Source organism: Prionailurus bengalensis, chromosome A2, assembly GCF_016509475.1.
Source record: "Prionailurus bengalensis isolate Pbe53 chromosome A2, Fcat_Pben_1.1_paternal_pri, whole genome shotgun sequence".
Lineage (NCBI taxonomy): Eukaryota > Metazoa > Chordata > Mammalia > Carnivora > Felidae > Prionailurus > Prionailurus bengalensis.
The window spans coordinates 46826911-46898999 of NC_057348.1; the positions used below are offsets into that span (position 1 = coordinate 46826911).

The 72089-nt window shown below is 44.5% G+C and overlaps 1 pseudogene; it reads left to right on the forward strand.

The window, feature by feature from the left end:
* The first annotated feature begins 15211 nt into the window (after positions 1–15211).
* LOC122488188 lies at positions 15212–53694 on the forward strand (annotated as a pseudogene).
* Positions 53695–72089: the final 18395 nt, after the last annotated feature.

Here is a 72089-nt window from a genome sequence, read left to right on the forward strand (position 1 = left end):
CAACCACAGTAATCACTTCAGGTTTAAAAGAACAATGTTTGCATATACACACGCAACATCATCCTCAACTTGACTTTCAAGCTCTTTTGCTCTCTTGCCACCAGCTCCTTCTCAAGCATCTTCTCCCTTGTACTCCTTAAGACAGGGGCGCCTCAGTGGCTCAGCCGGTTAAGCTTCTGTCTCTTCATCTCAGCTCAGGTCACAGGATCTCATGGTTAGTGAGAATGAGCCCCGAGTCAAGTGAGCTGGGCAGTGGCAGCCGGTGGAGCCTGCTTGGGAGTCTGTCTCTGCCCCTCCCCCACTAGCATGAGCGCACATGTCCTTTCTTTCTCTATCTCAAAATAAATAAATAAACTTAAAAAAATAAAAATAAAAGGACTACATAGTCCATACTGTGTTCCTTTACTTCCTTCAACAAGCCATGCTTCTGGCCTTTGCAAATGCTGTTTCCTCCGTCAGGAATAACCCCTTTTCCCTGTTGGGCCAGCGAATGCCTCAGATCTCCAGTTTAGACGCTATTCTCTCCAAGAAGCCTTCTTTGAATCCTCTGCACATCCCCACCCCATTAGATATTATTCTTCCTTATGATGCCCCACAGCCCCTGCACTTCTCTAAAGCACTTGTCAGAATTCTAATCCAATGATTAATCGTATTAATAGTTGATTATTGCCTTTCTCTCCTAGAAAATCAGATGCTCTTGGAGATAGGTACCTATGTTATCTATGCCATCTATCATCTACCTACCCACCCACTTGCTATGTGCTATAACCCCAGTGCATATAGCTGGTGTTCAGTAAAGAATTATTGAATAAATACCTTAACTTAATGAAGGCCAACAGAGAAGTGAATTCCACTTGTGTGAGGAGGGAGCAGTTGCAGACAAGGACGGTTGTAAACAGGAGGTATCCTTGTTTCTGGGGAGTCCGGAAGGACCAGCCCCGAGAGCACACCGAGTGAAGGTTGCAGAATGCACTAGACCTTCGGGGCCTGTGGAGAGGGGCCACTCTCAGACACTTGGCCATCATTTGGAAGTCAGTGATCTTGTCTTGCCCAAGTTCCAGACTGTCCCAGGACGTGCACAGCCTTGTGCCTTTGCTGGCACATTTACAAGAGACTCCCCAAATCTCCTGCCTGAGTGAACATGAGCCACATATGGTTCCAAACTCCCTCACAAGACCGCAGTGCAGCTTCAGAAACCCTAACATGCATCTGCACTTGGCTGGCAGTTTGGGGAAGATTGTTCTCTTGGATGCAGAGAGGGCCCTTGTGGTCCGGGCAGAGCAGAACCAGGAGGCCATAATGAATACCTTCTCGAGGCACCCTTAAAGTGCTTTCAGCTGTGGGGCGGGGCCATGCCCTACCCCCACCCTTAGGGGACAGGGCCTTTCCAGGGCCAGTTCCTTTATCCTGAATTAATTACTTTCTACATGTCAAGTGTAAATTATGTTTTTAAATGATCAGGGACATCCTCAAACATGTTCACAACGGGAGAGAACGGTGTAAACAAACTCACACCCAATACCCAGCTTCAAGAAATAACAATGCCTGCACAATGTTGCTTTATTTCTATTTCCCCCCAAACTGGATTCGTGTAGATCAAATTGCAGACAATATATCATGTTATGCTTTGATTAGTTGCTCCCTTAAAAAAAATCTTTTTTAATGTTTATTTATTTTTGAGACAGAGGGAGACAGAGCATGAGTAGGGGAGGGGTAAAGAGGAAGAGGGACACACAGAATCCAAAGCGGCTCCGGGCTCCGAGCTGTCAGCACAGAGCCTGATGCGGGGCTCAAACTCAGGAGCAGTGAGATCATCACCTGAGCTGAAGTTGGCCACTTAACCGAGTGAGCCACCCAGGTGCCCCTGGTTGCTCCCTTTTAAAATGCGAGTAATCCATCTTCATTATATGAGGGAAATGCTTTATATTTAAAAAAAAAAAAGAAAGAAAGAAAATTACACATCTTCTACTAATCACCTGGTGTTGATTTCAACGGACTGGCTCCGTCAGAAAGAATCAGTCAGGTTGGGTTTCGTCTCTGCTTTGTCACCTGTGTATGACCCCGGGCAAGGTGCCTCTGTGGGCCTCAGCTTCCATGGATACCAAATGTGCATAGTAAGCATGTGTGTCTCACCTAGGGTTGTTGCGAGGAGGAAAGACACGGTGACTCTCGCCTCTCACTCAGTGGGTGCTCCGTATAGATGGAGCATCCTCCCTGGTGTTAAGACCTGCAATGTGCTTGGCATCTGTCGGAACTCTGCAGAAAGCACAGCTGCTTTTACCCACAGAATCGGGGCAGCATTGCTCAGGAAGGGAGGTGGCCCAGTGTGGGAGGGAACACTTCTGCTTGCCTGTGGGGTTTGGAATCTCAGATCCCCGGGGCCATCTTCAATTGCTTCCAGAGGCTGACCTCAGTGCTGTGTTATTGAGTAATCCATACCATTTGATCAGGGTGACTTTTGCCTTCAAATTCCATATCCTTTGCTCTGGAGAGAGAGGAAGAGGAAGAAGGGCTGAAAGGAAAATGTAGCCTACACACCTCCACTTTGCAGATGGGAAAACTGAGGCCCGGCAGGTGAAGCCACTAAGGTCTTCTCTGGTCACGAGGGCCAGAGAGGCCAGGTTCCCGCCTCAGTTTTCACCTGTAAAATAGACAGGCTGAAAGCCTCGGAAATGTCAACTCTCATCAGAGGCCGAAGATACAGCAGGCAGAAGGCCCATTCCTAGGAGCTGGTCAAAAAGCCACTGAGAGTGAGGGTGAGGGCAGCTTCTAAGAATCCGGGCCATGTGTTTTCTCCCAAGAGACTTGAAAACAAAGTTTCAGGGACCCTTTTCTTAGAGACAGGAGGTCAGAGCCGAGGTATCTGGCCAGATGCAAACAACTTCCCTCTCTGTTCTTGTTAATGCTGATAAAAGGGCTTCCTTCCGCATTCTCAGGATCAGCTTTGCACCCCTTGCCCCTGGCCGACTCAGCCACCAGACCTCTTCTTGTCACACTATCCTCCCACTGCCTCCACCCTCTCGCCACCCTGGACTTGACCTTGTCCTGGACTGTCCTTTTGACAGGATTTGGGGGCCGCTCTACTCTCTTCACCTCAGTTCGTTCCTTCTCTTCTTTCTGACACTGGCGGGTTTGTGTTTCACTTCTCCACTGGGGCGAGGGGTGGAGGCAGGCACTGTGATACGCCACCTTATTTCTGGCAGCTGTGGTGGGCCTTGGGGGCAGGAGACGTCTAGTTCTGGTTTGGCCAGCAGGCACGCCTCTCCACCTGGCCAGCTAGGGTTTCCTCTTTTGCACCCTGGGGACGGTCTGGTCGTCCACCTCACAGGTTTTGGTAGTGGAAACCAGTGATAATGACTAACACAAATTGAGCACCTACTACATGCCAGGGACCGCATGGGATTTATCTCATTTAGGACGCACGGCAACTCTATTGTACATACACGCTTGCCCAGAATCACACAGGGAGTGAGCGGTGCAGACAGGACTTGAACCCAAGTCATGGGCCTCCAGAGCATGAGCTCTTAACCACATCGCCACACCGTCTTCCTGAAAAGTAACATCTGTACGACGTACCTGGAACTACCAGCAACGGAAGCTGCAGATTTTCCACACTGTAAAGTATCTCCTCTGTTTGCATGCCTGCCATATACGAGCCACAGTGATAGATGGCGTGCCCCCCCCCCCCCCCCCCACTGCCTGACTTCACTAAGTTGAGGAGGGGCAGTGAGACATCTAGTCTACACTTTGACCAGTCCTATCCCATTGTACTGGCGAGGGAAGTGGCAGCTGCGGAGGTTAAGGGACTGAGCAGAGTCACACACAACCAGTAGGAAGGGGAGCAGAGGGAGATTTGAACGCATTCTGATTCATGCATTCAGTTTTGAGCTCCTACTGTATACCAGCTGGCATGTCAAGTGCCCTTTTGAAGTGGGGTCCACAACAGTGTTCCTGCCCTCTCGGGGCTTACCGTTGAAGAGGTGGGTGAGTAATAAACTGTTGGGCAACAGATCTTTGCAGCTAGGCTGATGCCACTCTGCAAGGCTGTTTGCCTCTCACTGTTCACATTGAAATCACAAAGGCTCAGCAGCCAGCTCACCATTACTTGCCAGAATGGATGGAGCCACCCACACGACAGAGCTCTGGAGCTAGACCCTGTGGCCACAGATCATTGGGAGTGAACTCGAATGGCCTGCCATGCCCCTGCTGCCTGGCTCTGTCCTGATAACATCCAGCAGCTGCCAACCTGCAGGCGAGAGGCCCCCTGGGGCCGGCAGCGGGCTGGGTGGGGCCTTGACTCACCGCCACCAACCGAGCTCTGTCTGAACACTTCCCCTCCAGCACGCCAGAACACCCATTTGGAAACCAAGGTGAAAAGAGGGTGGAGCCCAGTCTGGGATTCCAGCCTGGGCATCTACATCTGTGTGGTCTTTCTCTGGCGTCTCCTCCTCCTTCCTTCCGCAGCAAATGCGTGTTCATTCGAGCAGAGCCAACCAGGCGGCTGCCTCAGCCTGACGCTGCTGAAGGGTCACCTTGAATTTTTAAAAATCTGTCACCCCTGCCCCTTCCTTCCCCCTCTCTCAACCTCTCCTCCTCTGACTGCCGCCCACTGACTCCTGTTTAATTTCCCTTCCCCTCTTTCCCCTCTGCAGTGCCTTCCCCTTCATTCTTCTTGCTGGCTGCTGGCGAGGAGAACCACTTTCTCCCACCCCATACCTTTTCTCCTTGCTTGTTTGTAAAAAAAAGAAAAGAAAAGGAAAGAAAAGTTGCCTTTTTTTCTTGCCTTCAAGATAATTTTCCAAGACTGTCTTCTCCCCTCAAAAGACATTTGTTTCATGTGTGTTGATCACATTCATTGGAGGGATTGTTTTTGTGGCAAAGGTACTCTGGTTGTCTTGCTCTCACCAGACAGAAAGACACGCCATTAATCCTACTTACCTGTCAGTCCGTTGGAAAGGAAGACCTGAGCCCAGACCAGCTTCCCTTTCTGCAGGCTGTCTGCTGAGAGGCGTGAAGATCTCAGCCACTATTCCTACGGGGACAGAGGCACAGGCTGGAAGTGATGGGGGCGGCGGGGGGCGGTGGGGGGGTGGGTAGTGACTGGCACGTCCCCTGAAGTCTGGGTCTCCCAGCTGCAGGCTCCTGTAGCTCTGTCCACAGTTCTCCACAAAGCGTGGAGAAGGCACAGAGCCTGGCTTGTCGGATTCCTGCAAAAGCCAAGACCAACGGGGAGTTACTGAAAACATATTCCACTACCACAAAAGTGTTTGTTTAGTCATGGTTGGTAAGAATGCATGAGAGCAAGAGGGAGAGGAAGAGGAGGAGGAGAAGAGAAAAAAGGAGAGCAGGGACATGGTAAGAGAGACGGCGAGAGAGTCCAAAGAGAGAAGGAGCGTGAGAAATACAGACAGAAACTGTGCTCAGGAGCAAACACAGGAGACACGGTGACGGAGGCCAAACAAGACTGAGAAAAGACACAGAGGGAGAAACTGCGAGAGCCAAGGGAATATACAAGTCAGGGAAAGGACAGGAGAAAAGGAGAGAGAGCCTTGGGAGGGGGTGGGCAGAGGAGAGAAAATAACAGGAAAAAAAAAAAAAAAACCAAAAAACCAACAACCAGAAAGAACCACAGATTTTTATAGCTGAGAGGAACCTTGAGAGTTGTTTCTTGATTTGGCCAACACATAGTATGCTTCTAGACCCCAGACTGCCTTGGTTCCCCACTTCCTAGTTGTGCAGTTGAGAGAGATGACTAATTTATCATGCCTCAGTTTCCTCAACTGCAAAATGCAGACAATAGTTCCTACCTCACAAGGTGCTGGGGAGAACCGCATGCGTTAACACATGTAACAAATGGTCAGGAACACCAGTGGTTGTTATTACCATTTACTGAGCATTTATGTGGCAGGAAGTATGTGGTGTGGGACCCAAAGACGCCCCAGGCCCCTGCCCTGTAATTGGGGGTGGTGGTAGTATGTGGTCCAGTTTTTCCTGAACTGTCCCATTGATTTGTGGTTATGAATAAAATCCCCCTTTTACTCTCAGAAATGCCCAGATTAAGAGGACAGGCTTATCTTACTGGATTTCTGGGGCAGAGGGTGTGAGCTAATTGGGCTGGGTTGGGCCTGCAGCAAACAACAGTGCAAGCCCGCTGAAGGTGACATTCCTGCAGGTGCAGGTGACGATAGTGGCTTGGGTTAGCGCAGTTTCTAATTTTCCAAGCAAAGCCGGAAATTTGGGTTTTTATGTAAAATCATCCTGGTTTTTTTTTTTTTGTAGCAGACCTTATATTTTTTTTTAATTTTTAATTTTTATTTATTTAGTTTAATGTTTGTTTATTTTTGAGAGACAGAGCATGAGCAGGGGAGGGACAGAGAGAGAGTCACAGAATCGGAAGCAGGCTCCAGGCTTCAAGCTGTCAGCACAGAGCCTGACACGGGGCTGGACCTCATGGAGAGCAAGATCATGACCCGGGCTGAAGTCGGACGCTCGACCGACTGAGCCACCAGGTGCCCGGCAGATTTTTAAAATAGATCTTATTTTTAAAAGAATCACCCAATTTTCAAAGTTCAGCATTCCATTAAAATGTTTCCAGAGACGCCCGGGTGGCTCAGTGGGTTAAGCGTCTGACATCGCCTCAGGTTATGATCTAGGGGTTCATGAGTTCGAGCCCTGAGTCAGGCTCTGCACTGACAGCTCAGAGCCTGGAGCCTCCCTAGGAATCTGTGTCTCCCCGTCTCTCTCTCTCTCTCTCTCTCTCTCTCTCTCTCTCTCTCTCTGCCCCTCCCTGACTTGTGGTCTTTCTCTCTCTCTCAAAAATAAATAAATAAAAATGTTTCCAAATTCCCATGTAGTCTGGTTAAAGCACACCTGTGGTTTCGGCTGGCAGGTAGTCCATTTCCAACCTCTACTAAAGGAAGTGACAGTCCATTGAGGGGAGCAAGACAAGTAAACAGGCAGTTAGCACACAGGTGATAAGGATGGTGACTGAGGTGAGTCTGGGGTGAGTCAGAACCCAGAGCAGGGGCAGCTCCCTCAGCTGGCAGGTAGGAATCAGGGAACGCTTCCTCCAAGAGGTGACCACTGAGCTGATTCCTGAGACATGAGTGGGAACAGTTTCCAGAAATGATAGTAACGATGACTGGAGCTTTTTCCCCCTGTTGCTTTCAAGGTGTTTGGCACTGTTTCTAACAATTCCACAAGAGTCGCCTCACTTAACCAGCGCAACAACCCTATAAATCAGGTACCTTATTCTCCTTTCCCAGAAGAGACCGAGGCACAGAGAAAGGAACTCGCTGAAGGGCACACAGTCAACGCATGCTGTGTGACCCACAGCACATCCTTTCAAGCCCTACTCGAGAAGACTCCGCAGAAGAGCAAGCCGAATAACAGGTGCAAAGCCTGGAAGGCAAGAGGGAGCAAGACACGCTAATGAAACTGAAGGTGCACCATTGCAGCTGGAGCCAGGGACGCATCTATAACATGAGGCAAGACGTGGATGCAGACTGGGACACAGGAGGCTGACAGGAGTAAAACTTGGTTCTGCTAAGGAGCCCAGATTCCTCCTTGAGGACTAAAGCAAAATGTTAGAAGATTTGTTTTATTTTTTGTATCTTATTTATTTATTTTTTTTTACTGTTTATTTATTTTTGAGAGAGAGAGAGAGAGACTGTGAGTGGGGGAGGAGCAGAGAGAGGGAGACACAGAATCCAAAGCAGGCTCCAGGCTCTGAGCGGTCAGTACAGAGCTGGATGCAGGGCTCGAACCCATGAACTGTGAGATTGTGACCTGAGCCGAAGTCAGACGCTTAACCGACTGAGCCACCCAGGCTCCTCTGTTTTATTTATTTTTTTATTTTAAATGTTTATTTATTTTTAAGAGAGAGACAGAGAGAATGGGGGAGGGGCAGAGAGAGGGGGACAAGTATCCTCAGCAGACTGTGTTGACAGCAGCAAAGCCTATGTGGGGTTCGAACCCATGAACGGTAAGAGCATGACCTGAGCCGAAGTCGGACACTCAACCGACTGAGCCACCCAGGTGCCCCAAAATGCTAGAAAATGTAAAGATCAGCACAACTCATGCCCCCACGCCCCTCCCTCCATCTTACAGAAGAGAACTCTGAGACCTCGAGCATTTTCCTCACTTACCAAGGTCATACAGGCCACCTCTGGGGCCAGACCTGGGCTCTGGACTCCCACCAGGACAGGGCCCCACCTTGGGGAGTGATGAGTAGGAAAGGAGAAGGCCCAGAACCCTGGCTTTCAATACTTTACACCAAAGATTAAAGAGTTATCTGAACAAGAGAAATTAATCTGCCCTGGTTCTGTTCCCTTGCACGCCCTGGGTGGACCCAAGTTGTTCTTCTGGCCTCACCCTCCCCACCCACCGGCCTCTTGTGAAGGGAGAGTCTGAGAGATGACTCTTCCTTAGAAATCCTGGGTCTGGGCTTCCTCAGGGCGCAGCAGCTAAGGAAAGGCGGTAGATCAGATGGGCTGGAGCCAGCCCTTTGAAACCCAAAGTCCCTGGAAACCGATGCAGTCTGATCTGTGAAAGGCCTGCCAGGGTGTGGCTGGGCAGGCAGGCAAAGACCGACAGCCTTTCAGAGACAATTCCTATCTCTGCTCCCTGGGTTAATGCCTGCTGCTGATAGATTGATTAATACGCAGTTGGGAGGGCAATCCAGCCAAGACATTCACAGTCTGTCCTGTCCTAGCTTGATTTCAGGGTGGAGCCATCTCACTGTACTCCAAGGATGCCCAATGCCCGTGGCTGCTGAGCCCTGCTAATTTGCATGGATGAATTGAAACCACCTGGTTGGCTCAGGTGGTTGAGTCTCCGTGTATATTACAGAATGTGTGTGCCTCCCAGCAGGCACTGTTCTAGGATCCATGGGCAGGCGACGTCCCTGATCTCATGGGACTCATGCTAGCAGAGGTGACAAAAGCCATGAATGGACAAGTAATAAAATAAATAATTTCAGAGACAGTACAGATGATTCTAGACCAGAATTTTGCAACATTGGCAGGATTGACATTTTAGGCTGGAGAATTCTTGGTTGTGAAGGCCTGTCCTATGCATCGTAGGATGCTTTGCATCTGTGGCCCCTGCCCATTAGATGCCAGCAACAACACCCTTATTTATGACAACCAAAAATGTCCCAGACATCACCAAGTATTCCCTGGGGGGCGCAAAATTGCTCCTGCCTGGTTGAGAACCACTGCGTTAGACCAGAGTTATTCAGTGAAAATATGATGCAAGCCATGTGCACAATTTAAAATTTTCTAGTACCCACATTAAAAAAGAAAAAATGATACAGGTGGAATAAGTTTTAGAATATATTCTATTTACCCAGTATATCTAAAATACTATCATTGTAACATGTAATAACACAAAAAGTTTTTTAAGTTTATATATATATATATATATTTTTTTTTTTTTTTGAGAGAGAGAGAGCATAAGCAGGGGAGGAACAGGGAAAGAGGGAGAGAGAGAATCTCAAGCAGGTCTTGCACTCTCAGCGCAGAGTCCAATGTGGGGCTGGAACTTGTGAACCGTGAGATCATGACCTGAGCCAAAATCAAGAGTCAGACACTTAACCGACTGAGCCACCCAGGCGCCCCAATACAAAAAAGTTTTTGAAGAGACATTTTACATCACTTTATCCTCACTAAATCTTCAAAATCTGGTGTATATTTTATACTCACAGCACATCTCAATTCATATAGCACAGCACTAGCCCTCCCATCGCTGGCTGCTGCTTGAGTGCCGAGCTTAAATGTACTCCGCTCCAGGCTCATGACAAAGGCAGCTGAAAACAGAGGCTTGCTACTCAGAGTGTGGTCCCAGAGCAGCAGTGGTGTCCCCTGTCCGGTCAGAAATGCAGGATCTCAGGCCCCTCTCCGACCTGCTGAATCAGAATCTGCATTTTAACGAGCTCCCCAGGTAATGTATGTGCACATTAAAGCGTGAGAAGTGCTAGTGAGGAAATCATGGTGCCAGATGCCTGGCATCTTGAGGGTGATGGAAATCTATGAATTAAAAGAAATCAGCTAGCAGACACTGCGTGTTCCTATTAGCTAACCCCTCGGTCTCAGTTTCCTCATCTACAGAAATGGGGATTACAAGTGCTCTGTGTCAGGGTTGAGCTGTCCTAAGTGTGAGCTGCCCAGGACCCCCTTTCCTCAACCCTCACTCCGCTTCACAAGAGCCTTTCCCCCTAGGCTGGAGAGGGGTGAGTAGGAGGCAATTTCTGCTGCTAGTGTGGCACCCCAAGAGGGGAGAGGGTGAACCCAAGGGCAGGGCGCACCCAAGTGGGGAACCCGAATGACCCGAGAGTCTTGGGCGTGGGCTTGTGGGCATGTGCAGAATGGCTCGCACACTCACACGCATTCCATGAGCTGTCATAGGGGAGTCTGGGAGTGATGGAGTTTTGGGGGATGTTGTGGGGAGACAAAGCTCTTACCTCTGCCCCACCTCTGTGGACTTCCTGTCCCCAAGGCCTGAACTCTATAAAATGGTTATTGAGGAGCTAGCGGGTTATTGTTTTCCAAGTCCTCTCCCCTCCCCTACCACCTGGCCTTCCTCAGGAAGGCCTCATCCTAGGTGTCACCCCTGCCTGTGCCTGGGAGACCCAGCCCCCACCCCCAGCAGCCCAGCATCCGGGTACAGTCCAGCTCTCTCTGCTGAATGTCAACTCTTCTTGATTTCTAGTTACAACACGTCCAAATGAAAGGTGCTTATCTCAAAGCCCCAAGGCGGTCTTCACTTGGCCCTCACTTCCTTTCCCTTTCACAGGGCCTCCAGGCGAGCTCAAGAGGTCAGGCAAGGGCTGAAGCCAAAACCAGTGAGAGAGGGTGTTCCTGCCAGCGCCTGACCTCAGTTCAAATTAAACAAATTAGCAGAGGTTTCAAGCAAAGATCCGCCAGTATGGAGGCATGAGGTGGGCTTTGACGGAATGCCATTCGCCTTGGTTCTAGTTCCCAGAACTAGAACTGGATCTTGTGCAAACCAGAGTGCTGCACTGGGGTTCATGGCTGTGGGTTCCTCTAGAGGTGCCATATTTGTGAGGATGTGTGCAGTAATGAATAAAGCCCCAGTATTTGTCCTGCCTCCATTGTGATTCATAAATAGCACCCTAAACCAGGCTAGGACTCTGAAAAGAGGCTAGAAAAAGGAAAAAAGAAGTGGGGGGAGGTGGGGGGAGAAGGAAGGAAAGGGGGAAGGATGGGAGGGAAGGAGGGAGGAAGGAAGGAGAAGTCAGGACAGTATGAAAGAAAGAAAAGAAAGAAAGAGAAAAGAAAGAAAGAAAGAAAGAAAGAAAGAAAGAAAGAAAGAAAGAAAGAAGAAAAAAAACAGGAAGCAAGGGAAGAAGAGAGTGGAAGAAACAGATGAAGAGAACAAGATTTATTGCATACTTAATTTCTTATGGGCATTTTACTGTTATTCCTCCTTTTCTTCTTCATCTTTCTCTACCTCCTTCTTCTCCTCCATCTCATACCCGTTTTGCAGGCAAGGAGAGTGAGACCCAGAGAACATACTTTGAGTCAGAGTGACTTGAGCTGGAGCAACCCCTACTAGCTTTGTGACCTTGGGTGGGTCACTTAATCCCTCTGGACCTCAGCTTCCTCACCTATAAAATGCAACAATAATAATACTTTGCAGAACTGTCAAGTAAATGAGATAATGCACCTAATGCTTAGCAACTATCTCATGTTCAAAACACGGTAGTTATTAGCTACGATCTCTTTTAAGTGAATTGCTGGAGGCCACAGAGCTAGTGGAAAGCCAGAGTTTTGACCTGGGGCTGCTGAGTCCAGGGCACAAACCTTTCACCACCACCACCCCCCACCCCCAGATTGACGCACCGACAAACTAGGAAAGTGACACCTAAACGATAAACCCTCTCTCCCACACATATACATTTATGCCCAGGGAGTAGACACCTATTATTTTTGCCTGCCCAGCAACCACTACCTTTTATTATGGAAACAGCATCCACCTCTTTCTCAGTGTGTGAGGTTCTTAGTCTGTGAGATAATTTTGTTGGTAAGGAAGATTTCTTTTTAATGAGACTTCTTAGGCCTACAGAATGTAAGCCCAGAGCTACTGGGAAGATTTTTGGCCATCATGTATGCTTATGAAGGCAGAGTTGAGAGACGTAGAACAACAGATCCTTAACACTATCATTTGGGCACCTAGATATAGCTGTGCCTGAAGCCATCATTTGTCCCCCCCCCCCCCCCCAGCTAATTTGAATCCATTCTATGCCCCTTGCTACCTAGAGTCCCTGCCTAATACAAGGCTTACCTTACACTAAGGCTCGTGTACCTTAAACCATACCAGATTGACTCAACATTTTAGAGACCAAAGAGGAAAAAGACAAAACAAATAAATCAAAAACTTTCTCTTTCTCACTCTCTTTCATCTTACACGCATGGTATCTTTGCTAATGGTTGCTAGATGAGTGTACAAACATGTCCAAGAAAGTCCCCTCACATTACCACTTATTTATAACCTAGTCACCTACATAATAAACATCATGGTTCTTTGTATTGGTACCATCGGTGCCCACATGAAACCTGTGTCAATTCCACAAAAACATATCAAGCTCTAATTCTGGTGCCTCTTTGAGAAAACAAGAGTTGATAAAAACCTAAAACTATATATGTTTTACTAGTACTTTAGAATTGTTCTAGTGGTTGAACTCCTCCCAAGTAAGAATCATTCAGCAAATATTTACTGTCCCCTTCCGTGTGCCACTCTCTTAAGTTGTCTTAATCGGGATAATCAAGATAAGTAGAACAGTTCCATCATTTCTTAGATATTTAGCATTCCAACAAGCAAGCTCTCTCCTCTCCCTTCCTAAGGATGTATGTCTCCCCTCTTCTGCTTATAGACCATGACTTGGCAGTCCAGAGTCTCGACCTCGGAGTTGGCTTTGGTTACCAGAGCCTTCGTGAACCCATCTGTTGGGGTGTTGAGTCACGGAGTCATAAGGAGGAATGTTTCCCACTGAACTTCACACCAGAGCAGCCAGACTCCCAGCTAAGCTGGCTGTTGACTTAGCCACCCCTGAGGGGGGAAGATGGGAGGTGTGGGAGGTGGGGAGCCTGCTGCACGCAGACGGTCACCCCATGATGACCTCACCTGCCAAACCAGTGACTCACCCCAATCCTCCCCCTGCCCTGCCAGATCTTGCTCATTTGGAATACCTGAGGGGAATACCAGTCTCCTGTATTTAGTGAAAACACACGATTGTGAGCTATTTTTAAAGGTGTGACGTTTTCTTACTTTCAAGCGGAGGCACAACCCTGCAAAGTCAAGAAGTGGGTCTTAGGTTAGAGCTGCTCCTGCTTGAATAAACACATGAGAATCCCCTTTTAAAAGACAAAGTGGAATAAGAATGGAGAGCACTGACGCGCTTGGTTTTCTTTATTTTTTTTTCACTGTGGCAAAATATACATAACAAAATTTATCATTTTGACCATCTTTAAGTAGACGATTGTGTGGCATCTAGTACATTTACAATGTTGTGTAACTATCACCACCATCAATTTCTATACTTTTTCGCTCTCCCAAACGGAAACTGTATGACCATTAAACAACAATTCCTACCCCTCCCCCACTCCAGCCCCTGATAACCTCTATTTTACTTTCTGTCTCTGTAAAACTGTCTATTCTAGGTACCTCATAAAAGTGAAATCCTACAAAATTTTCCCTTTTGTGACTGGTTTATTTCACCGACCATAATGTCTTCAAGCTTCTTCCATGTTGTAACATGCGTCAGAATATTTATTTACTTTTAAGGCTGAATAATATTCCATTAGATGTATATACCATATTTTATTTATTTATTCATCAGTTGATGGACATTTGGGTTGTTTCCACTTTTTGGCTATTATGTGTGGTCTAGGCTTGTGTCCCTGAAGACCACTCTTATATTTAGTGGTTAAAAGGTTTTCTGTGAAAAGCAAAAATTCCCTGTAAATGGGGCTCAGATGACCAGTTCTTACTACTCCTCAGGAGTGTTGTGAAGATGAAGTTAAATCTTTGGTAGCAAAGGGCTTTCTAAACTCCAAAGTATCCTATGAAAATATCCTCACTTGGTTTATAATACTTGCTTAGCAACTTTTTTTTCCCATGGAGAAAATAGGAACCCTCCCCTAGCCTGCTTTCAAATTCTAAGAAATCTTAGATGGAAACAGTACGAATGAATGAGGTTTTCTTGGGATGTTTGTGTTCACTACCCTCCTTCCAATCTTTCCAAAGCAGAGTGCAATTGTGTTGAATGCCTACTACAGATCAGGATATGATTCTATTAATTACTAAATATTAAACTACTAGCTGTAGGACATGGACAAGTTACTTTACCTTGTTGTGCCTCAGTTCCTTTTTCTGCAAAGTGTGGATCAAAACAATAAAACCCACCTCAGAGAGTTGTGAATACCAAATGTGGTAATGACTGTACAGGGTTTAGCACAGTGCCTGACCTATAGTGGGCATTCAATGTTAGCTGCATTTAAATTATTATTATTAAATTTTTTTTCATGTGTGTTTATTTTTGAGATAGACTGTGAGAGGGGAAGGGGCAGAAAGAGAGAGGGAGATACAGAATCTGAAGCAGGATCCAGGCTCTGAGCTGTCAGCACAGAGCCCGAGATCATGACCTGAGCTCAAGTCAGATGCTTAACAGACTGAGCCACCCAGGCGCCCCAGCTGCATTTAAATAATTATCATCTATTTCTTATTCCTTCTTTAGGATTATTTTTGCTCTGATCTTCTCAATCGTTTTTAACACATAATTGAAGACTAAATGCATAGTTTCAGGGCAGTAAAATGCATCAATTCTGGAGACCAAGGGTCATATCCACCATTTTAGTTGATGTTTTGAGAGAATCGTAAGAAACTGCTTCATAGAAATAAAGATAACACACACACACACACACACACACACACACACACGAATTGAGAGGATTGAAAAGTCTGTTTTGCCAGGCACATCCTGTGTTAGGGCTCTTCTGCTCTTTGGGCTTCGATTTTCTGGAGGTGGGGTTTGTTTCTAAGAGTGCTTCGAGTCTGGATAATGCTGTATAATAAGGAAGGAGGTCCAGCAGGGCGTCCCCAGGGAAGAACCAGGACCGGCAGGACCATCTCATTGGGTCAGCACCCGTAGAACTCGTGGTTTCCTGAGTAGGTCCGGGTCACAGGCAGGATGGCCTCACCAAGGCTGTCGGGATGCCATCGTCTCCATGACAACAGTGGAGACGCGGCTAGCAAGTGGTGTCATCCTCCGAAACCAAAAGCCCCCGCCCCCACACCGCCCGGGCCTCTGGCCGCAGGCAGTGGAATTCTTCTGGGAAGGCGGCTGACGTCGCTGGCGGCCACTGCCCCAGCCCTGGCAGTGCTGATGCAAGCACAGCCCCGCGCCTGCAGGCACGCAGCCCCCTGGGAGAGCTGGCACAGCGCTCCGTCTTGTTCCCTTCCGGCCACCGCGCCCGGTTTTCCCAGTGAGGAGTCAACAGCTCCTGGGTGGTTCCTCACCGAAAGGCCCAGAAGGGGAAAAAAATGTGTCTGCCTCCACCACTTCTTCCCTTCGGCTCTTCCCAGACCTCCTGGGGGAATCAGAGCATCCCAACCTGACCACGTGTGGGTCAATGTGAAGGGCTCTTAGGCTCCCAGCCGCTACCCGGAGATGGCCCAGGTTGCCTGAGATAGCCGGTGCCAACTGGTGCCAAGGAAACCGCCCTGATCACGAGGCGATCTTATGTCTGGGTGGGGAGGCGGCGAAGGGCCGGTGGAGTGTAAGGTGTCCAGCCAGGGCTGGTCTCCATCGCCCTCTGCTGGGCAAACGACGCAGTTACTCCACAGTTCCGGGTGGGACCTCCCACACACTTGGGGTGGGGGTGGGGAGCTGCGACGGGGCTGGAATTTTAGAGATCGCGCTCCTCGTAAAACAGACCGGGAAACTGAGGCTCAGAGAGGGCAAGGGAACTATCCATCGTCCCGCAGCCACTCCAGGACCAAGGTGGGACCCGCAGTCACATTGACACCCTTGCTGCACAGCCTTTATGTTGTTTAAAATGAAAAGTCTTCCCACAGAGGACCCATCACTGAGAACTTGCTTTATATGCTGCTGAGCTGTGAGGCCTTTCTCCATCACCGCCTCACGTCACCGATTCCAGTGGTCTGGGGACTTCTACCCTTTCAGGGTTATGCAAAGCCAAAACTGTTTTCATAACAATATTCGGACAATATTTGCCATTTTCACTGTTTCACTCCCAAGGGTGCAGTAGAGTGTTTCAAACACTACACCACACGTGATGCTGCAAGAGAGCAGATAGGAGGACCCAGCTGTCTTCTATTAAGGGAGACATCCAAAGAGATTTGCAAAGACATAAAAACACTGCCCCTCTTCTCATTAATTCTATTGGTTTTAGAAGATAGAGCTGCTTTCATAAAATATATGTTAATATGTAATGCTTACTATTTTTCAACACATCAACAATACTTTTAAAAAGTATTTGTTTTAATTTCTAAAATGGCAAGTACCCACAGATATATAGCTTACGTTTAAAAAGCTCATCAGGGTGGGGGCGCCTGGGTGGCTCAGTCGATTGAAGCAGCTGACTCTTGATTTCAGCTCGGGTGGTGATCTCCTGGTTTGTGAATTCAACCCTCTACACTTTGATAGTGTGGAACCTGCTTGGGATTCTCTCTCTCTCTCTCTCTCTCTCTCTCTCTCTCTCTCCCCCGCTCTCTCTCTCCCTCTCGCTCTCCCTGTGCCTCCCACGGCGCACGTTCTCTCTCTCTCAAAATAAATAAACTTAAAAAAAAGAAAAAGTTCATTAGGGTCCTCAACAATCTTTAAGAGTATAAATGGCTCCTGAGACCAAAAAAGTTTGAGAACAGCTGCTGTATGTAAAGCAGCCTCTCCCTAGCTGCTGTGGTATCACCCTCTCTTTTATTTACTTCACTGTCCTCTTCACTAAAGAAATTTATTTATTTAAGAATCAACTGGGGATTTTGTTAAAATTCAGATCTGGATTCAGTAGTTCTGGGGTGGAGCCGAGAGTCTGAGTTTCCAGCAAGTTCCCAAGTGCTGCCCATGCGGCTGGCCCAGGGATCTGCACTTTGGGAACTGCTGCTTTAGGGTTTGTCCTGCCCTTTCAGAGCGTGTTTGTGGGGCACTCCTCAGGTGAAAACAAATCAGATGGATAGTCGATGTCAGCAGTGAGAGAGAAAGTTTACACAGGACCAACTTATCTCTGCTGCAGGCTAAGGCAGGTTGGAAGAAATTGAGGGTCAGCTAACTTGTAAATTGGGAGAGGTAGCAAAATCAGAGTCAGGCCTAAGAGGGATGGAAGCTGCCTTGGAAAACATGCATTGAGCTTTGAACAGTGAAGAACAATTCAGTTAATGTGCATTGAATCAAACATGCTAGGGGCTGCATTGTTGCAGGCTACTGACAAGACAGAAATGATGCTTCTTCAGTTACAATTCTGGAATCAGCTAGAATCATCCCCAAATCTGAAAGCACATGGTAGACAGTTGAATAATGGGAATTTTAGTTGTCATGAAAAAAACCTTTACTGTGAGAGGGGGAAAGATTCTAAATATGCTGTATAACATTTTTGCATTGGGGTGGAAAATATATTTAAAACCAAACTGCATGTAACTGTTTCTGCTATCTAATTTGGGGTGGTAGTATAATTTACATCAGTGGAAAAATGAATATCTCTATACTGGGTCTTTCCACTTACAGAAGGGAAGGAAGAAGACTGACGTAAAACCTCTGCCAGTTGGGTTATATTACCAGAGAAGGGATTACAACTCAAACGCTTCCAGAGGCCAGACTTTTGATTCACACAAACCCAGGAGCCAGGTGGATTCTGGTGAAGTGTGGAGGTCTTTCCTGGCCAGGGGGGCAGCCATCACTCCACTTCAGCTTATTGCTGCCATGTTGGAGTGGGGCCCCCGTGTTGTCGTAGCTTCCCATTTTTTTGAAAAAAAAAAAAAAAAAAAAAAAAAAAAGCCTGAAACCAGGGTTTTATGTGAAATGTATCCATTTTTTTTAATAACAGGAAAAAAATTAAGTTGGATACCCCACTGAACAGGCTTTTGTGTTCAGCCAAACAAGGCAAATCTTCCAAACTCTGAGATAAATGAGGTGGGAGCCAGCTTAGGTGGGCCTTTTTTTTTTTTTTTTTTTTTGGCTGAGCCCTGAGCTTCACGGTAGATGATATCTGAGGAGGGTGTGTGTGTGTGTGTGTGTGAACGTGAAGTGTCTTGCCTAATCAAATGGGGATATTTCGGTATTTTTGTTGGAAAGGAACAGCCCAGAGGGAGGGCAGTCTTGGGGAACGGAGAAGCCGCACGTGTGAGGGAGCAAGGGGGAGAAATGGTGTACAGGCCAGGGGGTAGGGATGTTAGGTGAGGGAGTTTGGGAAGAGTTTAGCGTAAGGACTGAGGAAGGGAGGCGATGTTCCACCTGCTGTTGGAGCTGAGCGGACAGAAGTTATCAGCTGCTTGAGGTGAGATGCAACTGAGATAAAATGGTAGGAACAGGATTCAGCCTGGTGGCTGAGAGAACACAGAGTCCCAGGAACTTCCAGACAAACTTGAGCTTGCCTCAGGAGGGAGGTAGATAGGGGCCTTCAGTCACTTTTATGTCCAAGGAGCAGACAAGACCCCAGCAGCTAGCCCCTGTAGGATGCTAAACTGTTACAGTATTGGCCCTTGGTGCCTCTGTTTGCCTTATCTGTAATTTTGGTAAAGCTATTTAGCGATTCTGGGCCTCAGCTTCCCATTATTTTGCTTTTAATTTTTTTTTTTTTTGAGAGAGAAAGAGAGCATGAGAAGGGGAGAGGGGAAGGAGAGAGAGAGAGAGAGAGAGAGAGAGAGAGAGAGAGAATCTCCAGCCCGACACAGGGCACAGTCCCAAGACCCTGGGATCATGACCTGAGCCTAAAGAGTTGGATGCTCAAGTGACTGAGCCACACAGGCATCCCTTAGCTTCCCTTTCAAATGGATTGGAAATGGGGTGCCTGGATAGCTTAGTCAGTTAAGCGTCTGACTTCGGCTCAGGTCATGATCTCCCGGTCCGTGAATTCGAGCCCCGTATCGGGCTCTGTGCTGACAGCTCAGAGCCTGGAGCCTGCCTTGGATTCTGTGTCTCCCTCTCTCTCTCCCCCACCCCTGCTCGCACTCTCTGTCTCTCAAAAGTGAATAAACGTTTTAAAAAAATAATAAAATGGGTAATAACAACTGTGTCACCTCCCTGCAAGGTTCCTGTAGGGGCAGCTGAGGTAGCATACAAGAAATGCTCCGTAAAAGAAGAGAGTCAGAATGAGTGTGAGGTATTTGTTGACAGATGGTATTCAGCTGGTCTGAGCAGCAATGCTGGTGCAATAGTAACTGAGCACCGACTGTGTGCAGGTTTCACACTAAGCGGTTCCCATGCATTATCTGCTTGAAACTTCATAACAATGGCAGAATATCTCTATCCCTGTTATGTGTGGAAATAAACAGAGGTTCAGAGAGATAAACTAACTTGCCCAAGGTTACTTAGCTGGCAACCGGTAGAACTAGGCCTGAATGACTCTTAATGTTATATTCTTAACTGCTCTGTGAGCATGTTATTTTGATAATCACTGCTAACATTATGCTGGCCTGCGGATTGGAGAATATCAATCACATGTGCTTTGACAAACTGTTAGGTTAGTATATAGAAATGGTTCTTATTCACTAGGATTTTAAAGTACTGTTTTGGTCATTCATTTAAGCACATATCTGGCGAATACCTACTGTGTGCCAGGCTTGGTGCTACTTATTAAGAATACCTCCACAAACCAAAGACAGTCTCTTGCCTTCACAGAACTTGCAAGGTAACTTCAGAGAAAAGGCTTAAACCATTATAACACCAGGTGCAAAAAGGAAGTGATTTGGTCTGAGGGAGGTGAGGACATCTTAGCTGAGGCCTAAAAAGTCAAGAGGAGTTAACCAAGGAAAGGCAAGGAGTTGAGACAGTGTCCCAGGCAGAGGGCATAAAAACAAGTGAGAAAGCCAGGAGGTGAGAGAATGCTTGGGAGATGCAGGGCAGGAAGGTGGGTGGTGAGAAATGATGCTGGGGAGAGGGTCAGGGACCAGATGACACAGGGCCTTGTGAGTCATGGGAAGTCATATATTAACATATCTATATACATATGCATTGTATATGTTTTCATTTTCCCCTTAAAAATCAAACCAGAATCTGGGGCGCCTGGGTGGTTCAGTCGGGTGAGCGTCTGACTTCGGCTCAGGTCATGATCTCACAATTTGTGAGTTCAAGCCCCACATCGGGCCCTGTGCTGACAGCTCAGAGCCTGGAGCCTGCTTCGGATTCTGTGTCTCCCTCCCTCTGCCCCTTCCCCACTCATGCTTTCTCTCTCTGTCTCCCAAAAATGAATAAATGTTAAAAAACTTTTTAAAAAGTCAAACCAGTATCATGCCTAATTGAGTTTTTAAAGCGTTATCAAGATATAATTGCCATACAATAAACTACATGCATTTAAACTGTACACGTTGATGGATTTGACATTTCTTTCTGTTTTTTTAAGCTTTTATTTTAAAGTTATCTCTACATCCAATGTGGGATTCGAGCTCACTACCTGATATCAAGAGTCGTGTGCTCCACCAACTGAGCCAGCCAGGCGCCCCATAGTTTTGACATTTCTATATAGCTGGAAAACCATCACCACAATCCAGAGAGTCAAGAGAATGGATCCCATCACTCTCCAAGGTTACTTATGTCTTGACAATGTCTCCCTCCTGTCCCTTCCAGCCACTGGCGACTGCTGATTTGCTTTCTGTTACTCTCTATCAGTCTGTGTTTTCTAGAATTCTATCAATTGAATGTATCAAGTCAATTTAATCATAAAGTGTGTACATTTTCATCTAGCTTCCTTTACCCAGCATAATTATCGTGACATTCATCCCTGCTGTGGCATGTAAAATGCTTTGTTCCTTTCATTGCTGAATAAAGTTCTATACTGTTTTGAAACCTTTTATTCCCCACATACTATAGAGAGATAGCTGTCTTTAGATCAAAATCAGAATTCGAATATCAGCCATGCCATTAACAAATGGACAACCTGGGGCAAGAAACCTCAGTGTATTACCTACTCTTCCCCAGACCTCAATGTCTATGTCTGTCAAAAGGGGATCATAGCAGTATCTGCTTGGTAAGCACGTTGTGAGTGTTCAAGGAGAGGATGTGTGTGCCTATGCCCAGCAATTGCTCAAGAAAAGTCATTAAGAGTAGTATTGCTACAATTACTCTTAGGGTTCACACCTGGCACTTCAATTTTTTTTTTATTTTGGGGGGTTTTTTTGTTTTTAAATTTGAGTTTCAATTTTTTTAAGCTTCCTTAAGTAATCTCTACACCCAGTGTGGGGCTTGAATTCACGACCCCAAGATCAAGAGTCGTGTGTTCTACCAACTGAGCCAGTCAGGTGCCCCAAGACGTGTTTTAAAAGAGCACCAGACACAACCAGGGAAGGCTGATGCGACCCTGAAGCCAGGAAGCAGGAAGCAGAGACCGGGTTCCTTACTGGTGAAACCAGGGGCTCCTAGGTGGAGAAAGCCAGTTCTCTGCTCCCCAGATTCTCTTCCTTGAGCATGGTGGTACTAAAGTGGGGTTCATGGTAGGAAAGACCTTAAAGATTCTCTATGGGCAAGACAAAAGGGAAGCTGGGTTAACTGGGATCAGTTTGGTCATGTAGACAGTCACGCCTTGTCATTCCAACCCCAAAACCCCACACCTTCTTTGATGACTTGCTCAAATAACAGATTAAATCATCTCTAACATGCAATGACTATCTTATGTTTAAATACAAGTGTCTCCAAAATACAAATACTATATGATTTCATTCATGTGTGGAATCTAAACGACAAAATGAATGCCCAAACAAAACAGAAACAGACTCATAGATACAGAAAACAAACTGTTGGTTACCAGAGAGGGGGTTTGGGAGAGTGTTAAAATAGGTGAAGGGGATTAGGAGATACAAACTTCTAGTTATAAAAATAAATAAGTCACGGGATGTAACGTGCAGCATGGGGAATATAGTCAATAATTTAGAAATAACTTTGTATGGTGATAGGTGGTAACTAGACTTACCATGGGGATTATTTCATTATGAATAAAAATATCAAATCATTATGATGCACACCCAAAACGAATAGGCTATTGTATGTCAGTTACACTTCAGTTAAAAACATAATTTAGGTGCACCTGGTTGGCTCAGTCGTTTAAGTGTCCGACTTCGGTTCAGGTCATGATCTCATGGTTCGTAGGTTCGAGGCCCGCGTCAGGCTCTGTGCTGACAGCTCAGAGCCTGGAGCCTCCTTCAGATTCTGTGTCTCTCTCTCTCTCTGTGCCCTTCCTCTGCTGGTACTCTGTCTCTATCTCTCTCTCTCAAAAATACACATTAAAAAAACCCATAAATTAAAAAAGATAATTTTCTCCAAGGTTTACCTGCAAAGGAGGTGTCTGCCTTGTGTCCCAACCACAGTGATATAAAGCCTGCAAAATTTATCTGCACTATGCTATCCTTTCAGTGCTCCATTTTATCATCTTCCAGGACTGGATGGTCAATAGCATAGAGAGCCATGTCTTCTAATAGAAATACTCCTGGGGCGCCTGGGTGGCTAAGTTGGTTAAGCATCTGACTTTGGCCCAGGGCATGATCTTGCAGTTTGTGAGTTCGAGCCCCGCGTCAGGCTCTGTGCTGACAGCTTGGAGCTTGGAGCCTACTTCGGATTCTGTGTCTCCCTCTCTCTCTGCATCTCCCCAGTTCATGCTCGCACTCTGTCTCTGTCAAAAATAAATCAACTTAAAAAAAAAGAAAAAAAAGAAAAAAAGAAAAATACTCCTAAAATCCCCAGCTTTGGAGTCAGGTGAGACCTGAATTCAAATCCTAGTCCTACCAAATATTAGCTCTTGAACTTGAGCAAGGTACTTTAATTCCTCTAGGCCTTGTCTTTTAACATTAAAATAATCCCTAAATTCATGGATGTGTTGTGAGGGTTGAAGGAGAAAGAGGAGGTGTGCACAGCCCTGTGCACAGTGCCCAACACAGGGAGAATGCCACACAGGAGAAGTAATGGGGGTACCATAAACGTGTGTGTGTGTGTGTGTGTGTGTCTGTGTTTCAATAAACACTTTCTCTAAACCTTCTGTCTCTCTGTCCCTCCTTAAATCACACCTTGTACAGCAGTCTGCCTATTTTAGGCATCTCACCAGCTGGACATGAGGTCCCACGAGGAATAGTCAGAAGGAACCAAGGATGCATAAGCCAGGAACTAAGTGGGACATAAAAATTGTCTTCAGGAAGAACTGCCATAGGATAGGTGTGTTTAATTAGCCCTGTTTCACCCCAGAGGACTCAGGGCCCTGGGTGAGTAACACCAGGAGGCAGATGAGGCACCATGTTGCTATCAGAGAAGTCTGCAAAAGGAAATGGATTGCCTTGAGGCTTCCTCAGCTGCCTGCTGTGGACGTGTTCAGTTGAGGCTTGAGTACCAGGTGTCAAAGATGCGGTCAAGGTGATCCCTGATGTCGCAAGTTGGGCCAGCTGATTAGCTTTCAGATGGATACAGGCGAGGTGGACAGAATCAGGAGATGATAGACAGGGCTAAGGGTACCCTGCACCCTCTCGCAGCTACAAAGCACTTCCTCTTTTATTTGTTTTATATTTTTGGGTTCCTAAAGATTGACAAGAAGATTTTGCTGCTGAAAACCAGAGTTGTGTGTTGTTGTTTTTTCTTTTTTTTTTTTTTTTGAAGCGTCTGTCCTGGATGACCTTTTGAGGTCTCTTTGAACATTGGGGCTTTAAGTCGATGGTTCAGAATTGCCTGTGACCCTGACTGATAGACAGTTTGTCAGAACTCTTTTGGTTGAAAGTGTCAAAGCTCCTCTCAATTTGGTTTAAAGCAAGATGGGGATTCGGTGACTTGAGAAACTTGCAGGGTGGTTGAGGTAGTTCACAGAACTGATAAAAATAAAATTAAAAAAAAAAACCATGCACACACACAGCTGTGACAACCATGACCTCAGGGGCTAGACCCAGCAACTCAGTGCTGCCCAAACTCCCTCTCTGTTCATCTGACTCTCGGATCTGCTTTTCTAATTTCTCTCTGTGTGTTGGCCTCTGGTTAACATGGTTGCCAGAAGCCTCAACTGTGAGAAAGAGAGAACTTTGTGCTCACGGCATCTGTATATGGACCCTGGCCAGGCCATGATTATCACTGATCCTCTTTGAATCAATAACCCAGTCCATAATGGGGATGAAGCACTATGATTGGCCAGGCCTGGATTATTCCCTGCAACCAGAGCAGGAATGAGCCTTCCCGGACTAAAGAAGGCTTGCTGGGAAAACAAAACGCAGTGGTGACTTTCATCTTGGAAGACCTTAAGAAAACGTGTGTAGAAAACTTCAGGAAAAATTGTTGGCTCCCTTCAGAGAAGGGAGTTCCAGTTTTTTTAAAATTAGTTTGTGGGGCGCCTGGGTGGCGCAGTCAGTTAAGCGTCCGACTTCAGCCAGGTCACGATCTCGCGGTCCGTGAGTTGGAGCCCCGCGTCGGGCTCTGGGCTGATGGCTCAGAGCCTAGAGCCTGTTTCCGATTCTGTGTCTCCCTCTCTCTCTGCCCCTCCCCCGTTCATGCTCTGTCTCTCTCTGTCCCAAAAATAAATAAACGTTGAAAAAAAAATTAAAAAAAAATAAAATTAGTTTATTTATTTTGAGAGGGAGGGAAAGAGAGACAGAGAGAGAGAGAGAAAGTGCGTGTGCGTGTGCGAGTGGGGGAGGAGCAGAGACAGAGGAGAGAGAGAATCCCAGCAGGATCCATACTGTTAGCGCAAAGCCCAATGTGGGGGGCTCAAACTCACGAACTGTGAGATCATGACCTGGTCTGAAATCAAGAGTCAGATGCTTAACCAACTGAACCACCCAGGAGCCCAGGAGTTCCAATTAGAAGAGTTTCTATTTACTGAGTATGGATTTTAGGTCAAACACATTATACGCATTACCATTTTCAATTTACATAACAGTGATTTGAACTGGATTTTTATTTTCATTTTCCAGATGAGAAACTGAGGCCCAAAGTGTTCATTAACTTGCTCAGGGACACACAGCTCGAAGTAAGAGAGCCGGGGTGTAGCTCAGGCCATCTGTGTGGGCCTGAATTTTGAGCTCTCCTTCGCTCTGACGATGCAGAAGATGCAGACGTTCGTAACGTGTTTGGACATAAATGGAACAAGGTTCCTCGAACACAAATCCATCTGGGCTGGTGAGAAAGAATACCGCACAGGGAGAGGAGAGACTTGAATTCAGGGCCCAGCTCTGCCTCCGCTGCTGATTAGCTGTAGGTCAAAAGGAAGTCTTTTAAAAATGCAGCTCTCCCCGTGTCATTCCGCTGTTTGGAATGCTGCTGTACCCTCGGGACAACGGCCACATGTTTCACTAAGCCAGCGAGTCCCGGCACGTCTGCCTTCCTCCGCAGCGGCTCTGTGCCCCTGTCCCTTCATGACTCGGACGGTCTGTTACAGGTTTTGGGCCTTCTTGCAAACACAGACCCTTGTATCCGGAATATCTTTTCCCTTCCCCCATTCTGAGCCAGCGCCTACTTTTTTTCCTTCTGGTTGCAGCAGCTTTTATGCATCACCTTTTAGGTGAAGGCTCCTCCTGATCACCAATAGATGGCCCCGCTCTGGCCAACACCCTCAGATCACACTCATGTCTTCAGAGCACCTCTCTCAACGAAAGTGAATGATGCTATTTTGGTGGCCACTGGCCTGCAAACTCCAGGAGGGGCAGAGGGGGTTGCCGCCTCCCTCATCTGTACCCGCAAACCTAGCACGGTGCTCGGTGCACAGTGAGAGCCCAGGAAGCGGTTATCGAAGGGCTCCCTGAAAGTCTGAGCACCCACCTGGGCCTCCTCTACCCCATCGTGAATGTCAGCTTGTGTACGTGTCAAATTTTCTGACTTTAAGAGCACCTGGGTAAAGAGGGAGCTAGCGTCAGTGGGTGGAATTCGGTTAAATCTCAGAGGGTGTTGCGTTTTATTTGAAGCCTGTAAAAGAAAAGGCTAGCGGGGGCCATCTGGTCTGGTAACAGGTGGACTCGAAAATGAAGAGGAGAAGTTCACTGAAAAAGCAGCCCTGCCTGTAAAAAACTCACACTCCTTCCCAGAAGAAGGCTGTCACTTGGTTCCTCTCTCTGGCTCTGACATATGTTTCAATCCCTCGCTCCTAAATATGGTTGATACCCGGGGTTTGCTGCCATGTGAGGAGAGCCTCTGGGAGGACTGAAAACAGCTTCTCCAGGAGCAATTATCAGAAGGAAGAACGCAGTGCTGCCTTTGGGCCCCGGAGCCTTTGTACCGTGTGTCCTCGGCTCCAATCTGGACACTGGAGGCTCAGAACAAGATGGTGGCTCCAGGTGTGCTGCAGAGGGACAGGGTCTTCTGGGGCTTTGGCTGTAACAAAGAGCCTAGGTCTGCCGTATGTGAGCACTTGGCTTGGCTTGCTTGCTGGTCAGACTCTGGAGCCAGGCCGTATTCAATCCTGGCTTTGCCCCTCCGTAGCTATGTGATCTTGTGCACGTTGCTGAACCTCTTTGGCCTTCAGGGGCTTCAGTTACTGCATCTATAAAATGGGGGTGGTAACAGTATCTCCTTAGCATCGTAGTGAGGATTGGATGAGCTAATTTGTGTAGAGGTCTTATGGTTCCTGGCCCATATGAAACATCATACAAAGGTTTCTAGCATTACATTTTCAAAAATCTTCTCAATGCCTACTCTGGCATCAGGCAACTGGAGTAGTATTTCTCAAAGAGTGGTCTGTGGGCCGCCTGCAACAGAATCACTTGGGCCAGAGGTGATATTCAAACTATGTAACAGCAGAAAAGGCAAGGACCTCCACTAATCAGAACTGACAGCCTTTACGAACAGAGGGACCCATACTATGCCAGGCTTTAACCCTGTAGTCTCTCAGCCATGGCAGATCTGGGAAAAACCAGGGTTAACTAGAGTGGCAGGAGACACTCTGATGTGATAAACAAGCGTCCTGTTTTCCCCAGGGTGTTCATTGCTGAAACTGGAACATTCCCAGGCAAACCTAGGACAGTTGGTCACCTACACTCAGGAGCCATGTATGTTTAGCAACTGGTTTGGAAATAATGTCAATATTTTAACAACCAGTGGGGCCATGCCAGTCTACTGGCTGAATGTCAGCTCTGCCTGGGACCTAATGTAAATATAGATTCCTGAGCTCTTTCCCAGATAGCTTGAATCAGAATCTCCAAAGCTAGGCAATCTGCACTTTCAATGTGCACTCCAGGTGATTCTGATGCTTACTCAAATTTCATTTGATTCATTAGATCATCAGTTTCTGGAAGGCAGGGACTGCGTGTATCTTGCTCTACGTCCAGGGCCAGCATATAGCGGGTGCTCAGTAAATATTTGTTCGAAGAATGGATGGATATAAGTCATAGTGATGCAGGAGGCTTCGCGTATGATAATTAAGGGTATGGGCTTTGTGCTTGGACCGTACTCAAATCCTAGTTCTTTTATTTATAGTAATCTTGATGAGTTAATTGCCTTCTGAGAGATTCAGTTTCCTTATCCAGAAAAGAAGACTATAAGAATACTACTTTAGATAGGCGTGTGTTAACTAAAACAGCACACATGAGGCAACTAGCCACCGTGCCTAGAACAGAGTAAAAGCCCAATAGAAAGCAGCTATTACCACTGCTGCGGTTGCTATTATTAATAATTCAGTTATAATAATTGTTGACCTAAGTGCCAAGCACACTGGTTGGCCTTGGGGTTTTGAAGATGAACAAGAAATGCCTTGCACTTTAGAAACACATCTGAGAATAATGGTAGTATACTGTGCTAGACACAGTAGCAGTGTGGCCCTTGTCTATTTATAATGTTGGTGTCCCAAGTGGCTGGCCCAGGTGATAAAGCACCAGGCCAGGGATCAGGAAATGGGATGGGTGACATTTAAGGATGGGGAATCGCTCGCAGAAGAAGAACAGAAGCACTTTGGTTAAAGATGCAGCCATGTGAAAGGTCACGCCTTATCAGGAGAAGGCCAGCAGTTCAGGGTGGTTAGAAGATAGATCTCACAGTGTAGGGAGAGGTGAGTGGCAGATTACGAAGTCCTGTGTGTTTCTGGTTGGCAAATGAGGCTCATGGAAATCACCAGGCCTCTCCTGGACTACGAGCACCACAGTTGTGGGAAAGTTAGAATGAGCCTGCAGTCCACATTAGCATTTGGTTTAGTGATTTGAAGTTCAGTGTTTCAAAATGCAGTGGTAGATTTATTGAGTGGAAACATCTTTAAGATATGCTTTTGAGCAAAGAAAGCAAGATATGAAAAAGTCTGGTGGTATTTTTTTTGTATTAAAATAGTAAGACTATTTCATTCAACTCCACACTACTGTTTACTAGCCGTGTGATCCTGTACAAGTGCCTTAACTTTGCGGTGTCTCGGTTTACCAAACTATAAAGTCGGGATAATGAAAGTCACTGCTCCATTGAATTATTGTGGGAATCAAGGAAATAGTGATCCACATAAGGCATTGAGCCTAATGCTTAGCATGGATGGGGCACTCGATAAATAATAGTTATTATTACCTGTGTGGAGAAAAAAGTCTGGGTCAGTATACATCAAAATAGTGGTAATAACTTCTGGATGATTGAATTTTACATAATTTAAGTTTACTTTCTTTGTGCCTGTATTTTCCAAATTGCCACTATAAACATAAATTACTTATGTAAAAAGAAGGAAAATGAACCCTGATTGTTTTCCTGCTCTTAGTGGTACCTGGCATATAGTAAGTACATAGTAAGTATTTTTAGAATAACTGAATGTACACTCATATTCCTAGCTTATACAATTTAGGAGACTTTAGTCACATCAAAATTCCTTTCTTTCTTTCTTTCTTTCTTTCTTTCTTTCTTTCTCTTTCTGTCTTTCCTTTTTGTGCCTTGTAACTGTTATTTATTTTTTTTCCACTTAAAAAAATCTAAATCCAAGTTAATTAACATATTTCTTTCTTTGTTTTAATGTTTATTTTTGAGAGAGCATGAGTGGGGGAGGGGCAGAGAGAGAAGGGGACAGAGGATCCCAAGCGGGCTCCACACTGTCAGCAGCGAGCCCTATGCAGGGCTCAAACTCATGAACCATAAGATCAAGACTTGAGCTGAAATCAGATGCTCACCCAGCTGAACTATCCAGATGCCCCAAAATAGATTTCTTTAATTTTCCAAGGATTACCACACTTAAACTTTTAAAAATGAATGGTTCTGTAAATCCTTTTGGTATTGTTTCATAAGTCACTTACAATCCATTAGAGATTAAATTTAAAAAAAAGGCTTTACATTGATAACAGTTGTGTTAGTGGGGGGGGGATAAGCAAAATAGGGTAACGAGATTAAGAAATACAAACTTCTAGTTATAAGATAAATAAGTCACAGGTATGAAAAGTACAGCATAGGGAATATAGTCAATAACACTGTAGTAATTTGCATGATGACAGATGATAAATACACTTCTTGTGGTGAGCATTTTGTAGTATATGCAATTGTCAAATCACTAAGTTGTACACCTGAAACTAATATAACATTATATGTCAACTATACTTCAATTAAAAATGTAAAAAATGAGGACTCTTTCAAACACAAGTTGCAGATATTCAGGTGAAACTGGTTTAAGCAAAAAAATAAAAAGGTTTATTTTTATGAACCTTATGAATACGCGTCTTTGGGTGTTTGGCTTTCAGACAATTTCATTATGCTTCTTTCTTTATGTAATAAATGAGATGGCTGCTGATGGCCCCAAGGTGGCGCTCCAAAAGACAGAGATCTCCAATGGCTCTTGTAAAAATCCCAGGGAGGCCTCTGCCTCGCCAAGCCTGGGTCATGTGGCCACCCAGAAGAGGAGGTTGGAGACAATGGACTGAGTGGTTTATCATGGAATGAGTTGGAGAGTAGAACGCAAAGGAAATACCACTGATCAGGGCAAAAAAAATAAGGTCACTATCCATGATTAACCAGGCCTCTTATTTCTAGAGGAAGTGCTCCGGTGTAAGGTTTTTTAACTTCACTAGGAGAATAATGCTATTTAAATGCAAGAAATTATGATTTTGCTGACCCATCTGGACCACTATCCAGGTTATAGTGTTCCTGGATTAGGAAGAGGAATGGTAGTAAAAATAACTGTTAAAATATTGCCTCCTGTGGTGTCTGGTTAAGTGTCCGACTCTTGGTTTCAGTTCAGGTCATGATCTCATGGTTCATGAGTTCAAGACCCGCATTGGGCTCTGTGCTGACAGTGTGGAGCCTGCTTGGGATTTTCTCTCGCCCTCTCTCTTCCTCTCCCCTGCTCCTTCTCTCTCTCTCTCAAATAAAATAAACTTAAATTAAAAAAAAAATATAGCCTCCTGATTACACATTAAACTATTGTGTCATACCAAAAATTTAGCTTTTAGTCCTTATTCTGCCACTTATAGGCACCTTCAGGCCTCAGTGGGCTCTTTAGTAAAATTAGAGAGTTGACTCTGATGATTTATTGCATTTTTTTTTTTTTTTTTTGCTTGAAGATGCTATGATCCTGGACATAACTACACCAAAACAAATTCTGCCTGAATTTTAAAGTAACTCATTTGCACCAGTCCATATTTTCCCAAATTATATTGACCTTCAACGAATAATTGCATGGAATGAATTATTATTATTTTTTTTGCATGGAATGAAATCTTAAGAAGCAAAGAACATTGTTTATTGATTATTCATTGTGCCAAACACAGTCCTAAACACTTTGCATATATGATTTCATTTGGCCTTCACAATTCTGAGAGGTAATACAGTAGGCAAAACAAAGAGCCCCAGCCATATCCACATCCCCTCCTTAGAACCTGGAATATGTTAAGTTACATGGCAAAGAGGTTTTAAGGTTGTAGGTGGAATTAAGGTTGCTAGTCAGTTGGCACTGACATGGGAGTTTACTCTGGGTTATCTCATTGTAGTTGCGAGGGTCCTTATATGTGAAAGACAGACACAGGGGAGACAGGGTCAGAGAAAGAGATGTCATGACAGAGGTATAGGTCGGGGAGATGCATTTGCTGGATGGCAAGGTGGGATGCCTGGGTGGCTCAGCCAAATGAGCATCTGATTATTGATTTCGGCTCAGGTCATGATCCCAGGATTGTGGGATGAAGCTATGTGTCAGGCTCTGTGCTGAGAGTGGAGCCTGCTTAAGATTCTCTCTCTCTCTCTCTCTCTCTCTCTCTCTCTCTCTCTCCCCCGCCCCACTCATGTGCACATGCTGTCTCTAAATAAATAAATAAGGAAAGGTGTCATGAACCAAGGAATGTGGATGGCCTCTGTAAGCAAGAGTACAGATTCTCCCTTAGAGCCACCAGAAGGCACACAGCCCTGCACATTCCTTGATTTTATCCCCATGAGAGTAGTTCTGGACTTCTGACCTCCATGGCTGTAAGGTAATAAATCTGTTGGTTAAGCCACTAATCTTGTAGTAATTTGTTGCCACAGCTTTAGGAAACTAATGCAGATAGGCGATATGAAAATAATATACTGAGGAGGACACAGTCAGAGGCAACTTGCCTAAAGTTACACAGCCACAAAAGGACTAAGTCAGAATTTGAGCTTGAGTGTATTTGGCTTTAAAGCCCATGCTCTTAACCACTGCACTGTATGTTTTGAGTGTATGATAGACTATTAGCTACATAGACCACAAAGAAGCACAGGAGCACAGTGCCTGAATTCAGGGACTTTATGAACCTGTAGAGAGTCAAACAACCCAACAGTATTAATAATTACCTTTCACTGGAATGACTGAGTGCCAGGCACCTTACATATATGATCTTTGCACTATTACTCTTATTGTGAAAAGGAAAGATGTTATCGTCTCTTAGGCACTGAATTGTGTCCCTCCTCCCAGCCTTGGATTCATATGGTGAAGTCCAATCCCTAGTAACTCAGGACGTGACTGTGTTTGGAGATAGAACCATTCAAGAACTGATTAAGATAAAATGAGGTCATATGAGTGGGCTGTAATCCAAAATGACTGATGTCCTTATAAGAAGAGGAGACTGGACACAGGTAAACACAGAGGGGAGACCATGTCACCCACAGAGAGAAGGTGGCCGACCACAAGCCAAGAACAGAGGCCTCAGAAGAAACCACTCCTGCTGGCACATTGATCTTGAACGTCTCGCCTTCATTGATCTTGAACTTCTTCTAGGACCCTGAGAAAATAAAAATTGTGTTATTTAAGCTGCTCAGTCTGTAACATTTTGTTATAGCAGCCCTAGCAAACTAATACATCATTTATTAGTGATCGACTTACTCTTAGCCAAACTTCATACATTGTAACTAGAAGAGTTTGCTTTGGGTTTGAGTGGCTAATTCTAAGCGAGGACAGAGGAATTTAGGGGTAATTTCTCTCCTCTAGTCAATCCATGTCCAACCACTTGAATAAACCCTGGGTCTCAACACTCTAGGAGCCCAATAGGACCTCCTCAAACCTTTCCTCTCCTTATCTCCATTACCCAAGCTCCCTGCGTCATTCAGTGTCATGGTCCCATGTTTCCACCCAGGGTCTAGCCTTTTCTTTCATTTACTCCCTAGTGTGGCTTCTCTGTCTAGTATTCCTGAGGGATGGAGCCCGATTCTTAAAGGCAACATGGCCAGGGGATAAGAATTTTGTACAATAGTCTGGTCTTAGAATGAATTATCTAGAAACGAATCAGACTTTTCACAGCACAAAGATTAACCTTCTGTTGGTGGATCTCTTTACCTCCTATCACCTTCGGTGCCAGAGTCTCTATTCTGTTATTTGAATGTATCAGTTTGTAGCAGTCAGGAAAGTCTAGACTGTGTTTCAGCAACAAGCACCCTCCAAACTTCATTGGCTTAACACCATCAAGTCTCTTTCTTGCTCATGCTACATGTGTAATGTTGGCTGCAGGAGTTTTTGCTTATCAGTCACTGGGGAACTCGGATTGGTAGAGCCTTCGTCTATATTTCGTTGATGGCCCAAGCATGTCAAGAGAGTGTGGAAAATCATACTGGCACATACTAGCCTTCAACTAGAAGTGACACACAGCACTTCCACTCATGTTTCATTGACCAAAGCAAGCCAAATATTTATACCTTATGTCAAAGGTATCATGTGCCTAGAGACAGAGAATGCAAATAATTGCAAACAGTCCTGATAACCACCATGGAGGACACCTTTGACCATTAGTAATGGTTCACAAATGGGTAAAACAATGAAGATATTTATTGTTTTATATAGCAAGGAGCCCAAATATCAGGGAGTTGCTGGCTTAATTCATTCACTGATCAAAAAAGTAAATGAATTTTGTTTTCTGCCCTGCCATTCTCAGTTTTTTGCCTGAACCTTGTAGGATGGCTCTCCTCATGGTCTGAAGATGGCTGCCTTCATTCAGACAGATGACAACACTCAGAGATAGAAAGGGAAAATGCCTGTCTCGTATCCCTTTTTTATTTTTTTTATTTAAAATTTTTTTTTAACATTTACTTATTTTTGAGACAGAGAGAGAACATGCACAGGGGAGGGTCAGAGAAAGAGGAAGACACAGAGTTTGAAACAGGCTCCAGGCTCTGAACTGTCAGAACAGAGCCCAACGCAGGCTCGAACCCACGGACCGCGAGATCATGACCTGAGCCGAAGTCGGACGCTCAACCGACTGAGCCACCCAGGCACCCTTGTATCCCTCTTTTAAAACAACAAAAACCTTCCCGGAGGCTCCTGGGCAGACTTTCCCGTTTCATTGGCCGAACTGTATCCTGCACTCTTTTCTAAACTACCTGCTGGACAGGAGATCAAGATTGCCAGGACTGGCTTAAACGAAGCAAGATTCATTCCCTAGGACTGCCGAAGGGACCAGTTCTTCCTGTCCCCCCAAATAAATAACATGGCCACTTAAAGGAGAGTGAACCAAATTGGGATCTTGTTTCTGAGATAGGAGTATGGAATCACAGCTGAGTAGAAAACTAACAGTGCCTGGTGGCCCAGGCTCCAGGAAGGGAGAGGTCAGTGGGAGGAGGTGAAAGGGATAACTGTTCTGAATCTTCACATTAAACTTATGAGGTAGGTTTTCCTGTCTTGTTTCACAGATAAGAAATGTGACATTAGATATACATCAGACTCCCAAGTATTACTTTACTACACTGCCTGTTTATCCATCAAGTACAGTTACAGAGTGGAATGTGAGAATTATTTTTTTTTAAGTCCTTTGGGGAAGGCAAAAGAAGAAGAGGTTCAACATCAATCAGCCCTGGTACAAATAGGATTTCCATGATCCAATTGGCTAATTGCTGAATCCCTTTCTGACGTCAACTGAAGATCCCTTTTTGAAAACTAGGAAGAGTGCCCACTTTGTGACAAGGAAAAAAGAGCAGGTGTACTAATCTGCAACTATATCCAGGGCTAAATTTACCTAGACAAGGAATGACGCCAAATTGTCTTTGAAGCAACTCTCCATTATTCTAGGGTCAAAGCAAAATGTCTTAGGACTCTCAGGCCACCAAATTTTTTAACTTCAACTCCATAAGGAATATTGGCATCAATTTAGAATTCAGCCCTTCCCTCAGCCTTTGCTGATAGACACACTGATAAATATCCTAAGCGCCCAAACATGAGAATCCAATTCGTGGGGTATAGAAATGGAGAAGCAGGTCTTAGGAGGGTTGCGGGGTAGAGCAGACAAGTGCCCACCAACATGCTATTCCTTCTTCCATGTTGGACCTCGCAGCCTGCCCTCTTCCATGTTGGATCTCGCAGCCTGCCCTCAACTGCAGCCCAATCCTGCCTGGGCAGTTCACTTCAAACCTCTGGCCAGATCATAAACAAGTGCAGGGTCTGGACCTGCCCATGCCTAATAGGTGGCCCTACCTTTTTTGGAGACCCTCCTAAAGTACCAGCACTGAGTTAAGCACTACATCACACATAATTCTCACTCCAGCTCTTGGAGGGAGGTGGCTTTCCCATGGATGAAGCTCAAGGAAGCTAAGCCTGAGCCACCCATCCAAAGTCACAATGAGGTGGTTGAACTTGGATTTTATCTTAGGTCTGGTTGCAGACTTAAGGGCCTTCACTGCTAAATCGTACTTCCTCTGTTCACTTGAAGGACTGGATTTTTTTTTTTTAACTCTCCCATGAGATGTCTACCAGGTAGATATGGATATGACTATCCTATTTCGTTTAGAGAAATTACAAAAAAACTTGCCTCAAGTTTTAGAGCTACTTAGTATTAATAACTACTTATTAAGTAGTGGAGCCAAGATTTGAAGCCAGGTCTGAATGGTCCCACACCCAGAGCTCCCTGCATTCATGAATTGCCTCCCCTGTGCGTGAGTCGCTGATCCTAGCATTCCCATTCCTGACTGAGCTTCCACCTAGATAGCCATCTTCTTTACAATAGAGAATTGCCATATTTTAAAAATCATGAAAGAAAGGATTATGTTTGCCATTATACACTGGTTTTGAGATATGTATGTATATAAATTATTTCTCTTTGAAATCACTCCAGGTTTTCTAAAGGAGTCTTCTGCTATGAAAAATGCCCCATCCATTTTCCCAACGTCTCTTCAGGTCAGCATATTTAAAAAAAGAAAGACTTGAACTTGTCATTCAGCTCTCACTGCATATGAATCATAACAGGACGCTACGTGGGGAAACAGCCTAGTTCTAGGAACTGGTAATAGAAGCTGGGGTTTGTCACCTTCATGGGTGCATCTCAAATCCCACTTGGGTGTTTCTGGGGCCCATGTGATGGTGCCCCCTTGACCCAGGGGGAACTGAACAATTGGGTCACGGCCACCTCAACAGTCAGATGGCTCAGTCACACACACACACACACACACACACACACACACCTGCCTCTGTGACCAGACCCCAGGCAGAGGCCAAAGAGTAGAGAAGTGTCTTCAGAGGGATGGCCTCTCCCTTCCTTTAAGATGATATTTTAAAATCAGGGATCATAACATAACAACAATAACAATAGCAGGTAACAATCATTGAACACTTAGCTATGATTATTCTCATTGGTATTGTTGCTACTGCTAATTAATTAACCAATTTGACCATCAAAGTACTCTATAAGTAGCAATTATTCTTGCCACAAAGTGTGGCACTTAAGAGACCAGGCTGCAGAGCCAGAGACCTGGGTTTGACAGGTACTGTCACCTCTGGCTGGTCATGTGGGTCTGGGAAGTTACCTCAACTTGCCTCAGTTTTTGTCATCTGTAAAATGGATACAATAATAGTACCTGTTCCACAGAGCTGTTGGGAGGATTAAACAGGAGAGTTCAGTGATTGGAGACGATAATTAGTATCAGAAGCCAAATGCTGGGAAATTGCCATTTCTGTGCCTTTAACAAGAGCTGGACTTTTAGGGCCAACTGTTCTCTGCCTGCACCCTGTAAGCATCTAAAAGGACCTGAACTTCCCAAAGTGATGATGCAGGAGGAAAAAAAAAAAAGCAATGAAGAAATCTCTAGAAATAAACTGTGATTTCTTGCCCATGAGCCAGAAAATGGTGCCCAGGTGTCTCACTTGGCAGATTTTAAAATGCTTGGCGGGGGTTTGTTTGTGTGGTGGTGGGATAGTGGAGGATGCAACTAGCTAGAGAGGAATCTGTTTTTCAGCCTTCGTTTCTGCCTGGGACTTTGTAGCGAATGCATTTTCTCACCAGCAAGATCAAAGAGATGGGACACCTGACATTGCTCATGGCATCTTGCTGGACAGCAGGGAGGAGAGGGAAATAAATCAAAGTATTTGCTCCCACAGCCATTTGCGTCTGAGAGGAGAGGATGACATAAATCTTCACTGGGAGCTAGGTCTTGAAATAGGGTGAGAAATTGCTGCAAAATGAATATTCAATCAGGAATGTCGGTGGCCTGGTTTTCTTAAGAGTTGAGTTAGTCTCTGATCTGATTATCTTTTAGGACAAACCCAGTAACCCCACTCTGAGTTTTGCAGTTCGTTCCCCCTTCCCATCCAATTTCTTCTCCAACTGACATCTACTGAAGGCTAACCCTGTACCAGGCACCGGGCTACATATCAAAGGACATGGGTTAACAGACTCGATGTCGTATCTGCCCTCAGGAGTGTCCACCCTAGTGGGAGAGATGAACACGGAGCAGATTCCTATACCAACAATAATTGTAATTGCATGAGATGTGAAGACACAAAAGGCTAGAAACTGATAAGGATGAGACTAGGTGGGAGGGCCCCACACCTATTCTGGGGGTTCAGGGACAGCCTGTCTGAGGAAGTGATGTTTGAACTGAGACCTGAAGGGTGAGCAGAAATCAGCCAGGCAAAGAGTGGGCGGTGGGGATGTGGGTGGGGAAGCTTAGCATTTTCGAGAAACAAGGAAATGGCCAGTGCGGCTGGAGCTCAGAACACAAAGGGAAGAGTGACGTGATATGGAGCTGGTAAGGGGGAAGGAGCCAGGGCTGGCCTACTTTCCTCTTGCTGTGCATGACTCCCGGTGAGTTTTGCTATGTCCAGTTCCTAGAGGGGAGAAGACAGGTCCGCCCTTCCTGTTATGGGGCCACAGGTCTGCGGGCCACCAGAGTGCTCCCCTGGGTCTGGTGGAGGCCTCCTCCCTGTGCACCGTGGTGCCCAGCGGCTGTTCAGCGCCCCCATGGTGGGCCTGCATGGCTTTTTCGGAGGATCTCAACAGCCCCCAGGCACTGAGACCAGTAGTTTCAGGAGCCTTGGTTCAGTTACAAGGGTGATTTCCTCTTCTTGTGACGGATACTGCCTGCGATCTTGCGTCCCAGTACAAACCAAGTACCCGCTTCCTACCCGGGCTCCAGTATCTGGTTCCTTTTTTCTGTATCATTCTTGATAGTGAGAATGGTACCTTTTACAGGGATTTCCCGGTCAGTTCATGCAAATAGGGTTGATCTGTGCCTGCTAAGCACCAAGTACTCCCAGGGATAAAAGGGAACAGAACTAGATAATCTCGCTCTTGAGCAGCTCACAGGCCCCCCAGGCAGCATGCTAAGCACCTTACCTATGATCTCCTCTCACCCCCGAACAACCCCATGCGATAGGGCTATCATTAGGGCCCATTTCATAGATGAGGAAACTGAATCAAAGGGAGATCATATAACCCCCCAAGATCACACTTATCAGTGGAGGGGCTGGCATTTGAGTGTGCCTAATCTTAAGACACACATTTCTTTTTTTCTGAGAGACAGAAAGCACACCTATGCTAGTGGGAGAGGGGCAGAGAAAGAGGGAAAAAGAGAATCCCAAGCAGGCTCCATGTCGCCAGTGCAGAGCCCAACGCAGGGCTGGAACCAACAAACCATGAGATCAGGACCTGAGCCAGAATCAAGAGTCAGACGCTTAACTGGCTGAGCCACCCAGGTGTCCCCTAAAGCTCACATTCACATTAGCGAATACCCTCTATTCTTATCACTCTGTCTCTGAATTTCTAGAGAAGTCCTTACACAATGTGATTCTTCAACAACGGGGGCCTTGTCCTGTGGGTGGAATCCTGCTCTGCAGCCCCAAGTTTCTCTGTGGCTACAGCGAGCTCACTTTCCTGTTCTTACATGCCCTATCATGTCTTGCAGAGCCTGTCCCTGTCATCTGTTGGCCTAGTTTCTTCCTGTCACGATGTGTTTCCCCAGTATTGTGTGCTCTTTGGAGCTGGAGTTTCACCAACTGCCTGAGGTTTAGACCATCACTCAAAAGGGCAGGTTTTTTCTTTCCTGGAGCTAACATCATTTCTTCTGCTGCTACCTCTTGGATTCCCAGCTGAATGATAGCATCCTGCATTGCAGTAAAACCCCCAAAATGTCTGAAAGACCAGAGGTTCTCCTAAGAGCTGTGACTTCAAGGAAGTCCTTCTCAAAGGGGTGGCACCATCCTCAGGGGATGTTTCCTTGTGAAGGTGCTTTTGGTTTACATAAGGGTTGTAGGGGTGTGGGGTTGAAGATGGAGGGGTCCCATGTCCCACTGGCTTTGGGAGCCAGTGCGAGACAGGCCTGTGGCACAAAGAGTGGAAGTGTGTCCCTTTTTGAAACATTCCGCTGGACATATACACAGGTGAGAACTTATTTTTCATTATGTTAACATAGATCCTCCCTATTTTTTCCATATAAACACAAATACCAGTATTTTTAAAATTTGCTTTATTTTTTAAAGTTTCTAAAATGTTTATTTATTTTTGAGAGACAGAGACAGACAGAGTATAAGTGGGGAAGGCCAGAGAGAGAGAGGGAGACACAGAATCCAAAGTAAGCTCCGGGGCGCTTGGGTGGCTCAGTTGGTTGAGCCTCCGACTTCGGCTCAGGTCATGACGTCGCAGTCTGTGAGTTCGAGCCCTGCATAGGGCCCTGTGCTGACAGGTGGGAGCCTGGAACCTGTTTCAGATTCTGTCTCCCTCTCTCTCTTCCCCTCCCCCACTCATGCTCTGTCTCTCTCTCTCTCTGTCAAAAATAAATAAACATTAAAAAATTTAAAAACAGGGGCGCCTGGGTGGCGCAGTCGGTTAAGCATCCGACTTCAGCCAGGTCACGATCTTGCGGTCCGTGAGTTCGAGCCCCGCGTCGGGCTCTGGGCTGATGGCTCAGAGCCTGGAGCCTGTTTCCGATTCTGTGTCTCCCTCTCTCTCTGCCCCTCCCCCGTTCATGCTCTGTCTCTCTCTGTCCCAAAAATAAATAAACATTGAAAAAAAAAATTAAAAAAAAAAAATTTAAAAACAAACAAAGTAAGCTCCAGGCTCTGAGCTCTCAGCACAGAGCCCAACATAGGACTCAAACTCACAAACCCTGAGATCATGACCTGGCCAAAGTTGGATGCTCAACCGGATAAGCCACCCAGGTGGCCCCAGTATGGTTTTAATAGTCACCAAGCATTCTGAGGAATGCTACTACTGTATACGTGAAAGCAACCTTCTACCACTTTACTAAGAGTTGTCCACCATTTTGGAGAATGATGTCATTAACGGCAGTACCACACTCAGGACCTGAATCACTAGAGCCACACAACTGCATCAGTCCTTACTAATAGCTGTCTCATTTGTGGAAATTTTATGTATGTCTATTCAGCCCTTATTTGGAAATAGCACATATAAAGCAAAATGGCCAACTCTCTGTTGAGTATTGTCTCACTCTTCTGAAATGCACACGTATTCATTAAAAGTAGGTGCAAACATTTGACTTGTCACTGTCTTCTTGAATCATCTGAGCACTCTCATATTGAAATGCACATTGTACTTTAAATCATATCTTTTATTTCTTCCTTATATGACATTTAGAGCAATATACTGATTTTTAGAAATGTTTTGTGGGTAGAATTTCAGTTCAGGATAGCAAAGGCAATGTTACAGAAATATTTTTTTAAATTTTTTATTTGAAAGAGAGAGAGAGAGAGAGAGAGAGAGAGAGAGAGTTCCAGTGGGGGGAAAGGGCACAGGGACAGAGAAAGAATCTTAAGCCCCAATTTGGGGCTTGATCTCACTACCTGAGCTGAAAGCAGAAGCCAGACGTTTAATCAACTGAGCCATCCAGGCATCCCCCAGAAACATTTGTTTTAATAAAAAGGAGTTGTGATAGAACTAAAAACTCCAGTTTTCAGGAAATGGAATGAGGGTTTTTTGTTTGTTTGGCTGAGTTGTGTGTGTGTGTGTGTGTGTGTGTGTATGCATGTTTTTGGTGCCAGAATTTATACACCAGATAAATGATAGTCCTGTTCAAGCCTTTTTGGGAACCAAGGACTTATTTTATTGGCTACATTTTCTCCAAAGACTTTGGGTATTCTTCTCTTGGAATTATTTTCAGAGGCAAGGCAGGATTTTCTTTTTCCTCCCCTCCTTGAGAATTTTCTAGGGTTTTGCTTGTTGAAAAAGGTTTTGTTTTTTGAAAAGAGCCAACAGGTTGTCAGACTAAATTTTTGAGGTCAAGGTCAGTGATCAAGCTGGGTGATGATATTTTCGGTCACGGACTGTGAGGCTTGGGGCAGAGACTGTGTTTTATCCATCTTTGCTTCTCCACAGCACTTAGTACAGGGCTCCCAGTAGATGCTCAGTATTGGGCTGAGCTGAATTTTGTCAAGTACGTGATGTGAGCTTGAGGTAAGAGGATTGAATCAATGCATGTGCATAGTACTGAATTTAAATTATATAGAAGTGTGTTGTACAACAAAGCAAAACCTCCTCTGGATATCAGTGAAAACATTTAAAAGATGGCATGTATCCTTTGGATAAATTAGTGCTATTGCTAGTCATAGGGTAGTTCTATTTTTAATTTTTTGAGGAACCTCCACATTGTTTTCCAGAGTGGCTGCACCAGTTTGCATTCCCACCAACAGTGCAAGAAGGTTTCCCTTTCCCCGAAGCCAAGAGCACACTGTGCGCACTGTATGTTAGCTAACTTGCCAATAAATTATATTTTAAAAAAAGAAAAGATGGTGTGGCACGAGCACAGTCCAATAAAAGTGAAGGCTGGCTGTGACCAGTGCCCACACTGGTACGTTCCAGTTGAAAATTAGCCTTGCTCCTCCCTCTCACTCGGTTTGGGAATCTCTCTTCCCTGAGGCAACTGTTAGAGGAGTAATAGTGGGTTTTGAAAGTTCCCCTCTCCTTATAACGAACACTGTTAACAATTTAGTGATTCTCCTTCCAGACTTAAAATACATCCATGGAAGGTGTATGCGTGTGTGAAGTGGGTATGTACATGGAGAGTCAGAAATATTTTTATGAATGCCTTCAATTCAGAGGAAAGAGATTAAGGGCGTCTGGGTGGCTCCATAGGTTAAGGATCCCACTCTTGATTTCAGCTCAGGTTGTGATCTCATGGTTCGTGAGTGCGAGCCCCATGTCTGTGCTGATTGCAAGGAGCCTACTTGGGATTATCTCTCCCTCTCTCTTTGCCCTTCTCCCACTAGTTTGTGTGCTCTCTCTTTCTCTCTCAAAATAAATAAACTTTAAAATTTTTCAATAAAAAAAGGGATTAAATTGACACTGTTCTAAAATGTGTTCTTTTCCACTTCTTGTATCACAGCCCATTTAAAAAAATTTTAAGTTTATTTATTTTGAGAGAGCAACAGAGCAAACAGGGGAGGGGCAGAGAGAGAGGCAGAGAGAGAGAATCCCAAGCAGGCTGCCAGGGTGGAGCCCGATGTGGGGCTCAAACCCACGAACTGTATCACAGCCCATTTAGAACCATGTTGTGATCAAGTGTTTGAGTAGCTTCGCTCTGAAAAAAAATCCAGAGCAAGAGTGCCAAAGGGGTTTTGAAGATAGGAAGACACGAGGGCAATTTTAAAGGAAAATAATATGCTTTCATATAGATGAGCTCTTATGGATGCATTTTTCCTTCTCTTTTGAAATGTACTGGAACTTTGGAGTTGGTTTGATTTGAGTTCAAATTCCAGTGGGGAAGAAGAGCTTAGAGTCTAGTGTGGGACACCAACACCAAGCCAAGGAACAAGTAAGGAAACAGCATCTATATCATTTAAAATTGGGGTGCATGATCTTCTTCTTCTTCTTCTTCTTCTTCTTCTTCTTCTCTTAAGTAAGCTTCACATCCACTGCAGGGCTTGAAATCACAACCCTGATATCAAGACCTGAGCCAAGATCAAGAGTTGGACACCCAACTGACTGAGCCACCCAGGCACCCCTGGGGTGCATGTTCTGGAGGATAGAAATAGTGTGATGGTTTAAAGACTGGAACAAGAAGGCCACTTTAGATAGAGTCATCAGGGAAGGTCTCTCTGTGGTGAGGACCCCTGAATCAAGACCAGAGATCGTGCAAAGGTCCTGAGGTAGGAATGGGCTTAGGGTACTTGAGGAGCCACGTGAGGAACAACAGATTAGTGACCAACCAGGAGAGTCCTAGGAGGCGAGATCGTACAAGCAAGCAGGGGCCAGACCTTGTAGGGTCTTATAGGCCTACAAGAACTGTAGGAGTCAGTTTTATTCTAAACAGAGTGACTTGTTCTGATTTGGTTTTAGAGAAGGACAAAGGTCAAAGCACAGAGACCACTTAAAAGCCATTGCAGCTACCCAGGCCAAAGAAGATGACAGCTTAGATGAGGGAGGTGCTGTGGAAATGGGGAGAAGTAAGTAGGTTTGAGGTTCCTTTCTGAAGTAGAACCACTAGGCTTTGCAGATGGAGTGATGTGGTGTGCATGTGCTCATGCACGTGTGTGTGTGTGTGTGTGTGAAAGAGGGGGACAGAGAGAGAGAGAGAGAGAGAGAGAGAGAGAGAGAGAGAGAAAGGGATCACTAAAGGACCAACACCTAGGGTTTGGGCCTCAATAACTATGTGAATGATGGTGTTATTTATAGAAATAGGGAAGACGGGCAAAGAACATGTTTGGGAGGCAGAGGGGTCAGGGAAGTGAGAATCCTGTTTTGGTCACATTCATTTTGAAATGCCTCTGGTGTTCAAGTGTGATATCAAGCAGACAGATAAATACAGTTTCAGGGATGGGTCTGTCCACAAACGGATATATTTAAAGCCAAGGGAACTGACATTGGAAGGTGGCTGGCTGTATTTTCCAGTTTGTAAACATCTTTACTGCAGTTTCTGAGTGATAAGAAGAACATAAAGAGAGCAGGGAGGGGAGAGAGAGAAAGATAAAGAGTGCACAATGCCAATGGTATCTCTTGGCTATGTTTTGCAACAAAACAAGTGTTTGGTCACACACACACACGTACACACACACAATCACACACACACACCCCACAGCCACAAACTACAAGCTGCATACACAAGTCACGTGGAAGATATACTCACGCTCAGTCCCAACCCCAGACCCTGCCTCCTTCTCAGCTGCTGCTGAGTCCTAGACCCGTTACTTGTACCAAACTTCTGTAACCTGCCAGTGCCTGAAAGGAGAAGGCATGGGGGCCCCTTCTGCCAAAGGCAGAAGGCAGTTCTGGATCCAACCCCAGACTTCTGACCTCCTGGCTGGTCAGGAAGCAGGGCTGGGATCAGCATCTGGACAAAGCCTGTATGCTGCAACAAAAGAGGGCTCAAGAGTCTCCACTGCTTCAGGCACCCAAGGAAAATCACCTGTGTTTCCCAAAGAAACTTTCACTGGAATGAACCTGTGACTTTGGATGAAGAGGAGGCCTGGGGGAGATGGTGCTGCCTATAGCAGCCCTCTGCGACAATGCCATGGTGCTGGCAGAGACTGCCCGGAGACGGTCACAGAGCTCCCCATGTGTGAGCCATCTGTAGGTTGGACTGCTCTGCACATAACCATCGTGAACCAGAACATGAACTTGGTGTGAGCCTTGCCTGCCCATGGGACTGGCATCTCTGTAAGAGCTACAGGCACAGCTTTCCACCAGGGACCCTGCAAACCTCATCTACTTTGGGGAGCATCCTCTGTCTTTTGTGAGGCTGCTCATCGAGCCCAGAGCCAGCATCCAGGCCCAGGACTCCCTGGGAAACATCATCTTGCACATTCTCATCCTCCAGCCCAACAAAATTTTTGCCTGCCAGATATATAACCTGCTCCTGTCCTATGATGGGAGCTGGGACCTCCTGCAGTCCTTGGACCTCATGCCCACTCATGGGGGTCTCACCCCCTTCAAGCCAGCAAGAGTGGAGGGCCACATTGTGATGTTCTAGCACCTGATGTAGAAGTAGAAGCGTATCCAGTGGACATATGAGCCGCTGACCTCCACTCTCTACGATCTCACAGAAACCAACTCCTGGGGAGAGGACACATCCTTTCTAGAGCTCATGGTCTCCCCCAAGAAGCAGGTGACTCACCAGATCCTAGAACAGACCCCAGTGAAGCAACTAGCGAGCTTCAAGCGGAAGAAATATGGTCAGTGGTTGTTTTATGTTCTGGGTGCCTTGTACCTGCTCTATATGATCTGCTATGTCTACCGCCCCCTCAAGTTCTGAATTGGCAACTGCACAGATTCCTGAGATAACACCATTTTCCAACAGAGACCACTCTAGGAGGCCTATGTGACTCACCAGGACAAAATCTGGCTCATGGGGGAGTTGGTGACCAATACCAAGGTTGTCATCAACCTGCTCCCAGAGACCCTGAGTGTCCTCAGGGTTGGTGCCTATTGCTATTTTAGACAGACTGTCCTCTGGGGGCCATTCCATGTCCTTATCATCACTGATGCCTACATAGTACCAGTGAACATGGGGATGCGGCTGTCCCACATAGATGGGGAAGTGGCGGCACCCATGTCCGTCACCCTGATGCTGGGCTTGTGTGGTGTTACATACTTCACTTGAGCATTCCATCTGGAATCCTCTGTGCTTTCAATATTATGATCCAGAAGATGATTTTTGTTTTTGTTTTTATTTTTTTTAATGTTCGTTTATTTTTGACAGACAGAGAGAGAGAGCATGAGTGAGGTAGGTGCAGAGAAAGAAGGGGACAGAGGATCTGAAGCAGGCTCCATGCTGACAGCAGAAAGCCTGAAACAGGGCTCGAACTCATGAACTGTGAGACCATGATCGGAGCCAAAGTTGGATGCTTAACTGACTGAGCCACCCAGGCACTCATTTTATTTATTTATTTATTTATTTATTTAATTTATTTATTTAATTAAAAACAACGGAAGTGACTCAAACCTTCTTCTCAAGCATATCATTTTTCTTTTTTTAAATGTTCATTTACTTATTTCTAGAGAGAAAGAGAGAGAGTGCACAGGGGAGGGGTAGAGAGAGACAGAGAGAGAATCCCAAGCAGGCTCTGCGCTTTCAGTGCAGAGCCCAACAGGGGGCTCAAATCCCACCAACTGTGAGATCATGACCTGAGTCAAAATCAAGAGTTGGATACTCAACTGACTGAGCCACTCAGGCACCCCTTTATTTATTTATTTTTAAGTAATCTCTAACTCAGTGTGGGGGTCAAACTCATAACCTGGAGACCAAGAGTCACATGCTTTACAGACTGAACCAGCCAGGTGCCCCTGGCTGATGATTTTTGAAGACCTAATGCCCTTCTGTCAGCTGATGGCTTAGTTTTTTCCAGGATTTGCCTCTGCATTCTATGTCATTTTCCAGACAGAGGACCTAACAAGTCTGGGGGCAATTCCACAACTATCCCATGGCACTCTTCGGCACTTTTCAACTTTTCCTCACCATCATTGATGGGCCTTCCAACTATGAAGTGAGCTTGCCCTTTGTCTTTGGCATGGACTACTTTGCCTTTGCCATCATCGCCATACTGCTTATGCTCCACCTGTTCATCACCATGAAGGATGACACACACTGACAGGTGGCCCATGAGCGGGACAAGCTTTGGAGGGCTCAGGTCTGGCCACCATGGTGATTCTGGAAAGTAAGCTCCCCCACTTCCTGTGGCCTCGCTCTGGGATCTGTGGAGACAGATATGAGCTGGGGAACCACTGGTTCCTACAAGTCTAGAACCACCGTGATCAAAATCCTTTGCAGGTGCTTTGCTATGTGGAAACTTTCAAGAACTCAGACAAGGAGGATGGACAAGAGCAACTTTCTGAGAGACAGCCCTCTGTTTTTTGTGATAGAAAGTGGGACCCTAGGGAGAACCTCTCTGGCCACCCATTCCTTCCATGTCCTACACTACACCTCACAGGAGCTGCATCACCAGCTTTGTGGCAACACCCCAGAACACATGAATTTTGGACTGGATCTTGGCGAAGGGAATGGAGAGGAAAATATCACAAACAGGTAGGCCTGAGTGGGGAGCAGTTAACTCTCATGCCTATTAATCATGGGAGGGGGTAGACAGAATAATTCTTAAAGGCCATGTCTCACTTCACAGCAGCATTTCTGGAGATGGGCAATGGACATCTGTTGTCCCACATATTTTCTGAGCTCCTGGAAGGCCCACATCTTGGGAAAAGAAGGTATCTTTGCAAGTGAAGTTGCACTTGGCCATCAAAGACATGATGTAAGGATGCTAGACTAATGTCTGGATCATCTTTCTTTGTGCGTAACGTGGGAAGAGCCAGGCATGGCACTGAGGTTGTGGCCCTTCCCTTTTTTTCTGTACCGTGTAGGATTCTCCCTACCTAGCAACCAAACCTCAACTAGAAAACTGCAAAAAGAAAGATTTTTATTCTATTTACTACTTATTTATCCTATTTATTATTTATTTTATTATTTTTTTAAGTTTATTTACCTATTTTGAGAGAGTGGGGAGGGGCAGAGAGAGAATCCCAAGCAGGCTTCCCGCTGAGAGGATGGAGACCATGTCTCAGGAACCCGTGAGATCATGACCTGAGCTAAAACCAAGAGTCAGACACTTAACCAACTGAGCCACGCAGGTACCCTATCCTTGTTTTATTTTTTATAATTATTTTTTAAATGTTTATTTTTCAGAGATGGACAGAGAGCGTGAGAGGGGGAGGGTCAGAGAGAGAAGGAGACACAGAATCCACAGCAGACTCCAGGCTCTCAGCTGTCAGCACCGAGCCGGACGTGGGGCTCGAAACCACGAACTGTGAGACCATAACTGAGCTGAAGTCGGCCACTTATCTGACAGCCACCCAGGCACCCCCAACTTGTTGTAATTTTTACAAAATTGTATTGTGGAAGATACACATAACATAAAATTTACTATTTTAACCGTTTCTAGGTATACAACTCAGTGGCATTAAGTCCATTCACATGGTTGCATAACCAACACTACTATTCATCTACAAGACTTTTTCATCTTCCCAAATTGAAACTGTTGTACCCATTAAACATTAACTCTTCTTTATCCTTTCCCTATAGTACCTGATAACTGACATTCTGTTTTCTGTCTATGAATTTGACTGCTCTGGGTACCTCCTGTAAGTCCAGTCATGTAATATTAACCCTATTTTTCCGGGTTTATTTCACTTAGCATGTTTTCAAGATTTATCCACATATAGCATGTATCAGGCTTCGATCCCTTTTAAAGGCCAAAAAATATTTCACTGTATGGACGTATCACATTTTGTTTATCTGTTCATCCATCGATTGACATTTGGGTTGTTTCCACCTTTTGGCTATCGTGAGTAATATGGCTATGGACATTGGTGTGCAGTTAGCTCTCCAACTCCCTGCTTTCAATTCCTTTGGGTACATCCCTACACCTGGGATTGCTGTATCTTATGGCAATTCCTGTTTAATTTCTTGAGGAACTGCCACACTGTTTTCCACAGCGGCTGTGTTATTTTACATTTCCTTGAACAATGTGCAAGGATTCCAATTTCTTCACTTCCTCACCAACACTTGTTACTTTCTGCTAACAAGCAGAAGTATTTCCTTCCCTTCCTTTCTCTTTTTCTTTTTTTCCTTCCTCCTTTCCTTTCCTTTCCTCTCCTCCCCCTCTTCCCTCCCCTCCTCTCCCTCTCCTCCTCTCCTCTCCTCTCCTCTCCTCTCTCCTCTCCTCCCTTCCATCTTCCTTTTTTCTATAGCCATTCTAATGACTATGAAGTGGTATCTCATTGTGGTTTTGATTTGCATTTCCCCAAAGATTAATGACATTGAATATTTTTTCATAAGCTTATTGGCAATTTATATATCTGTCTTTGGTGAAATATCTATTCAAGTCCTTTATCCAAACAAACAAGTTTTTGGCTTTTGCAAACACCTTTTTTAGCAGGGACTTGAGATGGTGCACGTTATGAGACATGGGACACACACACCACCTGCTGGCCATTTCTTAGCATTTCCCAACACACCCTTTAGGGCAGAAAAAAGTTTTTAGTTCATGGGATTACCAAAGAAATCGGGGTCATTGTTGCTGCCCCTGGGTCGCTGATCATTCCCCTACTGCGAAGGAAGATCACAGATGGCATGGGTGTGTTGCAATAGTGGGAAGAACCTGGACTTGGAGCAGAGAGGACTAGATTGGAATCTTGTCTTTGCTTAAGCAAATATCAAGTCTCTTTGCCTGTAGATCCTAGAGGAGTGTGTCCAGTAAAACTTTCTGTGATGATGAAAATGTTCTATATCTGTGCCATGCCATGTGGTAGCCACTAGCCACATATGGCTGTTGAGCACTTAAAATGTGGCTGTTGTAAATAAAGAACTGACTTTTAAAAACTTCAATAGCCATCCGTGGCTAGTGACTACCATATTGGACAATGCAGTTCTTTTTTTTTTTTTTTTAATATTTATTTATTTTTGAGAGAGAGAGAGAGAGAGAGACAGAGCACAAGCAGGGGAAGGGCAGAGAGAGAGAGACACACACACACACACAGAATCCAAAGCCGGATCCAGGCTCTGAGCTATCAGCACTGAACCGGACGGGGGGCTCAAACCTGTGAACTGCGAGATCATGACCTGAGCCGAAGTTGGACGCTTAACCTACTGAGCCACCGAGGCACACCTGGACAAAGCAGTTCTAAAGACTCAGTTTCCTCATCTATACAATAAGGATGACAACAGCTACCTGTGAGGTTTTATGCAAAAGCAAAAGGAGATCATTTGGGACAATATCTAGCACAGTGCATGGCTTATGACATGCAGTTATAATGTTTGTTTGGATATACACCCAATGGAATCAGTAGAACATTCTACCAGCACCCCTCCACCCATTGCTAAAATTTTCATTTATCTCCTGCTGTGAATTCAAAAGGAAAAACAGGGAATATTCATTAGTACCACAGGTCTGTCTCTCTTAAAAAACATTCTGTTTGAAATGAATCAGCCAGTGTGGTGTTATGTATTTCCCCCCCTTTTTCTGAGACGGGAGACTATATCAGCTTATGGTAAGAAAGCCATCCCAGTCAATGAATAATCAAAGGCAAAGCCAAGCAGATGATAAATCTTGGCCTCCGTGCTGTGAAGCCACCCACTAAGCAACGTTGAATAAATCTGTTCAGGCTTAGCATATTTTTCAGGGTAATTGGTTGCAGTTTTCTCAGACTCTTTGATTTTTAACCTTATCTTGGGCCTATACCAAGCTAATGAGACAGAGAATGAAGTAAGTTCTTATTTTGGTTTAAGTTTCAGGGAGAGAACCAAAGCATTAGCCTTGACAATGCTGGGAGCAAAGAAGATGTTTGTTGATGCTCCTCTACCCTGACTGTGGGCAACAGCTGGGCTTCTGTTTTTTTTCCCGGACGATTCCCTTCTCCTTGGAGAGGGCTACAGGTGACTTAGAGAGAACATCACAAAATACCATGTAATTAAGCTGATTATAGCTCTGTTGATGCAGAATGTTAGCAATTTAAATCTTGCGGTTAGGAGGCTGTGAGGATAAACAACAGGTATTCTCTAGAAATGCTAAATTGTGTAGGCTTAGGGTCAGGAGATCTACATTCAAGTTTCAGCTTCTCCCCTGGCCCACTCTGTGACCTTGAGCAAGTACTTAAGATCTCTGAGCCCCTGTCTTCTTGTCAGTAAACTGGATGTAATATTACCCACTTCAACAGGTGTTTGTGAGGGGAAATAAGAGAATGCCTGTAAAGTACCTGTACAGTACCTGGTATGTCGTAAGGACTCAAAAAATGCTGGCTAGTGTTTTGTCACCTCTTGTTTGGAATATAGCTATGCTTCTAAGAGAGAAAATCCATAACATAGCCTTTTAGTGTCCCCCACTGTTATGGACTGCACTGTGACATACTCCCCTCCTCCCAAATTTGTATATTGAAATCCTAATGCCCCAGCACCTCAGCATGTGACTGTGTTTGGAAATGGGGTCTTTAAGGAGGTAATTAAGGTAAAGTGAGATCAATTGAGTGGACCCTTATCTAGCATAACTGGTGTCCTTCTAAGATGAGGAAATTTGGACACGCATCTGTACAGAGAACCATGTGAAGGCAGAGGAAGAAGACAGCCATTTGCAAACCAAGGAAACAGTCCTCAGAAGAAACTCACCCTCCTGACACTGGTTTCAGACTTCTAGCCTGCAGAACTGTGAGAGGATACACATCTGTTGTTGAAGCCACTGCTCTGTGATACTTGGTTATGGCAACTCTAGCAGCCCAATACGCCCACTTTGCTTTGTGCCCCTTGTTGGTCTTCTCAGCAAATACTTTGATGCCTACTGTGTTCCAGGCTCTGAGGTCACAAAGAACAACGTCCCTACACTCCTGGGGCATGTATTCTAGTGTAATGTGCAAATAAGATAATTCCTATCAACAGTGCAAAAGCCCCAAAGTAGCCCTGAGCTTGGAGCATTGAGAGACTAGAATGAAAGCCTGTATGGATGGAGCGGGTTGGTGAGAGAGAGAAGACGTGAGATAAAGTGGGGATACAAAACAGAGTGGATCCAGTCCATCAGCTACAAGTTTTTATGTGAGATTGATTTATGGAAAGCCAGCCCTAGAACTCAGTCCCTCTGACCTCTTGGCCACCGCTGTCCTTATAAACACCATCATGATTCTTGTTGAGTGGATTCATGATTGTGGCAGGCTCTGATGCACCGATCTTCCTTCACGGAAGAAGGATTACTCCCTCAGGAGCTGGCAATGATGCTCAAAGACAGCCTTCTGTCGTCAGCCCACACTGGGGATCGCATTAACTAAGGAAAACAGCCTTGCCTTGTCATGCTTACTTCCTAGGTCATGCCTCCCACGGGAGTTGCTGTAACTCGAGACAATTCAGAAGGACTTCAGAGCCCATGAGATTGGCTGAGACCTTTGTTGAGTCTGCCTTGCCTGTCAGTTCTCCCTCTGTCCACTCCTACTTCTGTGGTTTCCTTTCCAAGAGCACTACTTGATTAACATCTTGCTGCTAATCTCTATCTCAGAATCTACCCCATTGACAGCCCTACCTATGATAGTGTCCCTACTAAACATCAAACATGGATGAACCAGCAAATATAGAAGATCTTCAAGGCTTCCAAATTGGAGGAAGGGTGTGCATCAGGCAACCGTGAAGCAATGAGACATGGAATCCGTTTTTGGAGGAGACCGTGACCCCACTTGGACAGTCCCCTTTGAGTGGTCCCTTAGGCATGGGCTACCACCCTGCATCTGTAGTTCCTGGTGACTGGACCAGTGACAAGCGCCTGACTGAAAGGCAGTCCTTTATAGGTCGGCCAGTGGCCCGAGAAGATGGTGTTTTGCAAGTGCTCTCACAGATGGCGTCTGTCTACCTCTCCAGACTCTTCTTGCAATGTGCTTTTCTCCACCTTCCCTTTCCAGTCATGCTGGCTTCCTGAAGCTTCTCCCTCCCTAAGACACTTCACATACTATTTCTTCTCTGAAGCAAGCCACATTCCTACACCATCACCCCCAACCCCTGTCAGCAAGTGACTACTTGTCCTTTTCTCTCCTGAAAATCATTTCACTAAGGAACCAATCCCTTGCAACTCTCTGACTTGATGCTATTTGTAGCTTCCTTCATGACACTGATGCCACTATTGTCACCTAGCAATATGGTTACATTGTGGTAACCAACTTTACAATATGGTTATAGTAAACCTCTATTGTTTGATTAATGTCTGCGTGCCACACCAGGCTGTCAGCAACGTGCGAGTAGGCTCCAGTTCTGTTTTGCTCACCTCTGTATTCTCAGTTCTTAGCATGATGCTTGGAGCCCAGTAGTATTTGTTGAGTAACTACCAGGGATCTTACTGAATGGTGGCTGAATGAGCCAAATCAGTCCTGTTTCTTTAGAAGTTTATGTTAGAAAAATGCATACAGAGTCAGAGTTGGTAAGGATTAGGCTGGAGCAGCAGTTCTCAAAGTATGGTCCAGGGACCCCTGGAGGTCCCTGAAACTCCTTCAGAAGGGCCACAAAATGAAAACTATTTTCCTCTTATTCTAAGATATTATTTTTCCTTCTGTCACTCCCATTCTCTCATGAGTGTACAGAATATGAGAAGTCCAGGCCACTTGGGTGGCTCAGTTGGTTAAGTGTCAGAACCTTGATCTCAGCTCAGGTCTTGGTCTCAGGGTTGTGAGCTCAAGCCCCACGTTGGGTTCCATGCTGGACATAGAGCCTACTTAAAAGAAAATAAGAAAAGTTCATTTTGTAGTTTCAGATTCCACATTGTTAGCTAATCTTTAAGAAAGTACCCCTTGTCAAGTTTTGGAGTGATATCAAAAAAGAGTATTCACAACTCCCTGAAAAGTTTACTAAAATATCCCTCTCTTTTCCAATGATACATATCTCTGTGAGCTGGGTCTTCTTTAAGCAATTTAACCAAAACAACATATGGCAATACATTAATGTAGAAGCATGTATGAGAATTCAGGTATATCCTAATAAGCCAGACATGGTAAGGGAATCGAAAAAAAATGTAAAACGGAGCCATACTCTGTCACTAAAGATATTGTTTTAAAAAACATAGTTATTTTTCATAAAACATTATTTCTATTAACATGTCATGGGTTTGTTATTAGTTTTATGAAGTAGCAATTTTTAAAATTTTCCAATTTTCATTCCCAGGCTGATAAATATCAATACAAACAATTCACATAAGTATAAGCTCTTTGGGGTCATTAATAAATTTCAGAAGTGCAAAGGGGTCTTGAGACCCAAAAATTTGAGACTTGCTGGGGTCAAGTATTCCTCAGAATTCTTTTGGATGCCAGAGAGATATGCAACTCAAGCAGCCACAAGCCAATACCTGTGTTTCTTCATTTCTTGTTCCTTCTTCCCTCAGTGTTTTCTTCATGCTCATCTTTCCCCAGAATGACCACCAGCTGCTCCAGGTTTATGTTCAATTAACTTAGCAAATTCAGCACGTTTTTGCTACTAGTTCCAGCAAAAGCCCCAGTGCACACTCTCCTTGGGCTGACTCCCACCATGTTTCCACCCCGAAGCCAATCACCATGACTCTGGTTGGTCAGGCCATCGTCTTCAGTTCACCCCTGGGATGGTAAGTTGTGTGTGGTCAGTCTTCAAAGAACCATGTGGACTGAGAAGGGTGGCCCATCAGAGGAAACTCAGAAAGCTTTTACCCTGAGAAAGGAAAGGATGGGCGGTGACAAATCAGTAAACAATATTTGTCATTTGGGGAAGATATGAGTAAAACAATGAGGAAATCAGAGAATAAGTTCTACTAAGGAGGATTAACAATGAGTAGACTTTAAGGCATTTAGGTCCTGAATAAATAAATATCCTCTCTTTTGTCTCAAATCTCTTATCTCCCTTAGCATCTGCAGCAGTTTTTGGAAGGTGCATTCTAGAAAAGAAGACAGTAGACAGAGGTGAGTGGGACAGGGAAAGCTGGGCTGAGAAATAAATGTCAGAACATGATGAGTAGTAGGAGGTGTTCCTGGCTTCCTGTTCCTGTCCTAGCTGAGTGCCCTCGTGATGACGGAGAAGTTGTGCTTTGTGTTGATTGGATATAAGCATCTCTGGTATTTGGGGGGGGTCTCTAGCTGCATTCCGACACAAACTGAGTCACCTCTCATGCCTTCACCTCCAAACCTATCTTGAGTCCAGTTCCCTCTAGCTTATGATCCACATAAGGGGACACTGAGGAAGAATAAGGTAATGATAAAAGAGGCCAATACTGGAGTTTGGAAGGAAGATTTGGGGTTGAGAGTCCTTTAGTATTTCTCAAATAAAGACGTGGATAAAGTTGCCTGTTACTGCTCCAAAGGAGACAACTGTCCCCGGAGAACTAACCCTCCACAAAGGCCACTCTTTCCCTCTATCATTGCATGGACTCTGGACTTTCACTCTTCACTCTGGACTTTCACATGTGAAGGCAAGTTTAGACTTGTTCTGTGTGGATCCAAGACAGGGGAGAAGACCAGGGGTGGAAAATACCAGCACATAGATTTTGTCTCAGTGTAAAGGAAAATTTTTAATAGAATGGTCCAGAGCTGGAATGGGCTGCCTCAGGTGTGTGTTTTGGCGGGGAAGAGTCACTTACCTGCTAATTTCATAGCTTCATTTTCTTCAAGGTTATCAGTCTTGCAGGTGCTGAAAACCAGAATGCAAGGTAAGCACAAGATAAATTACTATTTACTCTGAAGAGCTCCTTCTCTTTTCCTTCCTTCCTTCCTTCCTTCCTGCTTGCCTGCCTTCTTTTGAGGGTCAATTCTTTATTTTGTTATAAAGACAGGAATCTGGAAAATACATTGTTTTGAAATTTTTTTGGTTGTCCCTCACATTCTGGAGACCCTTCCCCCACTGTCTCCCAGCCCCACCAGGGTTAATCTGTTCAAATTCAAATACGAACTTGTAAATTACAACAGCTATACAAAAACAGGAGAAAAAGAAAGCCAGATAGAGAAGTTAGCCTGGGCCAGCAGTGTCACTTGCCTAAGGTGCTGAACAGGAGCTTATGTTTCTCTTTTTTTCTTTTCTTCCCTCCTTTGTTTTCAGGAAGTGGGTCTGAAGCAGTGGGTGGTTCCAGGTTCATGAAGGCCATCTTGGCTCAAGGGATCTTGGAATCAGACAGAGACAGGATCTGAATTATCACTCTTCCCATTATCACTCACAGGGAAGACAGGAACCAGGCTGTTCTCATCTTTGTAGCAGTTTTGGGTCAAACATCTGCTTTTACTCTTCCAACCCTGGCATCTAGGCAAAGCAAGGGAAGGGAAGTTTTCCTTTAGACTCTTGATGCCAAACGAGGAGTGCCCTGAGGCCATGGGTGACAGGGGGGTCAGCAGAGAGTCTGTGCTCTAGACTTGTGCTAAAAGGACAAAGAGAGAGGGCCCCAGGGAGCAAAGCAGAGCTGAAGGAGCAGATAAAGGAACTGAAGGCAGGAAACTATTGATTGTTTCAGGGAATGTGGACTTCTGAGTAGCCCTGTCCTTTGCTGCTTTCCTCACAAGCTTTCTCCCAGTATTGGTGCTTCCTCTTTTCAGTGTCACCGAGAACATCTCTGGGGTTTCCTGAGAGGCCTTAGTAGAGGATCCCATTTCTTGAGGCCCAGCCAGAGAACAGCCCTGTGCTGAGAGCCCCTCAACGCATGGCCTCACACCCCAGACAACCTCACCTGTACATCTTGGAAACAGCGGCTCCCATCTCCTCTGCACTAAAGGACCATGGGCATTGTTAAGAAATTTGATGTTTATTCTCTGGGTTCCTGGTGCCTGAATCTGCTAGGACCTTATGTTCCAATTCTACTACCCCAACCAGTTTTCTAAAGTTCTGGTATCTAGTTAGGGAAGCCACTTGTGTCCCTAAGCTCCTCTGGCCCTCTAGAAAGTGACTGATTACAACAAAAACTTGCAAATTGATCTCTTTAAAATTACCACCATCATAAGTAGGATGATCACTCACAGGATGATGCCAGTAAGAGCAAAAACCTTCATTTTTTTAATGCTTAGTGTCTTACAAGAATGAACAACTTTATTTCTTTCAGCAACATTATGACATAAGTACTATTACTATGCCTATTTTACAGATTAGGAAACCAAGGCCCTGAAAAGTTCATTGAGCTTTCCAAGAGCACATAGTTTAGACTTAAAAATGGAATTCAGGACCTAGTCTACCTGACACCAATGTCCATCATCTTGACGTTATACACGCTCCTTCTGGGTATTCCCACTCATCTTCCTATGAGTTATAAAGAGAATTAAACACAGAGATGGAAGTTGGCCTCTGTGTTAGGTTAGCTACTAGAATGACCAAATCCCCGCCCCCCCCCCAATTTCAGTGGTTTAATACAGTAAAAATGTCTTCGTTGCTCATATAGCAATCTGATAAAAAGCGTTCCTGGTGGCTTCCCTCCATGAGGTGATTCAGGGACCCAGGCTTATCTCATCTCATGGCTCTGTCACTTCTTAGAGACATGGAGGCCTCTGCCTCCAGAAGGGAGGGGAAAGAGAAGAAATGGCACACCCTCTTCTTACCTGCCTTGCCCAGAAGTGACACACATCACTTTTTGCTCACATTCTATTGGCCAATACTAGGCACATGGCCTTTCACAAATGAAAGGGTGTGGGAAATGCATTGCCTCCCTGGGATGCTAAGCCATTTCTTAGCATCAACTCTGCCCCATGGAAGAGGGAGCATAAAATGTTTGGTAAAAAGTTAGTTACCTTCTGTCCCAGCCTCAATGACTATAAGCTCCTTCTATCCCATAGGTTCTATGGATTTATAATTTAATTTGTCTGTAATACCTGAAAATGTGATGAAGACTTGAAGGTCTTGTTAATATGACAGTATTCATGTGAGAAATGATCAAGACAGAAAATCTTTGTGGTAAATATACTCCATGGCCTGATGTTTTCAGCATCTGCAGCAAGCATCTGGACCTTTCCCCCTGTTCCAGTCAGTGTGGTCCATTACAGCATTTCAACAGGAGGGCAACATGGACTCCGGAAGCAGCAGCCTTGCTTGGGCTCTGTGACTCACTGGAGAGAGGTACTCAAAGACATGGTTTTTACATAATGTTTAGAAATAAGCATCTGAGAAGTGTGGAAACATGCCGTCCTGATTTACTCAGTTCTGTCGTTAAGTGCTGGCATTATCACCATCTGCCAAATGTAGAAGTTGTTTAAAAATGAGTCACCTGGCACTGAAAACCATTTCTGCATAGAACGTCCCCCCACCACAACCCATCTCTTGGTATCAACGAAAAGTCTCTTCTGCTTGTAAGTTCTAAGAAGGCTGAGAGCACGAGTTCCCCCAAGTGGCATTTCATTATTTATTCTCCAATGCAAAACACCGATTTCCTTGAACCTTGTTGTACACTTGGTTTTCAAAGGATGCAGAATTATGTCACATGGACAAAGACAGTATTATTTCTTTTTAAAAAATGTATTTACTTATTTTGAGAGAGCGAGAAGGGGCATACGCTCCTGTGAGTGAGCAGGGGAGGGGCAGAGAGAGAGGGAGTGAGAGAAATTCCAGGAGACTGTGCTGTCAACACAGAGCCTGGTGTGGAGCTGAATCTAATGAACCTTGAGATCATGACCTGAGATGAAATTAAGATGTTCAACCGACTGAGCCACCCAGGCACCCCAAGGCAATATTCTTTTTTTTTTTTTTTGGCAATATTATTTCTAAGTTATATGAGTACTAGCTGAATTAGACTCCTTTGAATTTTGTTCCCATTTCACATTCAGTACTTCTTTGATAGCTAAAAACCTAACCAATGGGAAATGCTGTGGTTGGAAACAGTACAATTTGTCTCTCTTACCCAAAAACATGCCAAGTGTCTGCCCAGTAGCTTAAATACTGAAATATAAGGTTTACGACTATTAATACATCTTATGTTAGATGATAGAGCAATGGAAGAAGGGAAAATTGGTTGGTATATTAACAACTATATTCATGTCGAAATAAGGTAGAAGGCTCATAACTATCACACCCCTGGTTTTTGCAACTGATCACATGGTCATAGGTGATATTTATAACTGCTTTCTTCTACCCATTCCATATTTCCTTTGCCTTTAGCAAGCATGTTGGTTGTGGCCTATTGCCAGGCTCCAAACCCTTATGCCTAACCCACTCACTGCTGTGCAACCCCAAAATCTGTCAGTCTTATGCAGGGCCTAGAACATAAGAAGACCATATAACATGATGAGACAGCTGATGGGATGGTGCTTGAAATGTCTACTGCAGAGAGATATTTGGAACTGTTCACAGGCCCCCATAGGTAATTCACAGCAGAGAATCTTAGGATCCAGACAATAAGCTGTATCATCCTCTGACGATAACTATTCTCCTTATAAAAGGCTGTGTTTGCTACTGGTTCTCACTGGAGACTGAGTGCCTCACTCCAATCCACAAAGTTACCTTGTGACCTGAACTGACTGAATACTCAGCCAGTTTTATCACAACGATTTCTGTAAAAGTTATGAGGAGGCCTGACTTAGGATCCTAACAGGGGCTGCCAGCCAGCTAGGCAATTTAAGCAGCCACCATCCTTGTCTGTAAAGTAAGGGCGCTACACTCACTGAGAAGGACCAAGCAAACCTGGTATCGGGCAGGATTCAATCGATTAGGTCTGTACAGCGAGAGATGTGTTCAACAGGGGTGTGTCCAAAAGAGTTGCTAAGCCCAGTTAGGCCCGTTACTCTCTTGCATGATTTCTTATTATCTTTAATATTCTACCAAGACTGTGGTAGGCAGGTGAGTAGCACATCTGTGAGGAGAGCGTATGAATTGTTTCCCAAACTTGATAGATAGATAGATGGAGATTTTTTTTACAAGTAATATAAGTATAAATATAAAAGCTTTAAAAAATCCCCTTTTATTGCAGGCACCTATTAATATCACCTGAAACAGGCTTCTCTGGAATATGGAGTAGAAAATTCTGTTATTGAGCACCCTGTAAAAATGATAAGTGGCTATTAAAATTAGTAACTCCGATGTCTAGCTTTATGGTTTTTCCATAGAAAATGGAGGCTTCTTTTTAATTATAGGAATGTCATCATACACTTGTCCAAACCCATAGAATGTACAATACTAAGAGTGGGCCCTGATGTGAACTATGGACTTTGGGTGATAAGGTGTGTCAATGCAGGTTCATCAATTGTAACCAAGGCACCACTCTGGTGTTAGGATAATGATAATGGGGGAGGCTGTGGGTCTGCGAGGGCAGGGGATATAAGGGAACTCCCTCTACCTTCCACTCCATTTTTCTGTGAGCCTAAAACTGCTTCAAAAAGTAAAATCTATTAATTAAAAAAAAATTCCAGTTGAGCGTGCTCTTTCCGTGACTGCTGTATACCTGTTGGGTATACAGTGAGTATCATGAGAACATCATGATAATGGCATCATGAGAACAACAGAGATAAAGAAGGACACAGGCCTAGGTAGTAAAAACAAGACAGCTAATGACTGTCTCAGTATTAGGTTTGGATGTGAGATACCCAAAAGAATGGAGGCTTAACCAGGAGCAGTGCATTTCTTTCTCATGTAAAATCTTCTCTGCTCTCATCTTTCAAGTGGAGATGATTATAGTACTTACTCATTTGGTATTAGGAAGATTCAATGAGCTAATTAACGTATGAGAACTTCCTGAGCAAGGGGGAAATCCTGCTTTGGACTGAATAGCACCACGGCTGATTGTGCTGGGAGAACTAGAACTAGAATATTTTCTCCTGTAATCTGCTCTGATTTCCCATTAAAGGAAAAAAATATAGAAATTATATGAGGCAATACCAAAAGTAAAAAAAAAATCCCATTTTTTTAAAAAAAAGAAAGTTCTTAGCACAGTAGCTAGCATATAACAAATACATCTTTTATCACTATTATCATCATCATCCTCTCTCCTTACCTCCCCATGTCTGCCTTGCCCGCTCATTCTTTTGATTCTGTTTATATGAAAAATGAAGTACTTTAGTGATGTGCTAATCCAGTTTGTGATTTTTTCCCCCCTAGATTCGTAAGTCTCTTGATAGCTGGTTTTGGAGGATGGGAACACTGGGTAACCAGAGAGAGATTAGTGGCAAAAAAAAAAAAAAGTCGTAGAACAGCAATTTAGAAGTGTCCCATGGTGGTGAGAGTTTGGTTAGCTTTGTGGGACCTAGCATTTTCCATTATTTAAAATGTCTATTGTTTATTTTATTTTTCAATTGAAATAGAGTTACATATAATATTGCATTAGTTTCAGGGGTACAACATAATGGTGCAATAATTATATGCATTACAATATGTTCACCACATCTATTGTCTGCATTAAGTGATGAGAGCATTTAGCTCCTGCCAAGCTAAACCGTGGCCCCATCTTCCACTGTGGTGATAACACACCCAGTAGAAAGATGGCTGAAGTCTAAGGGCTGGGGGGTCAGGGACAGTGTGGAGGGGTGCCATTGCCAGGCCCTTGAGGACAGGATTCTGATGGAATAAGTGAGATCACATTGGATGTCAGCATGGACCAGCCATGTCCCTGGTGCAGTGACACACCCTAAAGCCCCTCCCCATCTGGGAAATAGAAAAGATGAAGTGACTAGACTTATAGCCGAAATCACTGGGAAAACCTAGAACTGAGATTTGGGGGTTTTGGCCAGGCAGCAGAACAAGGGCTGGGTGGAGGCTAAGTGGAAGTGTGGACAAATAAAGAAAGGTTCACATGTGGCTTGTGGGCTAATGTGGCTATGAGAATTTATACTCAGCATATTGTGATAATTTTTAAGAATAATTACAGTGTGAGCTGAAACTTGCTGAACTTTCTGTGTACCAGGCCCTGTGCTAAGTGCTTTGTGTAAGGGATCTTGTCACAACATCACTGTGAACCTGGCAGGTGGGTACCATGACTCACACTTCATAGAGAAGGAAACTCTAATGAGTTCACACAAATGAACTCACAGAAATGAAGTGACAGACCCAAGCTCACAAAATTGGCAAATGAGAAGCTAGTTTCAAATCCAAGACCTGCTGATGTGGAGTCCTACACCCCTAACTCATAGCCATAATGTTCCCTAGATCCACCACTTTTAAGATATCTTGCCTTCTATTGTGGTTCGTTTTCGCATGCCTTACTTTTCCAGCTAGAGTATAATATTCTTGAAGGCAGGAGCATATCTAATTTATCTTGTAAAACTTTTCATTGAGGTATAACCTTGCTACCACAAATAGGAAGTATGTATAATGACTCAAATCAAGATATTTAGAACATTCTAGCACCAAAGATTTCTTCCTGTTCTTTCTTTCTGGGTGAATTCCTTTGTTTCCTCATTTTGAAGGAAGAAAAGGAATTGATGAGGTAAAAAGAAATTAAATTTAAAAAAATTAAAATTAAAAAATTAAAAACAACACACACACACACACACACACACACAAACAAATCAAATAAATGATGCTAGATCCTAGGTGTGTTTTGGTCTGGGGGTTGAAAGGGACTTAAGAGATTAGAGAACAAAGGGGGAAAAAAGGGAAAAAAAGGAAAACGTTTGAAAATTTGGAAAAATGAATATAATGAAATAGAATAAAATGAAATGATGACATTAAAATAGAATTTGAAAAATTTACAAAAAAGTAAAAAATATAGTAGAAAAAAATTAAAAATATTTTTAGTAAAAATTGAAAATAAAAATTATTTTTTTCTCTTTCTGTGTTCAAGAAAAATAAAAGAAATGAAAAAGAAAAAAAAAAGAAAATTGAATAGATGGACCAGAGAACAGACTGAAATATGATTGAAATTACATTGTTTTCCCCTGGAAGACAACCTATGAAGCACTTTATAGTCCTTAAATTAAGCAGGCAGAGAGACTTGTGATCCTGAAGAGCAAGGTCGGCCCAGTTGGGCAGGGCTTAGTGTAACAGTTCCATTCTCTACTAGATGGCACTGCTTAGCTTACTGGGGTGGATTGTTGTGGCGCTTGTAGGAGTGTATGGGCATGCATGGGAGCTGTGAAAATGACGTCACCCAGCTACCCATTCTTTAGTATCCTAAGTCTGTTTTCCCTGATCAGCAGTTGTGCACCCGTCCTTTGTCTTCAGCTTCTGTCCACTTCCCAATTGTACACTGTCCATGACCAAGCTGTCAGATTGCCAGGCAGCACCTCCCTCCTGAGTTTTATCTCAGATGCGGCTGTGTTTCCCAACCCCTTATTTCTGAGGTACCTCGGCTTTGACCTGTTCTGCCTCTCTGTGGGAGGGTCTCACCAAGCAATGGCCAGCTGCCGGCCGCACCCAGGAACATTTGTGGGACCGTGCTGCTGCCATTGCCCAGAGACTACGGCTCGGTGCCAGCTGCCCCAGAAAATTCCTAAGATAGTGTAGCAGCAGCTTTTCAGGGACTATGTCAAATCACAACACACATCTGGCACCAGGCTTCACCCTTAACAACCTTGTTCCAGCACCAGCAAATGTGGTTGTTCTTCAGGGTCTGCTGCCACCTTTGCCTGTGGGGGAGTCCCCCCAGTAGAGGAACCTCCTCTCCCTTTGTGGCCCAAAGAGTCCCCCAGACTTCAGTCTGCTCCTGGAGATTCACCCTTCCCACCAGAGCACCACCAGGTATCAAGCTGCAGAGTTTCAGACTCTGTGCTCCCCCTGTTTACAGTCTTCATGGAATTTAAACCCTCTCCTTTCTACTTTCTCCCTTTTTAGTTCAGTCCCTGTGGCTGTTTCCACTTTTCTGTTTTCTCTCCAGCTGCTTTTGGGGGGGTGCTTTCCTTATACTCTCCCCCCCCATCTCCGTCCTCTCTCCGCAAGCAAAAACAGCTCCCTGCCCTCTGCAGCTTCTCCCCCAGTTCACCTCTCTGCCACATGCCTGCTGAGTTCTGTGGTTCAGGTTGTGCAGATTGTTGTGTTAATCCTCAAATTAGTTTTCTAGGTGTGCAGGATGGTTTAGTGTTGATCTGGCTGTATTTCATGGACTCAAGTTGCAAAAAAACTTCCATGCTGTTCCCTGGAGTTTTAGAATAATGAAACAAAGATAAGCATATTTCAAATTATTTATTTTTATTTATTATTAAGGCTAAAATTGATTTTTTCTCCTCTGGGTCTGATTGGGAATTCATACAGTAAGGAGGACTCAGCTTTGCTATTTTCTTGTTGTCTTGTGTTTGCATTCTTGGTTTGTCTTCAGTCAGTACCTTTGCCACAGGAATCTTTTAAAGGTATTTATTCATTATGTGGAAGATTGAAGGACAAAATCTATACATCCATATAAATGAGAACACAGTAAAATACTCTACAAGCAGATGTCTTGCTGGTTACCCCCAGATGGAAAGCCTGGTACAAAGTCTTGCTTCAGCTAGTGCATTTGGGAATATGGTCCCAGGGAACAGTGAGGCAATATTGGGAAGTGAAAAGGAGAGAAAACCAGTACAAGAATCTCTTACCAAGTTGCCCCTCCCACTGTGCTGGTTAAGGGAAGTGGGTACTTCATCTCACCTCGACCTTGTGGGAAGCCTTATGGAGTTCATTTCAGAGCTGTGTGCCTGTGGGACAAAAGAGACTCACTTAGCCATTGGCTCTTCTCCTGCCCTGGTCAAGAGTGGCTTTGTGGCCAAAAACACCCACACTTTTCTGGACTGTGGAGAGGAGGTTCCCAAAGAACAAGAAGAAAGAGATCCACAGGGCAAGCCATGATATTAGTTCCACAGAGCGATGGAACTCACCCCTTATATCTTGGGGGGGCCAGGGGATTTTGAAGTGGCACATAGGAGGTGTCCAATAGAGCAGATGAACCCCAAAGAGTGCCTCTCATACCATGTTTCCAGAAAGTCATTTGAATATTGTGTGAGGTTAAGCTTGATTGATTGATCCTTTCTCTCTCCCTATCTTCTTTCCCTCACTCCTTCCCTTTCCTCCTTCTTTCCTTTCTTTTTTTCCTTACATATAAATAGGAAGTTATAATGGTTTGTCATCTCACCTCAGTGAACATTCTTCCATACCAAACGTTGTATGATGAATTTATACTTTGAAGATCAGAGAGTATAGACAACCAAGAAAAAGATAACAGAGGGAGTACATTGTTAGTGTTGAAAAAAAAAAAAATCCAAGCAGTGTAATCCTAAGCAAAAAACATTTAGGTTTTCAAGTGCTTTTTAATAAAAAACAAAGTCCAAGATTTGGAATGATTTATGTCCTTGCAAGGATGATGGTGTATTGGTAGTATAGAATTTGAACTTTTATCACATACAGGAGATAATAGCTGCTATTCAAAAATATTTATAAATGATGAAACAGTCTATCTCTTGTAAATTTGGGCATCAAGCCAGACCATCAGAGAGCAGTTTTCTTGAGTTGTCTTCGTCCCTGAAAGAGCCCATTTATTAAATTATGGTTTGGCATAATGTTCATGCCTTGCATTGAAGGAAACCATAAGAAAAGCTGAAAGCAATTTACGGTTATATTTTCTTCAGAGATCTTGTTGGAGATATCTCCATTACATCAGCCGGTACCCCTTTTATGAGGACTTCTGAAGAAAGTTCTTGCAGTCAGTGCCAGTAATTCTGACTCTTTTCTGAAAGTCACTATGTGTGTGTGTGTGTGTGTGTGTGTGTGTGTGTTTATATGTACATAGTGTGTGTGTCAGCTAAAATAAATTTAATATTATATTCACTAGGCAAAATCAGCCTTGAAAATAATTGTATACCATGCACATGGGTGGCTCAGTCGGTTGAGTGTCCGACTCTTGCTTTTGGTTCAGGTCATGATCTCATAGTTCGTAAGTTTGAGCCCTGCATCTGACTCTGCACTGACAGTGTGGAGCATGCTGGGATTCTCTCTCTTCCTCTCTCTCTGCCCTTCCCTAATTCCCTGTCTCTGTCTCTCTCAAAAATAAATAAATAAACTTAAAAAGCTAAAAAAAAAAAAAAAGAAAAGAGTCATACACTCCTTTTTGTTCTGGCTACCTGAAAGTTTAGTGCTTTATTTCCTGCCTACCTTGAATAATCACACAACACTGGAGAGCATGTGCTTCATAGCTTCAGCTTGTTATTGGACTCTGATTTTTCCCTATATTCTTATATTTTTATTTATTTATTTATTTTTAATTAGTTTTTTTATTTTACATCCAAGTTAGTCAGCATATAGTGCAACAATGGTTTCAGGAGTAGATTCCTTAATGCCCATTCTTATATTTTTAAACATGAAATCAGGGCGCCTGGGTGGCTCAGGTGGTTGAGCGACCGACTTCGGCTCAGGTCATGATCTCACAGTTTGTGGGTTCGAGCCCCGCATCGGGCTCTGTGCTGACAGCTCAGAGCCTGGTGCCTGCTTCCGATTCTGGGTCTCCCTGTCTCTCTGCCCCTCTCCTGCTCATGCTCACTCACTCTCTCTCTCTCTCTCTCTCAAAAATAAAGAAACATTAAAAAAATAAAAAACAAAAAAAAAACAAAAAAACAAAAAAATAAAAAATAAAAGAATAAACATGAAATCAAATCTTATGCAATTGTGTGTATTTTTTTAACAAGCAGCCTCAAGTCTGTTTTAGAGTTAGGCTGGGTGTAGTTTTAAAAATAAAAATACTATTTCAGCATCCTGACATCCACCTGAGTAGCAGAAATCATGCCAAGTGATAGACATTTCTAAATTCAAAATAACTGAAGAATCCAAATAATATTGACATTTACATCCCTCCGTATTTTCTCGTAAGTCTCTCAAACTTTTGTTTTTAATGTTGAATCCAATAAATAGCATTTCTTGATTCCCTTCCCAGTTCAAAACTATTAGGAAATAAGACACAAGAGATGGATAAATGGAGATTTAAAAAGTCAATTTTATTACTGATAAAGGTAACTGCAGACCATGACTTCAGAACCACGTTCCGAAGGGCTTGGTAACATTCTGCTGGAATTAGCAGCTTTTCCCACCCAGACAGTGATATGAACGGATTCCAGAGCTTCTCACTCTGCCAGAGCCTCCTGGGAAGCCTACTACCCAGTGAGAAGCAGGCCCCAATTCAGCCCCTCTTCAGGCTGGCAGATCCCCAGGAGACTAGATCCCATCAGACCTGAGCGACCCTGCTCTGTCCTCCTCCCAAAGCCATCAGTTAAAGAAGTCACTCCTTCCCTGAGACTGGGAAGGAGAGGGACAGAGGCAGGGGTGTCACCCTAGTGAGGTGTTTCTTAATGGTTGTCACTGATATGTTGGGCAGGTCAGTTCTTGGTTGAACTGTCCTATAAATTGTAAGAGCTTTAATATCCTTGAATTGTAGGTTATTTAATAACCAACATTATGCCCATGTATGTCCAAGTGCATGTCTTTACCCCTCAGGGTTGAGAACCTTGCTTGAGAGGAATCTCCTTTATGGAAGGAGGAAGGCTCTGTGTGTTTGGGGAGGGGAGAGGGAGCAAATGGGAGAGGGAAGACGTGGAAGTTCCTTGCTAACATGAATGCCTTTGTTACTAGTAACTTTCTCTTAGCTGTAAATTTTTTAAAAATCTTTTTTAATGTTTACTTATTTTTGAGAGAGACAGAGACAGAGTGTGAGCAGGAGGGGGCAGAGAGAGAGGGAGACTCAGAATCCGAAGCAGGCTCTAGGCTCTGAGCTGTCCACACAGAGCCTAACTCGGGGCTTCAACTCATAAACCTTGAGATCATGACCTGAGCCCAAGTTGGACGCTTAACGGACTGAACCACCCAGGTGCCCCACCTTAGCTGTAAATTTTTTTTTTTAATTTTTTTTCAACGTTTATTTATTTTTGGGACAGAGAGAGACAGAGCATGAATGGGGGAGGGGCAGAGAGAGAGGGAGACACAGAATCAGAAACAGGCTCCAGGCTCTGAGCCATCAGCCCAGAGCCCGACGGGGGGCTCCAACTCGCGGACGGCGAGATCGTGACCTGGCTGAAGTCGGACGCTTAACCGACTGCGCCACCCAGGCGCCCCAGCTGTAAATTTTTAAAATAACTTTTTTTCTCTTTTTAAAAATGTTTATTTATTTCGGGGGCACACAGGTGGTTCAGTCCGTTAAGTGTCCAACTTCGGTTCAGGTCATGATGTCACGGTTTGCAGGTCTGAGCCCCACATCAGGTTCTCTGCTGTTAGCACGAAGCCTGACTAGGATCCTCTATCTCCCTCCCTTTCTGCCCTTCCCCCACTCTCTCTCTCAAAAATACATAAACATTAACAAAAGTGAAAATAAAAACATTTATTTATTTTTGAGAGAGAGAGCAGTGAGGGAGGGGTGGGCAGAGAGAGAAGGAGATAGAGGATCCCAAGCCGGCTCAGCGCCATCAGTGCTGAGCCCGACACAGGGCTCAAACTTAAGAACTGTGAGATCGTGACCAGAGTGGAAACCAAGAGTCGGACGTTCAACCGAGCCACCCAGGAGCCCCTTAAGTAAATTTTTACAATAATAGTGATGTAAGCTGGCCTCCTTCTACTCCCTAACCGGCATCTCTGACAAGAAATGTCAGGAGTATTAATGTAGGCCGTCAACCAGCATTCGGATTTGACTGTAACCCCTTTTAAGCCCTCCAAGTGGTAGTTCTCATATGTGATCTCAGGACAGTCACATGAGAAACTTGGTGCTTTGAATCCTGACAAGGCTCATGAAAGCTAAAGCAAAGGGAGAGGGCAGGCATGGAAGACACCCAGGGGAAGCCTGGGGGGTCAGGTGCAGGAAGGCTTTGCCTTTCCCATCAGCCACTCTAAACAAACAAAAAATAAAGGTAAATGTCTGCCCCATGATGTTCCTGATTTTAGCTGCCGAGAAGGGACTAAAAAGTTAACATTTCCAACTGACGTTCCTGTCCTGAATCCATCACTCACTCCTAAAGACAACCATTTTTAACCATTTGTAAGTAGTTAATATTTCTTTCAAATAGTATATTTGTATCCTGTTTCATCAACTGTCGTTAGAATCTGTTGCCTTCACACTGTGAGTTACAAAGAACTCAGTGGGGCTTCTCTATCACCTGTGTATCTAACACTCTTCCTTCCCCCTTAAGTATTATTCTTAATTCTTTTTTTTTTATACATTTTTTTTTCAACGTTTATTTATTTTTGGGACAGAGAGAGACAGAGCATGAACGGGGGAGGGGCAGAGAGAGGGAGACACAGAATCGGAAACAGGCTCCAGGCTCTGAGCCATCAGCTCAGCTCAGAGCCTGACGCGGGGCTCGAACTCACGGACCGCGAGATCGTGACCTGGCTGAAGTCGGACGCTTAACCAACTGCGCCACCCAGGCGCCCCTATTCTTAATTCTTACAGTGGTGATATTTATGACCTAAAATAATGTAATCCTATCTTGATTTATTTTTGGAATTTAGACAGTTTTCTCTCGATGCTCCCCAGGGAAAGAAGTGGAAATTAGCACATTAGCATTTTCGCCCGGTTCTTACCTCCACTGTTTTTTCCAATTTTCATTATTTTTATTTTTTTACTGGCAGGATTATAATTCTTTTATTATTTACCTAAAATTAAAAATATTTTTATGTTTATTTATTTTTGATAAAGTGAGTGCGTGAGCAGGGGAGGGTCAGACAGAGAGGGAAACACAATCCAAAGCAGGTTCCAGGCTCTGAGCTGTCAGCACAGAGCCCCATGTGGACTTGAACCCACAAACTGCGAGATCATGACCTGAACTGAAGTTGGACACTTAATTGACTGGGCCACCCAAGGGCCCCTAGTACTCACCTAAAATTGTAAACTGAAGAAAACTATTATAATATTACCATAAGTAATCACTATTTACCACAGAACTAATTAGCCTGATTGGATCCATAGAGAAGAAAATGTAATACTGTGCCCTTAACCTTCAGCCACTTGGCAGGAGATGTCTTGAGCCTCAGTGCTCAGGGCTATCTCCCTTCAGTACTTTTTAGATTCCTCTTCTTCTGAGACATACTTAACTACCACTGCTTCTTTTCATCTTATCCTAGCTTCTTCCTGAATTTCTTTCTTATTTTGCTTGAATGTCTTATTGTCACTTACTTTGTTGTTCTGTATTTTGGTTTATTTTATTGCATAGTAACCATAAAGGTGTCCTATAAGCACGTGAATACTTTAATCTCCTTGACAGGTCATTCTGGCATAGATGAACTATAGGTGATTCACATTCCTATTTTGCTGTCTGAACTTCACCCCTTGATTCCCCATCAGAGATTATACATTGGAATGTAAGTGTTTAAAATGCCCTCACGGTAGGGGCACCTGGGTGGTTCAGTCAGTTAAGTGTCCGATTTCAGTTCAGGTCATGATCTCATGGTTTGTGGGTTCAAGCCCTGCCTTGGGCTCTGTGCTGACAGCTCAGAGCCTGGAGCCTGCTTCGGATTCTGGGTCTCCTACTCTCTCTATCCCTCTCCTGTTCATACTCTGTCTCTCTATCTCTCCAAAAATAAATGAACATTAAAAAAAATTTTTTAATGCCCTCATGGTAGAAAAGTCATAATTACTGGCTTAAAGATATTAAAACATGCCATTTACAACTTTGGTAGATATTGGTGGTAAGGCATTACTTGCAACAGAGCCTACCCTGCCATCCTGTGTTACTGACAGAGAACCCCAGCTCTCAGAGCCTTGCTCCTGGTCCTTTATTCTCCATCACAGCTGACAGCACCAAGCATTCCTGAGAATCACCTTCAAGTGTCAAACTTGGCTCTCCCTTCAATCCCCTTTTTCATAGCCAATTATTTTTTTTTAGAATTTTTAATGCTTTATTTATTTTGAGAGAAAGAGACAGAGTGCAAGCAGGAGAGGGGCAGACACAGAATCTGAAGCGGATTCCAGGCTCTGAGCTGTCAGCACAGAGCCCGACACAGGGCTCGAACCCACGAACCATGAGACCGTGACCTGAGCCGAAGTCGGATGTTTAACCAACTGAGCCACCTAGGCTCCTAGGTCCATGTTAGGCTCTGTACTGACAGCTTGGATCCTGCTTCAAATTCTGTTTCTCCCTCTCTCTCTGCCCCTCCCCACTCACACTCTGTCTCTCTATCTCAAAAATAAACAAACATTGAAAGAAAAACTAATGAATTTTATCTCCTGATTTTTTTTCTTTTAACAGTACTTCATGGAGGTATAGTTTACATATAGGAAAATGTAAAAATCTTAAGTGTACCGCTAATTAGCCTTTTTAAATATGTATACACCATCAAGATCAAGATATACAATGTTCTTATAGCTCTAGAAAGCTCCCTTTTGCTCCTTTCTAGTCAAATATGCCCCCTCCCCCTCCTAGTACCACTGGTCTGACTTTGTTCACCACTGTTTATTTTTGCCTGTTCTAGAACTCCTTTTATTTATTTTTTAAATATTTTTTAAATGTTTATTTATTCTTGAGAGAGACAGAGACAGAATGTGAGTGGATTGGGGCAGAGAGAGAAAGGCACGGAATCCGAAGCAGCTCCAGGCTCCAAGCTGTCAGCACAGAGCCCAACGCGGAGCTCGAACCCACGAGCTGTGATATCGTGACCTGAGCCGAAGTCAGACACTCAAAAGACTGAGCCACCCAGGCGCCCTTCTAGAACTCCTTTTAAATAAATGGAACCAGACCTGTTTACTCTACTGTCCGGCTTCTTTTGCTCAACATAATGTATTAAAGATTTATCCATATTGTTGTGAGGATTGGTACTTTATTTTTTTCTACAAGTGAGTTTCGTGTTTTTCCATTCTTCTGTTTTTATTTTTTTAAAAATTTTTTCATAGATTTTGACTCTTATGGATAAAGCTACTATAAACCTTTGTGTACAAATCTTTCTGTGCACATATGCTTTTATTTCTCTTGTGTATGTGCCTAGGAGTGCTATTTGCTAGGTTATAGAGTAAGTACATGTTGGACTTTAGAAAAAGATGCCACACAGTTTTTCTGTTGTGGCTGTATCATTTTGCACTGTCATCAGCAATGTATGAGAGTTCCAGCTGATCCACATCTTCACCAACACTTGAGAGTTTTAGTCTTTTTCGTGTTGGCCATTCTGGTGTGTGTATAACAGTATCTTCTTGTAGTTGAATATTTCTTTTAGAATTTTACGTTTATTTATTTATTTAAGACAGATTGTTTTTAAAGTTTATTTGTGTTGAAGAGAGAGAGCACAAGCAGGGGAGAGGCAGAGAGAGAGGGGGAGAGAGAGAGAATCCCGAGCAGGCTCTGCACTGTGCTCTGCACTGTCAGTGCAAGCCCCACATGGGGCTCGAACTCAGGAACTGCTAGATCATGACCTGAGCTGAAATCAAGAGTTGGAGGCTTAACTGACTGAGCCACCCAGGCCCCCCTTGAATCTTACTTTTGAAACTGGGAGTACATGCACCTTAGTGTATATGAATGTATCTTCCTGTTGTTCGATTTATGTTGGCTGTCTAGGGTCAAAAACTAGGGTAAAAAACTTTTTCATTCATAATTAGAAAACATTACTTCACTGACTTCTGGAATCCATGTTTGCTGAACAGAAGTTTAGTGTCAGTGTGGTTCTTTGTTTTGTAGGTAACCTATTTAGCCTTTGTGATACAAAGAGTATGGATGTTTCTTGAGTAACTTTTTATTTTATCCTTAGAATTCTGAAAATTCAGTGGTATCTTTCTATTCATGAACCTGTTTTAATTCTTCCAATTTAGTACTCAGAGATCTTTTGGACTCCCAAAGGGCCACACCTTTCTTCATCTTGAGGATGAAGGATATTTCTTCTATTTGGGGAAATTAAGTCCTCCTCTCTGTTGTCTCTGTTATCTGTTTCTGATAGTCCTGCTACACAGAAGTTGGGACCCAGTGGACTTTTCTTGTATGTTACATTCCCCCCCCCCCTTTTTTGCACAGCATCCCACATCATCAACATCACTCACCAGAATGTGACTGCTTTTTCTTTTTTTTTTAAC